Here is a 54,891-nt window from a genome sequence, read left to right as displayed (position 1 = left end):
TTTCTAAGATGCTCTTTTCATAGCTTACTTATCTGTTGCTAAATAACCTAATATATACCGGCGCCTCAAGACAGGCTGTGTAAAGATGCTCCTGAGACAGTCCAGCACATAAAAGCAGGATGCAAGATGCTAGCAGGCGGGGCATACATGGAACCCCAAAACAATGTGGCTGTCATAGTATACAAAAATATCTGTGCCGAGTATGGCCTGGAAGTCCCGAGGTCGAAATGGGAGACGCCCCCGAGGGTGCATGAGCGAGTTATATATATATATATATATGTATATATGGAGATAGATAGATAGATAGATAGATATTTATTAAAATAAACAATACAGCCTGCTTCAGAAATACTGATTCTATCATGTGTGGCAGGCAGAGGCAGGACCCAAAAGCAGGACTCTAACACGAAGGGATAGCTATAAGAGGCAGCTTTTATTTGCTGCAATAAAATACTCAAATACTATATGCAGGAAAACAAAACCGAACACTGGAAACTGAAAACTAGAAACTACCAGCAAGGGAGTAGCAGAAGTAAAAAGACACATGGAGACACACAGCAACGTGAGCAACACGACAACAAGCAGAGCAAGACGGAGGACATAATTACGCAGAGGATAAGGAAAGGATGGAAAACAGGAGGGGACACAGCTGGAAGTAATCAGACACAATGAGCGAGGGAGGAAGCGAAACTGAACTCACTGAACACAGGATGAGAGACTGTCAAAATAAAACAGGAAACACACTGAATTACAGAGTAAGAGACAAGGGCTTGACACTGGGACCGAGGGAGAAACAGGCATGGGTACAAGACAGACTGAAGAGACATGACGGGCTGGGGAGAACACAGACGGGACAACCAGAGCACAAAAGGGAACAGACTCAATGAGCAAGAACCTAAAAACTAGAAATGCAAATGACTAAACTAGGAAGAGCGAGGAAACAGAACCACGAATAACACTGAATCAAAGAATATGAATTAAACCAAAAAACACATAAACACTGGGTCACAGACCCATGACCATGATAGATTCAGAAATACTGATAGTGTAGTGTTTTGTAAAGGTTTGTTCTGTAATTAAACTTTAGGTTTTTTAATCATGAACTAAACTGCTTGTAATAAGTTTACTGGGGCACTTACAAAGGCGTATATGCTGCATCGACTGGGTAAGCTATAAAAGCAATCTTGAAGGACTGAAGGAATGTGGAGTACACACAGATGTGTGTAATAAAAAAGCAGGCGTTAGTAACTGCTGACTTCCACTGAATTGCGTGTGTTTCACTGTACTACTATTATGTGTATTGGTTGTAGGTCAGAGTTTTATAACTTGGGACATTTCAAGAGAACAGAGTTCAATCTTATTATAATTACTAACAAATATACTTTCTTTCTACCTTGGTAAGCATATTTCTGCTGTGAAAATGAAAGAGACCCTTCATTATAGAATTGTGTATCGTTTTTAGTTTTCTTATTGCTGTACACACTCACTGGCCACCTTGTTATGTACACCTGTTCAGCTGCTCGTTAATGCAAGTATCTAATCAGCTCATCAGATGGTAGCAACTTAGTCTATTTAGGCAGATATACATGATCAAGATGACCTACTAAAGTTAAGTTAGTTAATCAAGTGTAAGATTGGGGAAGGAAGTAAATTTGAATGTTTCTTGGTTGCTGCTGCAGGAGATGCTGATGTGAGTATTTCAGAAACTGCTGATCTACTGGGATTTTTCACACACACTCATCTCGAGAGTTTAGACAGAGCGGTCTGAAAAAGAGAAAATATCCAGTGAGCAGCAGTTCTGTGGGCAAAAATATCTTGTTGATACCAGACGTCACGGGAGAATACCTTCAATACATTAAGCTAATAGGAAGGCAATGGTAACTCAAGTGATCACCAAATCAAGCGATGCATAACACATAACACATCAAACTTGGAGGCAGATGGGCCACAACAGTAGAAGACTAGACTGAGTGCCACTCCTGCCCATGAAAAACAGGGAAGCATGGCTACAATTCGGGCAACAGAAGATTGGCCTGATGAGTCTTGTTTACTGCTGAAACTTTCACATGGTAGGGACAGACTCTGATATAAACATTATTTATCAATGGTTTAGATTAATGGTGTTCAACTCAACTCAAACAGTCACAAGCCAAAGTTGATGAGTCCAGCTACTACAGATAAAGAGAGAAAACTCACCCAACACAGTGGAAACGTGTAAAACATGTTTACGAGTCAATTTCAATGTCCAATAAGTTTGGCTTTAAAATTCCAGGAACTGCTTCAGGCCCACAAACAAGTGAGACGTCATTGCAGAAAATATACTCAAAGTGTACCAGTATTAAAGGAAAACCAAGAATAACATAGGAAACAAAGACAAACTCCAGATAAAAAAAGACAATAAATAAGTGTTTTAAATTTCCACGAAACAGCTGAACCCTCTTCTGATGAAGAAAAAAAAAAAAACAACACAACGAAGTGCATTTGATGAACTCCTTTATTGAGTGTAAGTAGGTTAGTGTACATGAATAAATCCGAAACAACCATTTGGCTGTACAAAATATTTAAACTTATGTTTCTTTCCTTCTTTTAGATGTATTTATTTGCTTGGCACTATGAATAAATAAGACAAACTTAGGCAACCATTCTAAAAAGGGCTGAACATATTTTAATGAAACTGTGCCAAGGTAGGTTTTAACAGTTGTGACAAACAGCAACCTATTGTACATTTATACAGCCATAAAAAAGACTTCTGTGAAGTCATGAGAGATGAGCTGTTATTTTACTTCCCATTTTCAATATGAGAGTTTTTCACTCTGTCTTTGATGAACGATCTCTCGGCACACGATTGCTGGATTTCCCTGCCTGGAAACCCCACATTGTTTTGTTTGCATCTTCAAGTGTAACAATACCAATGTGAACAACAGCCCTGCTGCCGCCTGGATTCCCAAGGGCCCAATTGCAAATACATGACAACAGAGAGAGACGGCAAAACAAACAAAGGAAGGAGGTATATTCTAGATCACTAAGTCTCTGCCATGCTGTCACACTCGGTTACTCTCTGTCTTGTGTATATTTGGTTAGCCTTGAGGATAGGAAATGAACACAGGCTGGTTTGAGGAGATGAGGGGGTGTTACGATGTAGAGCTATTACCGACAGCAGCTGCTGACTCAGCTGTCTCAGGAAGCAACTGTCACCCTTCAATTCTGGACCGCAGCCAGTCAATCTGGAGAATCAATGAAGCTGTATGTGTGGTGGCTGCTGTGTGTGTCTGTGTGTGTCTGAGAGAGAGAGAGAGTGCTAAAAATGATGACACTCTGACAAGCAGGTGAAAAAATGAAGCCATTAATTTCTACAGCATCACAGGGGATTTCTCAGATTATACTCAGCTACAACTGAAAAGCAAACTCTGGAATTTTTCAAATTAAGTCATAGGTAAAGAATACTGTAACATCTTTACAATTAATGTACTGGATTTAAAAAAAAAATTTTTTTTTAAGAAGAAAGTATTCATCAATGTATAGCTGATAGACTATCTAATAGTTCCTCCTCCTTCTTCTTTTATTTTTTGTTTGAATTAAAAACACAGAAAGAACTGAATGACTTAAATGTTAAAGGTTTTTCTACATTATTTTCACAGCATTTTCAGACCAGTAGTTGAAAGACAGTATTTCACATGCAGTAACCTATGAATATATGGATTTTGGTACTTCTTATTTATCTATGAGATAAATAAAGTAGCTATGATACACTTAAAATGAACAAGTGTTTGTTCTTCAGTGATGAGCAACTGTTCACTTGATGTCACCGTATTCTTTATTTAGTGTCACACAATAATGTGTGGCTCTCTGTTAGATGGCTCCCCGAGGCCACACTGTCCTCTAATTATTTGTGGCAGGTTTATCTTTGGTCTCTGCCACCTCCTGTTTGTCTCAGCCTCTCAGACCACAGCCTGTTAAATTGATAATAAAGAAACATTTAGTTAAGTATGGGGCAGTTTAGTTTCAGAAAAGTACATTTAAATATTCATTTAAGCCCTTATACTAAAAATACAGACAGCTATGAATGATGCAAACAATATATACGGGTTTTTTTTTAAGTTTCTTTCGCTTTGTCGTTGCTGTTTTTAGAACGTTATGCTAAATTCTCACCAGCAGGTGTCGCCATTCTTCAATTTGTGGGAGACTTATTATCGTGTGGGAGATTAAGCAAAATCTAACCAACGGATCTGCACGTATAATGTGCAGCAGAGAAGAGCTCTGATTATTATTGTTATTTCCTTTGGTATTTTTGGTTCTTAGGCAGGCGATCTTTACATCCAATATGTACCGTGGCCCAAAGCATTGTTCCAAAGTTGAAATTAAACGCCGTGTTGAGTACCCTAGCTATAAAATCGGACTCGATGAAACATGCACATAAAATAACAAATCTGAAGTTTCAACATGGAGAACACAGCTGTAACTGATTTATTTTGTGTGTGTATTTACTAAATGTCAAAACGCTTTCAGAACCTCCCGAAATCCGTCATCAGGGCAGAAATCAGTAGAAACTGTTACTCTTGACAGACGTGCAAGAACCGCCGGAAGTGGGTGGTTTGTCAGCGAGCGAGAAATACACACACACACACACACACACACACACACACACACACACACACACACACAGAGGGAGAGATAGAAAGAGAGAGAGAGCGCGCAGTGAACTGTGAAGCGAACTGTTGGGAACTGACTGGCGGAGAGGTCCATGTTGTAGGTTGCACACGTCTCTGCAGCCTCACCCCACATTTTATGAAAAAGGACAGCAACTTCAGTCGATCCACAGAGGTGAGTGTGACAGTTTAATTCGCTTGAATGTGCTTCTTTTTCTCCCCCCGAAGAGGTGAATGTCCTCGCCTTGTCCCACTGAAGGTGCCCGTTGCGAAAGAATATTGTGACAGCGCTTTGTAAACAAACTGCGAGTGCGGCAGCGCTTCTCCGTCTGCAGACGTTGTGAATCAATTTGGATGGCAGTGATATGAATTGTGCTGGAGTAGGCTACTTTTCCACATTTTATGTTTTAAAATTTTGGGGCTTTATTAACGCGGATGAATCAACAGGCAGGTCCCCCTGCGCGCGCGAACATTCCCAGTAATATTTCTAAATTCGGGCTGACAGCGTCTCTGTCGAGCGAGTGAGTTTGCTGTCATCTTGACCTACTACTCAGCATATTATCTCTGTCCCCCCCCCTTCTTTTTGATGCCTGTATATTGTTAAAGGTGTATATAAAGCTCTATTTATGGCAAGCAACCATTTCATCTTCGCTGCTGTAATGGCAGGCTTTGACGCGCGGTCATGGTTAGCTTTAAGTTTTCTCTATGGTCAACTCTCCCTTCCAGCCTCGCATATATTACTGAGCAAAAAAAAAAAAGAGTCTTGAGCTAGCCCTCATTTCTTTAAGTTGTTATTTTTTTTTTTTTAAGGAAATGGGTGAAGCAATTTCCTGAAACGTGCAAACATAAATGGAATCACAGTGCATAAGACATAAGGCAAAAAGAAAACAAAACCCCCCAGCAAAAAACAGTTCTGATGAGCTTGAAAGTCAATATTTGGTATGATCATCTTTATTCGTCAACACAGCCTGAACTCTCTTAGGCAGCTTTCTTTTTTATTTCTTTACGTAGTATTGAGGAGTAATTCTCCAAGCTTATGGAAGACTATTCCAAAGCTTTTCTTTCAATGTTGGCTGCCTTTTTGTTCCGTTCTCTTTCAAGATGATCCCACACTACGTAAATAATGTTGATGTCCACGATCTCGGGATTCCAATCCATGACTGATAGTGTTCCACTGTGTGTGTGTGTGTGTGTGTGTGTGTGTGTGTGTGTTTTCTATTCAGGTATGCTTTTACTGCATTGGCAGTGTATTTGGGATCATTGTCATGTTCAAAAATGAAGCATTTTCCAGTCAGATGCAATCCAGATGGTATTGCATAGTGGATCAAAATCTGATGATGATGACATAATTCCCATTAATTTTGACTAGATGCTGCCTGCTCCCTACATTGCTCCTGTGCATTGTGCATAGGAATGGAAGTTTTTCCTAAGTTTCTTTGGAAAGGAAGACGTTCAGTTGACATGGAAATATGGCATGTTGGCCAGGCATGAGTTGGCTGGTACACGCCGTCCCTGACAGGAACCCCTGATGCAAGAGGGATGGCAGCAGGGGAGACAGGAAAACTCAGTGTTTTGTCCTGTAAGCCAACTGTGCCGTGTGGTCAAAGCATCCTTAAGCTTGTCTTTGCCTCTCCCTTTTCCCATCCCCACTTTCATACAAGTATAGAAAAAACATTAACGTAAGTAGAGAGGTTAGTTAGGAAGGATATCACAAAGGATTTGTTCTAAGCATTGACCTCATGAGTGGCTGGAAATGAGAATAATAGGGCAGTGGTTTTGATTTGAGTTGGTGAGTCAGAGCTGAGGTGTCAAAGATGTCAATTATACACTAATGATTGTGATAAGCGTGGAGCTTCTTGTCACTATGAACAGAGGAAGAGAGTGCGCCGAAGAATTACGTGAATGGAAAGAGGGTAAGAAGTTCATTTGCTTGTGATCCAACTGTGTGTCAATGAACGTGACCCCAGCCATTTAGTAATGTAGTAATAACAGTTACAGACAAACAGGGATGAGGGGAGATTTAGTGTGAAAGAGAAAGGGGAAACACATTCAAAGGGAAGTGATCAGGAAGCATGTGGTGACATGCTTGCTAACCACCTCCTCCTTCAGCTGGGCTAACACTAATCCATTAGTCACGTGACCTTGAGCTTTTAGCCCAGTTTAGGTCAGGAGTGCTCTGATCCATCTGTCGAATGGCATTGCTGTTTGTTGGCATCCACAGCATGTACGCTATGATCCCTGCCTGCCTCACACAAGACTCATTTGATTTCCATCAGCTAATTACTTCTGCAGGATTTTATCAGCAGTTTCACAAGAATTGCCCTCCCATTATCAGTTATTCTTTTGTCTTTCATTTTGCCTAACTTAAAATGACTTGTCTTTTCTTCAGTCCTTTGAATAGGTGGGGGGGGGAAGATGATGGTCAAACCTTGTATACACGAAGAAACATGATAAGGCTCTGGGTTATTATCTCAGTGACACATCAAGAATAGAATGACTACTCGTAAGTTTGCACTGTGCCAAAAAAGGCACTGACAAGTCGTAATAGCAAAGTACATGCATTGTTTGAATTCCAGTGAATGCAAGCATGCAGTGTAATCTGAGCATACTTCCAATTTTTTTGTTTTTATTTTACATTACGTAAGACGATTTCGAACAGAATTCAATCCAGAATACACCTAACATATTAATGGTCTGGATTAATCATTTTCTCATGTTTACACAATACTCATTTGGAGGCTAAACACACAGGAGCAAAAGGCACGTCTGGCACATAAGATTCTAAGTATCCAATTAGTTTTATGTCTCGTGATAGTATATGTTACAAGTGCTGACAAATATATTCCAACTCCCCCCAAAGTTAATTTATTAGAGTATGGCAAATGTTGCAAGTGTTCAGCATGTGAAAGCTTATTGCAATGTTGTCACTTGGTATTGATCTCCCACACTGCACAGCCTCTTTTTATGTTTTATGTATGCCTTAGGCTCTGAGTCATGCTTCATTTCTCATGCATGAATTATGTGGATGAATAACTTTAGTTGTGCCCTAAAGGACATTGTATCATATGAAGTCTTGAACGCGGAAAGAGGAATAGATGCTTTGTTTAATTATCGAAAATGTGCACTAAAAATTGTCAATATTCGTGATAAGTAGTGTAATCTTCTGTCGTTTGAATTGGTAAGAAGTGCAAAGGTATGAACATAACCAATATGAGCAAACGAGCAAATTAACAAGCGCACATAATAAAACTGATCAAGTTTTCAGTATACTTTGTCCTGACAAATGATGTACAACAGACACAGAATTATACACCAGACCTTTTCATATTCTAAAAAGTTTTTATTAAATCTCCGTTTGCAGTCTTAACTGTTTCTTTTTGGCAGCAATGCTATTTCTGTTGTGGGTCGTGACCTGATACAGGTGACCTGCTGGCCTACTTCTAAGAGGAGTATAGATCATCACCCAGAGGACCACTGAAAACATATTTGTATGTATCAGCTGGTTGAATGTCTACATCAGTACTGGTGCAAAGGAAAAAGACGGTAACTGTATTGGAAATCTCTAATGGGACCAGATAGTGCATTTTAATGCAGCAAAGTCTCAGGTAATGTAAAAAAAACCCCAAACCAACAAAAGAAAAGAAACTTCCTCTGTGTCAATATAAAGTCTTGCAGTAAGGATTCAATTGTTTATATCAGTATTACTTAGCATAACATTATTGTAGACTCCTTTCTCTGGTGTGATCTGTTATTAAAACTATTATTATTCGATCTGTTATTGTTCTAGTATTAAACTTGGCAAAGACACAATCCTCCTCAGCTCATGCTAGGGCTGCCCTTTTTAACATCCCAGCACATATCACTTTAATTAGGTGTCTACCCTGAAATGCATTGTAACCTGAGGCCAGGTGACCGCATCTCTTACCACAGAGGAAGCAGACAGCAGACAGGAAAGAAAGTGCCAGGTCTCGGCGTGCTGTTAAACATCATTTTTCATGCCTTTTTTTGCCTCTTACAGTCACGTTTTTGTTGTTGTTGTTGTTGTGTTGTTTTTTTTTTTTTTTTTACAATGTTTACAACATCTTGAGAGCTGCTGTTAAGCTTGTCATTGCCCGAATTCTGTAGCAGTTCAAGACCTAAAAGTAAACTCCACTCGCAGCTACGGTTAAGACAGATCACATAGATCAGCGTTGAAGTGACAATGGCAAGGATAATTAGGCAAACTAGGTACACTGCAGCAATCAATTATATTGAATGGCTTATTGGCATACAGTTAGATAGCACTGGATGATACCTAACTGCTGCTGCCATCACTGCTGTGTTCAAGCCTATTACAGGCTTACAGCAAACGAGACATATTGGAAATCCAACTGGTAGCTCACAGATAAAGTTTGTTGGGAAGGAAGAAAATGTTGGAGACAAACAGGACAATATACTCGAAGCAGAAAAAAAAATTCTGCTAGTAGATGAAATTATCTTAGCAATTGCTTCTACAGTGGCAACACACAGATAGCTTGTGTATGCACATGGGAGACACAACATAAGCAATTAAATCAGTTATCATTATTCATGAGCCCCGTTTGAATGCTTTTCTGCGTCTAAGTGTGCATGTGTGTGTGCTTTGTCCAACTAGATTGAGGTCATGGATGCTTTCTAGTGTCTGGGGAAAGGGCTAACATCTGCACAAGATTACTGTAAGGAGCATTTGATTAAAAAGTGATTACAATGATAAAAAAGAAAAAAAAATCTCAATTATTGAGGCTTATGTTTCATTTATATAGTGGATTAAAGTGTGTTGGATTAGAGTAAAACTAGGTTGAATGTTACATACCGATTTTTACAAAGACCAGATCTCTCTATTATTTAACAGTGTATATGAATTTCGCTGCCTTCTCTGATGTTTTAGCATGTTTAAACTATGTAATGTAACATGCATACACCAACAAAAGGGAGAAGTAAATGTTCTCTGTCTCTTTTCTTGCTTGTTGAGTCACTGGCACAGTATAATGCAAAGTCGGTCTAGATTTGTAGAGCTGTTATCCTGTATTGATCCTGTGGATTCATCCATGACCACAGCAGAATATCCCTAACAAGCCTCTTGGATGAGCCCTGCATGACATCTCCAGCTAACTCCACCACTCCTACAGCAAAACAAATCACCATTACATAGGTACTTTCGGCGTTTTATTCAAAGAAAGGTTGTGATGTAGCACGTTGCATTCTCGTAATTGCTGGATGTTAGCACAACAAAGATTCACTTCCTCTTTTCTTTTATTTTTGGGCGCTCGTGCCTGTAATATCTGTGACTTAAAGCAAATGTTTAGAGTGTTAGTTTAGTTTCCACAAAACAAACTGTTGGTATTTAGGTCAAAGAGTGTAACTACATCTATTTAAGATTACATTCATACCTTTTCCCAGGCTTGTGTAATGTTTCAATTGAATATTTGGCGAGTATTAACAGAAAAACATACGAGCTTGTAGTCTGTTCGATATAGTTGATAATTAATCAATGTTTCTGTCCGCTTTTGACCACCTGAGTTAGTCACATGGACTCTTAAAAAAATACACTGAGACATGGGGTTAGGGGAAGATATTGCACTATGGCTAATGATGTGTGGCAATACCATCAAATCACATTTAACACTTTTTTTTCGTCATTCTCACATGATCTGTTATTCTTTTTCTTTGCTTTACACAGAGAAAAGCATGAGGCAGTATGTGTATAAACTTTAAAGCTATGAATTATATATTGACAAATATTCCCTTAGTTACAGGGAATGTAACTGCTGATATTCTCTTCAAAATTTGAAAGGCAACCTACCTATAGAAATGTCCTCTACATTCACTGAACGGGCATGCAGGACTATGCTGAATTTGTAATGCAGGACACCTTTGTCATTCTACATGTTTTTATTCGGTGTTTCATTTAGTGATCACAGATTGCAGATCACATTTTTCTATACTGTTCTTTTCAGTGTAGCTTATACTGAAAACTGTCTTCATTCAACAAAGTTGACTAAAGTCTGATGGTCAAGTGCAATAATGGGGAATGAAGGAATTATTTTGCCCAGCGTAACAGGATTAATCATCTAGCATTTACTGCTGTGATGCTTCTGCAGGCTGGACACTACAGTTGTATTCTCGTTAGTATTAGGTGACCATGAATATAATCAGGAAGGATGCCATAGAAGGAACCAAAGACGTGCAATGAAACTTAATATGAGATTAGTTGTTGTATAGATGAGGTATGTCAAGGAGTATTTTAATTATGCATTATCAAACACAATGCAAATGTATAGAATTCACACTGAATTCAGAAAAGTGTGACCGAGTGGGAGGATATAGCTGTGGTACTCTGTATAACCTCTGTGTCCATGTTTAGCTTATCCAGATAATCCATCTGCCACTACCGTAATCACTCAGACAGCTACCATGTATACAGGATCGTAAGGTTGATGCCTTTGTTTTTCTATTTTAATATGGCAGAGGTGAGAGCTCCATCCTGTTTTTCTGTTTCTAAAGGATGGTATTTCTATCAAGAGCAGCTCTGCCACATATAGCAGCAGGCCATTGTGATGGTAAATCCCCATATGTCCAAAAAATACTATCAAAATATATACCTGAAAGTTGTCATGTGTCAAGAGCTATTCTTTTAACACGCTGTGTAAATTAACAAGTATCTAATAAACTGACATCCTTGAAGCACTAATGGATGGATTTCCTCTGGGAAAACATTATGGCTCATACACTCTTCTCTCTCGCTGACAACAAACAAACACTCCCTCTATTGAGTGTGTCGTGCTTTTTGATAAGCTTAATCAAGAAGCAACATTTTATACTACTTATATAAAAATACTTGTGTATTTGTGATTTTTGGTTATGTTTGAATTTAAGATTCAAGAATTTTATTATCATTGTCCATCCATCCATCCATCCATCCTCTTATCCAGAAAGTACCTGGAGAGGACTCATGCAAATTCCAGGAGAACACACTAACTCCGCACAGAAAGGCCCTGGCAAGATAGTGGAGTTGAAATCAGGATCTTCTTGCTGTGCTAGCCACAGCGCCAACGTGCTGCCTAATTGCTTATAGTGTCACTGGCGCAATATAATTTAGTAAATTGTGTAATGCATTGCGCAACAAACCTGCAGGAGTTCCCAAAAACAAGGTTGCACTGGGACCAATACTTCTCATGCTATTCATACTTTCCTTAGGCAGCATTATTAAAACAAACTTCATGCACTACATTTGCTATACAGATGATCTCTGGCTATATCTGCCTGAGACCAGATGTCACCAATCACTTTGTTAAAGTACAGGTATGTCTCTAAGATATAAAAATCTGGATTAGCTGTAATTTTCTACGTCTAAATATGGGTAAACAGAGCTTAGTGTGCTTGACTGTCTAAATCTGAGAAATGTGGTTTCTAAACTGAATTTAAAGCCCTTCTTTAAGGGAAGGCAGTTTTCAAAAGTAGAATGGGAAGCAGAGTTTTTAAATCCCTCATGTGTAGAACTCTTACCAGTTTAAGAAAAACTAGTTCTTAAATTTCCATTTTACCTTACAGTTAGTACTAGAGCACGTGACCCTGAACCATCCCTTGTATAAGGCCAGGCTGCTTGGTGACTTTCCAACCAGTCCTGGTGGATGGCTGCCTCTCCCTTATCTTAGTTCTGTCTTTTCACACTAAAAGTGTCTTTTTGGGTTGTTTTTTTTTTTTACCCTTCCCACAGCTGTCAAGTGCTTGCTCTTAGGAAATCATTTGAATGTTGGGGTTTTCTCTGTAATACTGTAGGGTCTTGACCTCACGGCACAAAGTGCCTTGAGACCACTATTTTTGCACCATATAAATTAAATGAAACTGAACTCAATAGAAATGATCTTCCCACTTTTTTGTTGTTTATTTTGTGGTTGGCTTACAGCCAGATTATCACCATCTTCTGGCAGCAGTATTGTAACAAGGATGGGTAAAAAGAATGCTATTTGAAGATAAAAATAGCTGCTGACCATTGTCTTCAATGAGTACTCCCTGACAAACCGTGGTCTCCCAGTAAGATAGTCCATTATCCAGGATATTAAGTCATCTCAGTCAGTTTACCTCTGAATGAAGGGTTGGATAGTTGGACAGTATAAGAGAAATCAGAGAATGTGATTCTGACAGTACCACTATCCTAAACCAGATGAGAGTAGTCCCTACAGCAGATAAAGAATAGCATCTTCTACACACACCTTCATTTGGTAAGCAAATTGATGTGGGTCTACTGAATGATGGACCTGAGGGTTTTGAAAATGTGGCTGCAGCCTTTCCAGGGTTCATGATGTCAAATGTTAGTATAATCAGCCTGAAATCATTCATATCACTGGCATGTGACTTCTTCTGGGCTTGTATAAAGCATGGAGTCTTTGCATAGGTCAGGACTTTACCCGGTCTCAGGTTTGTGTTGAATGTATGTTGAACTCTCCCCCAGTTTGACTGCATGTGCCCTAAGCGTTCTTGAACACGCTCTGTCTGGGCTAGTAGACTTCTTGATGCAGTCTTCTCATTCCTCTTTTGTCCTGATCTGAGGTAATAATAGAACAAAGAAGAATTTTGAGGTCCTAGATGTGCTTCTATGTCTGGTGGGGGAGGTTAGTTGGTGAGAACTGTTTGTGTTTCTCCAGATGGTTGGCGGAGTTGTGGGGGTGATAACAGGCCAGGTGGCATGGACAGGGCAAGCCTGTTTAAAAAAAAACAACAAAAGTGGCTAAACTGGTTTGCAGCACCGTGGCTGTTCTGTGATGATTTTCATCTTTTCCAGACCTCGTTCACATTGTTCTCCTTCAAATTCTGTTTCATTTTTCTTCTGTATGATTCCTTTGTCTCTCTCAGCCTTAGGTCCACCTGTCCGTGTATCGGCTTTGTGTGGTCTCTTTTTACTAACGAGGAGATCCTTGACACGGGAAACAAGCCTTGTTATTTAAAAAGCAGCAGTTTTATTGAAAACGAAAACATCCATACAGAAGTGGATGTAATCACTGGTATAATTTGAAACCTCCTTTGTCCTCAGTACTTTAGCATACGCTAATCAGTAGATTCAAAGCAGTTCCCTAGAGCCTTCTTTGCTCGGAAGACCGTTTTCTAAGGTGTGGTAGTGGGTTGCCTCTGCACTGGTGGCTTTAACCTGAGGTGTAGAAAGACCAGGTTTTGAACTGATTTTCCTAGTGGGGCCAGGGAGTGATTCTGTTTTCATTCATCATATTAGCATACAAGAGGTGTCTTGTTCTGTTGTTCCTGGTGGGGCTATTCACAGGTGGGTAAAAGGCAAACCAGGCTGAGTATTGTCTCACACAGTCTCTGCAAACGCCCATGAAGGAATGTAAACGCCAACACCAATAACAATAGCGTGCAAGATCTCCATCAGCATGACATACGGTCAGAGACTTACAAGCAACAGTTTGATATCGCAACGGCAGATCTTGTTTACAGTCACATACCCTGGGTTGCACCACCTGTTGTTGATAAAAAAAACGTGCGAGAACCCTGCCTTTGCACTTTTCACTTAGCTTTGGGTTGCTGTTTTCTCTCCCAACAGATCAGCATTAGCTGAATTTTGGTGAAGCCCATTAAGCTACACTGTAGCTCTTTGGATTCCTCACTTGGGCTGCCAGCTTGTCAGGTTTATTAACTAATGAGTTTACATTCCTCATGACATCTGAATGAATGGAAGCTGCTATCTCCACTGCTCAGCAGTATCATAGCCTTGAGCTCTGCTGGCTTAAAAGAGTCTCGTAATTCCTGTGGTATGAATTAAAGAGCTTGTGGTATGTCCCATTGTTTTCAGTGAGCAGCTCGTCTTTGGTATAAACAGTAATATTGCTACTGATTCAAAGTTGTTATATCCATAGCAAGAAATATATATCAAAGTTGTAGCTAGAGAGTATCAAATAAAAGCTTTTTTTAAAAAGTAAGAAAATATATGAAACATTCAGAGCTACTGGAAAAGCTGCTACTTGTGTGGGCACCACAGAGCAAAAGTTGCACCATTGAAATGTATTGACTGAAGCACTGAATCACAACTTCACTTTGATGGGAAATGTTCTCCGTTTCTGGTTTGCGTCACAATTTTGAAAGTTTCCATTTTTAAATTTTCACGACCATTCAGAGAGCAGTTTGCCAGTGTTTGCCAATCAGAGAGTTTAAACGTTTTAAATTCAAAATCCTGCACTGTAGATTGCACCTTTTTAGGTTTCAAAATCTGTTCTCTTTCATAAAATGGTGCTAGTGCTGTTGTTTCTGTGGGGGCAGAGCTCTCTGTGGGGTAAAGGTGGAGTTGACCTTTACTGAAAGCAATGAGCTTGCCATCAAGGGAGGGGAGACACGGTAAGGGAAGCAACTGTGTGTGGGGGTGTGTGTGGGGTCAGGGCTGGGCAGAGGTCTGGTGAGTGAGTTAAGATACTGTGTGTGAGAAAGTGCAGCTGTCTGACCTCTGACACATGAGGAGCTGGAAAGATCAAAGGTAGAGCTCTTTAAAGTTACGTGCATTGGTGTTTACAGATGCACTGATATAGAGGAAAACAAGAGAGTGAAAGAGAGGAGGATTTACCTTCGAGTACCAGTAAAGCTGTACTGGATATAGAGCAACAGTGAAATCTAAATAAGGAATTCAGTAAAAACCCTATTCTGAGAAATGAATTCTCAAGGATGTTTTCATAGATGCTGGCTGGATTGTCGTTGGACTAGTTCGAAGATGTTGCAACAATACATAACCCATATTTGCCTACCACCCTCCCCCTGCCACACACAAATACAGCGTGTATGCACACAAACCCTCTGCTTGAGTCTTGCAACATGATGTGCCTCTGAGATTGCGTAGAGGTCACAAAGTCCCTTATCATACCTGTTTTTTCCTAGTGTATCTTGAGTGATTCTTGAGTGATTTGATTTCATTTGAATTACTTCATAAGCGTGGATGAAGCAGGAAATGAACAAGAACAGAAGCTCTTGTGTTTAAAAATAAAAGACAAATGCTGTAGAGTTAGGATGTTTAAATACAGATGAATTTGGTGTGATTTGAATTTCTCAGGTAATTTTGTTATAGTTATAGAGGCTAACTAATGTGATTACTTCCAAATGCCCCGTGATAGACTGTATTAAACCAATTTAGCTGCCTATTTTGTATTTGTTTTTTTTCTTGCTGATGAAAAGCATTGATTGAACAACCTTAATCTGATCATTTTCCTCATGGATGCAAACTCATGCAGTGCATAGTCGACTCCTAACAGCTCCCCACACAACAGGAAGCCTATGTTCATGCCAATGAGGGTTATGAAGCAAGGCCCCCCACCATACGTCTTTCTACAGGGAAATTACTTGGTTACTCATAGTCAGTCAGGTTGGGCTAGAGAGAAGTGTTATTTATTCAATTAAACAGAACAGAAATAGCCTGCATGATAAACTGCATGAATGAAATTAGGAAGGAGCTGCCTTATCAACATAGGAAAGAATGGACAGGCAAACAATGGAAACATCAGTGTCATTGGAAATGCAGTGTTGTGTTTGGTCAAATGTCAGATCAATAAGGTTCTGTATTTCATCTTTACAGATAGCAATGGCAGAGTGCATAGCTTATGTTTGCAGTTTCTTTTGAGCTGTGATGTGTTTTGTTTTGTTTTTTTAATTTTCTTTTTTTTTTTTGGTTGTGTTTTATTACCTCCACCAAAGGGCAGGATATGCCTAGCGCTGAAATCCGCTCTGGCTCCTACTTTTATCCCCCGTCTCTACTGACCCACTCCTGTTTTCTCATAAAACTACTACAAAATGTGCTGCTTTTATAGGGTAGTCTGCAATTCATGAAAATAAAGAGAAAACTAGACAGTAGTACACAAATCATTGCATATGTGTATATGCATTCAATCTTGATAAGAGGATTCATGTAAACTATTTATCTTTGTTTTGAAGGAGAGCTCACAGTATAACCGACACATGACATAATACCTGTGAAAAATGTTAATTCACTTAGAAAACTGTCACCACAAGGATGCGAATGAGAGCATCGTTATTAACTCAAACTGAGAAACGGGAATGTCAGTTTCACAACAAACAAGCTAAGAAGTAAACAAGATGAATGTATGTATGTTCATGTATGTATGCATATGTAAGTATATAAGTGGGTATTTACATTAGAAATCCTCAGTTCAGCCATTTGAGATGAATACTGTCAGTTTATCCAATAACGATAAAATAGAGTTTTCTATTTTGTGAGATTTAACTCACTAGGTTTCATTTCCTTTGCTCTCTTACAATCAAATAGCTTCTGAACATCTATTCTCATCCTCTGGTAAGTCTGGGGGGTTTACAGATACAGTCATCTGAGGTCTTATTGCAGCTATTCAGGGGCCAAACAGCCCTTTTTGTGGGGAATCTGCACCACACAGTCCTATTTAGAGACATAGTAGGCCTTTATGATGTTTGTCCACTTGTCAGTTTTATTTAACATGCTATGTGGGAAGACAATAAGAATGGTGCCAGAGGGGGTCAGTTGGCTGATGGATGCACAGGGGAAGCCTGATAAGCAGGATCAAAGTGTGGGAGATATTTGTACCCTGTTATGTAGGAAAGCAAAAGAAGCACCAGAAGTTTTTCTGCATTTTTTTTAAGCATGTTTTCTATATGGCATCTATATCTGTGCTGCTGATGACAAACATGATTTTAAATGATGAGTATATTACCATTTTACGACAAATGGAAGCTTTTTGTAAAAAACTCATTTGGACTACCCTGCGTAACTAACCAGTGTAACTATAATGTTATCCTTTGTCAATGACATTTTTTTTAATCATTATTTTTTATTGACATATTCTTTATTTGCCTTTCAAATTCATTTATTTTTATTGTATTTTTGTAGACGTCAGCTGAACTGAATTTTAAGCATTTCTCTATGTATGGCCAGGTACCAATTTGGCTTAGGTTTCTCTCCAGTGTCCCTGTTAGCAGATCTGGAAAATGAGTCGTGACAAGGCCTCCCCTGACAGGTCCTCCATATGAAGAATAGTTTCAGTGCCAATGTGCCGCTCTGCTACACTAGCTGAAATAAATAATTGGAGTCTAATTAGAGATTTACAGTTGAACAGTATTAATTTTCAGGAATTCTGTTTTGTCTTGGGCAAATAACTATCTGGAACAACTGTCAGAAGTAAAAAACAAAGATAAAATCATCTTTAATAAAAGTGTTATCTTGGAAAATGTATAGACCGCAAGATTAATTGCGACATGTCTATGAGACAGAATGCACTTTATTGTCAATTCATGCAATGGCAATGACACAGCAGCTGAGATTTAAAAACCACCATGTTGCCAAAAGCAGATTAAAGTTCCCACTGAATGTGCTTGATAAAGAACTCGAAGGGATGGGACATTATGACAAATACCCTAAATGCCCTCAGCTAACATACGGACCAGTAGGGCTGCACGATTTTGCATAAAATGAGAATCACGATTTTTTTTGCTTAGAATTGAGATCACGATTCTCTCACGATTTTCTTTTCCAGTATAAATATTTATTGCACTTATTAACTGCACATCAACTTCGTAACAGTTGAGACTGAACATAAAAACAATAAATAAACATAAAAACAACAAATGTCTCACATTTTGTTGTTGCCGCAAAATGTTGTACTGCTTGAAATTCCGTCTCCACCGTTGCTTGACACTGCGTGTACAGAGCAGGTAGTGCAACAATAGAAAAATAGTTGCGGGACGGCACTGTGTAGCGTTTGTCTAGGGTGTTGATCATTTTCCTAAATCCCTCGTTTTGCACAGTGTTGATGGGAGCCATATCTTTGGTCAGGTGATAAGTAATAGCCTCCGTAATTTCTTTGTGCCTGCGGGAGTTCGACGGGTATAGGGAAGCGCTGTATAAGGTTCCCGTTATTGATGTTTGGGTGGTTGACCGGGACGGATTTTCTCCCGTCACTTTCTCGTCATCCCTGACGTGCTCTCCGTTGTTTTTTCCCTGCCAATTTTAGCAGCCAGCTTCTGTATCACATGGTATAAGGCTCCGCCCATGTCATTTGTTGAGCAGGAAGAGTGAGCGCTTGTTTTCATGCAGATTACGTCCCGGATCAAAATGCGGTACAATCGTCGTCGTCTTTTTTTTTTTTTTTTTTTAAACCGTTGTCATTTGGAAATGAGATCGCACATAAGTATGAATTGAGATCGCGATTTTCTAACGATTAATCGTGCAGCTCTACGGACCAGTGATCTTATTTATCTGGATCTGTTGCATGTTCATTGTGTGCAATTCATGCTGTATGTAGGTTAAGCTTCGTGCTAGGTGATTATTTGGGAAAGAGGGTTTTCTCCAGTTGGCAGAAAACCTCTTGTTCTCTGCACGCTGTCAACCGTAGCTTGCTATTTGTATTGAAGTGCTTTTCTGTTGGTAACAATGGCTAACAAAAGAGTGTTAGTCAATAGCCCACTCTTTAATCAACAGTGGTGAGCTCACAGGAAATGAATTTGAAGCAAACATGTTAAGGTTATAGTCTTCAGGGTTACTGTGTCCAACAGCAGGATGTTAAATCAATCAGTGATACATGGACAATATTTGGATGATCTGATATTTGAATTCAAATTAAATTTACTATGACAACTTGGAAGAACGGCTTGTGTTTTTCTTTATCTGGTTTCCAAATGTTGCACAATATCCAATGGCAGCCTAGTGTGTTCCATTAAAAGTTTTAAAAAATGTTTCCATGAAGCACAACATCCTTCAAGGAACCCATATTAGTTCACAAATCTTGCCAGACCAGAGTGAGCAAAATACAATTTGTGGGCTGGCTTAGCAAAGCTAATGCATCCTGCTGATAAACGTTGCTTATCGGAAGAGAATCATGGTAGTTTGTATGTTTGCGAACCCAAGACGTAGTCTGTCATAGTCTAGATCGTAATCATGTTTTGTTTTCTGTCTCTTTTGTGATTTAAAAACTCTGGAGAGAGATTTTAAAATACTTTAGTTAGACCTTGGTCTCAGGTCTCATACTTGAGAAATGGCTGCTTTGTGATCTACTTAATTGTAAACAGATGTTTCTTTTTTCTTTTTTCTTTTTTAGAAAAACATGATGTTTTCATCTTGGACACTTATCATTTTTGTCATTTTTATTCTAAACATGCGATTCTTTCATTCCTTTCCATTTTATTTTATTCATTTACTTATTTGGTATGTGGTTGGGAGAAGAGAGTAATAACAATACCTAAGTAGGTTATTATTGTATAGTTAGTCTTAAACCTAGAAGAAAATTCCTCAGTGAGTTTATTAAAATGGACCCATTTTGCTACTGTTACTGTTATAAACACTCATTACACTGAAAAATGTGACATTACCAATTATTTCTGTAATGCAATGGATGCTAGAAATGCACTCTTTTATTCCTACTACAATGATTATCTTAATGATTAATATTAGATATTTTATTTTTCCATTTTGGACTTCTCATTTCTCAAACCTTTTTTAGATAATATGGCTAAAATCACAGGCTTGTATAAAGTTGTGTGGTGTTTCTGTAATCAGGTCTCATTCAGTCACTATAGTTCATGCCAACACCCCCTACATCTAGGCATGGGTTGTGGCTGCTGATTGGCTCTGAATGTAAAGGGCGACAGTTTGAGTCTATGACCGGTGTCTGTTTTTCTAAGTCAACTGCCACTACCCTGCTCTGATGTCTCGTTACAGCAGGCTGCTGGACAGTGACAACTGACTAGCTGGTTGCCCCTGCTGTGTGGCTCTGCTCAGTGATTTTCTGCTGCTTGGTACTGCACCAAAAGTGGCTCCACTCCAACAAACTGGCATTCCTACTTCCCCTTGCAAAAGTGTGAGGCTGTGTCCACATTTAACTCTCCCTCTGGGCTTGATATTATATAATGTAATCCACTGGTGCTTTGTAGCTGAGACCCAAATGCATCAGTGCACCCATATGTGCTGACATAAACACCCACATTCACTCTGTGTGAATATTGACATGTAGCATAGGCCACATTCATCATTCAGAAGAGGAAAAATTAGCTCGTCACTGTAGTGGGCAAAGTAGTGACAGATAAGACAAATACAGAAGTAACAGCTTTTAATAAACTAAAGAAGTCACTTCTCTATTTTATTCTATGCATTGCATTGTTCTGTTATTTGCTTTTCACACTTTGAAATACTTGGATAACAACAAGATTTGTAACTTGTTGTTTTCTCACTAGATGCATAGGTATATTACTGTCAATTTATCTTATGTTCACATAGAATATGAATTATGTCTTATCTCTAAGCTCCCACTTTGTCACTGCCCATAAGGAAACATTGGCCTCAACTCAGCAGCGGGTGGGGATCAGTGACAGTGTCTGCAAGGATGGAGGTGGGGCTTTTAAAACGCTCACAGCATATGCAAGCAACAACATAACTGTCAAGTTATGTGAGCAGAGCACTGACAGCTGATGTTCAAAACCGCCACCGAAAGGGAAGAATTAGTGTGTCTGTAGTCATTTTTAGCAAGTGTGGAAGTTGCCTAAATTCTTACAGTTCTTTGAAGAACATACAACTATTGTTTTCAGTACAAGACATTTGTATTTACTAATGAAAATATGTAAATGTAACATTGTTATCTACTGTCTTGACAAGGTTTTGTGTTGGCTGTGCTGAATTCTGTGCAGAAAGGATTGGAAGCTACTTCATCTGTTTAAATATTTTCTGTATCTTTTCCTACATCGTAAAATAAAATGCACACAAACAAGCACATACCGTCGTTTCACATGTGCATGCTGAGCGGTTATATACACAAAGGAAAAAAGCAAATGCTCCAACAAATCCTATACTGAGTTGATGTAGAGAGACCGGAACTGCATTCATTCTTGTTATGAAAGGGAGTATTCCACGTGACCAGCTTTCATTGTGAATATTTTTGTGCTTTGTGACACTTTATTCTGTCAGAGCTCAGCTTTGCACCCAATTGACAAGATGAAGCTTATCTTGCACTTGAACAAAAGAGAGATTCAGTCTCTCACTTGAAGCTATTACAAAGCTATTTCCTTTTCACACAGGTTTCAACCTTGTCACCTCAGATACCTGGACTTGATCTTAGATGCCTTTTCACATGGTTGGAAAGTGTGAGGCTGCAGAACAAAGTAGAACGTTAGCTGGTCAAACTCTGGAAGGATTTTAGGGCAAAGGCTTTTGAGCCGGTTGAGCGCGGTGAGGTCGCGCTGCTAGGGAATCGGCACTTACAGCTGCAAATTTTTTGCAAGGAGCATTCATCGTCTCCCACTGAAGTGCTGGATGACGCTGTGTATGTTTTGTTGCAATTTTGTTTTACAGATTAATTCTAAAATTACTCAACCGCTAATAAGTGTCAACATATTTCCTTGATGATTTCTTTATATATACCTTTGTAAATTATAAACATATTTTGAGGTAAAGTGTACTTGCTGTGTGCTCGAAAAGCTGCTTTGTTTGAACTAGTGATCAAAATAACTTGAAAAGATATTGCAGCTTCTGTAGCAGGTCATTTACATTAAATAGTCTCTTGCTTTTGCAAGGTAGCAAAAGGCCTCAAAGGCTGCATGTAAAGTAAGCCTTCTCTGCTGTCGAAACACGGCTCACAAGAGACGCGTCTGCGAAAAGCTCCATAAAGAAAGTATCTTTGACTTGCTAAATCTAGCAGAGTCTGTTCCCAAACCCTAAGTACCATTTGCTTGTTAGTTTGGGGCAGGTCAATGACACACAGCGTTATTTTAGAGGCATGACAGCGCAGTCCAGCAGGATCGGTTGGCTGTGGTGTACTATGTCTCCCCGATTCATTTCACTTCACACTGACTATTGCTTCATCAATCAGACTGCAGGCTGCAAAGCTTATGTCAGTAATGCAGAAATAACAGATTGCTAAGGTCTGGATTTTAATCAGAAAAGAAAGGTAGGTACCAAGCACAGACGCTGCAGTGGGTCTCCTGTAACTGAGACCATTGGAAATATATATACTGTGCCATTTTCCAGTTTAAGCTGAGCGAGCACCTTCACTCCCATGCCAGTTATTTTCCGATCCCCTTATGTAGACCAGATTTTTCCCTATGTTTGTTTGGTGATAAATATTGTCCCTATAAGGATCATTTTTTGCTGATAAAGAAATAAACATGCTAAAATGGGGGAGAGGAAATAGCTGTACCACAGCGTTCACATATATTCAGATAATTAATGTAATACAGCACCAAAAAATAATATTTTCACAGTTAAATTTTATTTTAGTGGCTCTATATTGTAGTGGTTTACAGATTGCCCTGGTTCGATCCTCCCTGGTTCATCTGGTATAAAAATCGACAAAACCAAATCAAACATGTGGAGCTCTGTGCTGCAGTGACCCCTTGTGAATAAGGCAGCGGTTGAAAGTGGTTGTCACTAATCTTTATTTGGTTATAGCACTGAGGCGTCTTTTTATTACGTATACTCTTTATTTATACATGCTCATGCTACAGTATTGTTTGGTCTGGGATTTTGGTCCATTGTTAGGTGGTTGCTAAGCAACGTGATAAAGTCATAATTTATCGTGGCTAAAAAAAGGTTTGGATTTAAATGACATGTTATTGCAGCAAAATTAAAGTGTTACACTGCTTTTCTAAGCTGCTATAGGTTAATAAATGCTACAAATAGGTCATGTTAATGCTTTGGTTGGCAGTTGTTAGGCAACATGCTGACGTCATAATATCTGATATTGACAAGAACTTTCAGACCTTTAGATGTACCTATGTGGCTGTTTTGGTGCTCAACTTGACCGTGGTTACAGGCAAACAAGCAGAAATTTCATGTGTTTTAGCAAGATTTCCTACTGGAAAGTTAACTTCTGCCATTAATCACGTTTCAGTAAATGCACTATGATTTTCTCAGCACCTTTAGCGTCACACCATTATCCTTTACTAATGGCTGTTTTATTTTAGATTTCTTTTCTTTCAAATGCACATTCATGCACTGAACAAGAACAGAGAATTCTCTGAGGGAATTTCCGTGTCGCTACAGAATGAGAAAATTCCTAGACAAAAACAGGGAGGTGATCGATGCAGACATCAAACTTGTCCCATTCCCATTATCTGTACCTTTCTGAATCCCACAATGCCAGCTGTCTGCAGACAAGCAAACCATCGTACTCCTCTTTCTAACAAGCAGTCTTTCTAAAAACATGTCTGTAGCACTTTTCATAAGAGCAAACCTCTACTGCAAGCCTCTTCATCATACAAAGACATGCGGTCTTATATCTAGTTGTAAAGCATTATTGCTTTGCTTTTGAGCAAGATATATACTATGCAACAGAAAATCCCATTATAGCTTTAGGATTGGATTCAAAATCTTTTTTCTTACTGGAGAGGATTTCTGAAAATCTATGTCATTATTTCCATGTATTATGTCCGTCCCAAGGCAGCCCATCCTTAACAAAGGTCAACTATTGAAAGTTTATCTTCAAACAAGATAACATCTCCAAGGTTCTGGGGCGCGTTGTTATCTCAGACCACCAGCATGTTTTCTTTGATTTGACTCCCTGTGGGTCTCCCCATATGGGGGTGGGGGGAATGACAGTTTTCACTTTTCATTTCTGCCTCAGCAGATGACCTTCTAGTTACTTAAAATAGTGAGCCCTTGTCTGCTTTAAGGACGAGCATCATTGGGGGGATTTTCCTAAAGCTTTGAAAATTGTAGTCATGTGCAGTCATGTATGTGGAGAAATGTGTTTCATCTCTTATTACTTAGAGCTGAGATGTTTGAACTGTAAGCCATGGAAAAAAAATCACATTGTAAGTAGTCAATAGGAGTAAATACAAGTATAATCTAGTGATTTTCAGCGTAGTTTTAATGGGTTTTTTTTCCCAGTTTGCCAAAATGTCAAAGAACAAAGGCCTCATAAAGCAGGGCTGAGGTGGGCTCAAACTGCCAGACTTTGAAAAAGCAAATGATTTCTGGTTGCTTGATCCTGTTTGCAGAGTGTTGACAACATCTACACAATACACCCTGCAGGGCATTGATCACCTGTGTGAAATGGCTATATGATGCCTGTCAGAGATTATCTTCTCTTTTTCGTTGTAGCGGCTCATCATCACAGCGGCATCCCGAGGCCTCCAGTTCAGCACCACGGGCAACTTGCTACCTGGGGGCTTTTGCAAGCTTCTCTTTTATCTCTACGCAATTACGTTTGATCTCATAGATTAAAATATGTCTGGGCGTGTCTGTGTTCTTTAGATTGTAATAGAAAAGAAAATATTTCCGCTCAGTACGAAAGTGTGTGTATTTTAAGATTTGCGTCATGAGACTGACGCTTCACAGTCAACAAATCCGTAACAATTGTTGATGATCGGGTTTTGTGTAGAGCTTCAGTGCAAATTTTAGTTTGTGTTTTGGCATTTGCAATGTTACTAGTGGGATTTTTTTTATGTTTCAAATTCTGAGCATTATAATTAGGGTATGCTGCATGTAGCCTGAATTCCTTCTTTATCAATATTTTAATATAGTCCAAAGATTATGCTGCAGCTGCAGACAGCTGTTGTGGCTCTTTAAATGCACATTTTTTTATTTTCTATATTATCATTTTTCCAAACCACAGCATCCTTTATTTCTCTTGGTTTTTCTGTCCATCTGCTGTGCAGACTTGTACACATCATCTTCTAACTTGCCCCGAGTAGTTGATGTTTGTGCTAATCTTAAATATACATGCTTTCAGATTATCTTTTCTACATGACTGTGAAACGGTCAGTGGACCACAGTTTTCTTTGTCTGATTAGTCAATTCTGTGCCATTAAAATGTTTTACTTAAATTCTAAAATTCTCTCAATTAACCTCTTGTAATTCTTAAATTTGAGACCATTCAGTGTCTGTGTGAATTCCGAGGTAGTGCTGTGTGTTCCAAAGCAGTTCCTGACAACTTTGTTTTTGTGTTGCTTCTGCGAAGGAGTGACAACAGATTATTGGCTAAGAGTGGAGAAAATCAAGACCATGATAACTTAATTATCTTCGAGACTTTACAAGCTTACAAATACACACACATATACACACAGATGAACTCTTATGAGCTTATTCTGCTGGACGTTTTGAATGGTTGCTAGCAGGGCGTTAGGTTATTTTGGCCTTCATGCCAGTGAGGGTGGCAGACACGCTCAGCTCTGGTCTTGTCGCACGAAGAAGTAACAACAAGATCTTCTGACGTAGTGGTTGATGGAAAGGCCTGCAGGGCAGAAATGTTCAGTTTCTAATGTGATTTAGCCATCAAATGTGATCCTTTTTTTAGGGTTCATTGAGTCATGTGAGGTGCATTTAATTAGAGTTATCCGCATTCAAACGTGAGTTCTGTCATCAGCCGACAAAAGTATCCAAGCGCTTGCAAACTAAAACACGTGACTGAGCTAATAAATGATCTCCCTTATGCTGACAGCGTGATGAGATGTGAGTTGGAGCATAGCAACAGTACCTCAGGGCAGGTTGGACGGCACAAGGATCCTCTTGTAGTCGCCTTTCCCTCTCTGTGAGCCGCTGGCACATTTGTTTGTCATGCGCTTCTCTGTGACAACAAGTTTCCCATGTCTTCTTCTCTATTCTTTGACTTTGTGTCTTCATTGTGAATTAGTAGAAAGATTTGTTTTACTCTCAGCAAAGTCCCTTTTATGTGTTTGATAAATGTTTTACACATCCACAAATTGGTCCCAGACCCAACCCCCAAACCAATTTTTAAGACAATCGTTACACTATATGGCTATGTCTGTTTGTGTATGTGTCTACACACGTGTGTGTTGTCCTCTTTTCAAAACAGAAACTTTGATTGCTTGCATTTGATGTAAATTCTAGCTATCAAAAAAAAAAAAAAAAATTACATGGGTTACACTTTCTGGTCACTGCATTAATATTTGCAGTTTTTAAAAAACTACCTATGAATTAATTCAAGTGGTCACATGTTTGAGACTCTAAGTGCTTCACAGCTTTGACTGCATTTGTGTTGTGTGTCAGCTGAAAATGCCGATGAGCTGTACTTTGGCTGGCTTAAAGGGTTTGCGTGGAGGAGAATAACTGGCAAGATCCATGATAATGATGTAATAAGGATGTTTGGTCTGGCTGAGATAATGGATTTCATCTTGACTCCTGCTCTACACTCTGCCACATTTCAAGTTTTTGCTGCTTTATAGATCCATGTTTCTGCCCTGCTTCTTGCCCTGCCCCGCTTCACAAAAGCGTTGCTCTGATGACATGAAGGATCTTTTTTGTTGTCGTCTTTTTTACTGCAGGTGACGTGTTTGGTTAAGGTGATTTAGTTCTTATATTGGGCCACAGTAGTTGTGGAAATGTATACCGCCGTGTGTTTCTGGATGTAATACTGGATCGCAGTTATGGGCAATGCGGTTTTACTGTGACGTGTTATTTATAACCGCTGGCTAAGAGTGGGTGTTATAACGCATAGTCTCTATGATGGAGCAGCTGGACTGTGGGGGAGAAGGAGGGAGGAGGATAGAGGATGGGAAGCATAGCCGAGAGACGGTGGAGAGAGCAAACATTAAAGCTGGTTGTTTATTTGGGGCCTCTATTATTTACCCTGACAAATAAAGTTATGTGTATGCAGTGCTGTTGTATAGCTCTCCTCCTTGGGCAGCCTCTAGAATCAAGTGTGTCTTTATTCTGTTTCGTGTTTCTTTGAAAACTGCATTTAAAAAAGAATTTCTAAGTAAAAGAATAAAAGTACTCATCTATGAACAGGTATTTAACAGGTATGCTTCAGACTTTGACTTTTGACAGTTTCAGCAGCACAATTGACAACTTAAAAACTACAAAACAGTTCCAGCGAGGATAGATATGATTTTTAAATCATTATTTTTAAACTGAGCTGTAAACTATTTTTTTCTTCTTCACAACTGTGACTGCATTCGTGCTATGTATTAATTTTAGACATCACAAATTTGTACATCTACAGTTCTGTGCAAGAGTCTTAACCCACCTCTTCTTTCTTTATCGTTATGATATTGTAGGAAAATGGGGAATATGTGCAGGTATTTACACCTATTTTCCTGCATTGCATCGACACTGTCAATCAAATGTTCTCCAGATAATAATGCATGATTGATCACATCCTGACAGTAATTTTTTGTGGTCATATTTCCATCAGTTTTGAAAAGATCCCCAGCGCCACTGACTGAAACGCAGTACTAAACCATGACAGAGCCTCCACCATGTTTTACATTTGGCTCTAGGAACTCAGCTTTTCCTCTCGCCACCATTCTCTGTACATACTGACAATAATTTGACCCAAAAATTTCAAATCTCCGTAAGACTTGTTGCCAGCGATTTCCAATGCAGTTTCTGTGTAATTTGGCTTAACTCAGCCTTTTCTACTGTTTCCCTTCCTTAAGAATGACGTCCAGCCTTCCACTGAGACCATTTCTGATGAGACTTAGTAAACAGTAGACAGATTAACTGAAGGGCCAGGTGAATCTCTCAGGTCTTGTGTCAGCTCTTTCTTTTTCTGTTTCTTAAGGATATGACTTTTAGATATTTCTCATCTGCTGCAGATAGTGTTTTTATAGGCATGCCAGGCCTTTTTTTTAGCCTCCACTTGTTTCCTTAAATTTTTAAGGACACATTCATACCATGCCAAGATATGCCAGGTTTGTAGCTAATAACCCTTTGGCTACCACCTTGTTTGTCCAAAAATACTATTTTATGCCTGTCAAACTGTGTTGTCTTTGATGTTTTTTTTTTTATAGATTCAACTAAAACATTTAAACTATGTTAAAAGCCTAAAGATCCAATTTTTAAAAAAATCAAAGTTGGTTCTTTGCCCAGTTGTCTGTTATGTGTGGACACAACACTGATTCATCCCTTGAATCAGGTGCTTTTTGTATGCTTATTCAATTCAAATTCAATTTCAATTTCAATTCAATTTTATTTATATAGCGCCAAATCACAACATAAGTCGCCTCAAGGCGCTTCATAGATACAGAGAAAAACCCAACAATCATATGACCCCCTATGAGCAAGCACTTTGGCAACAGTGGGAAGGAAAAACTCCCTTTTAACAGGAAGAAACCTCCAGCAGAACCAGGCTCAGGGAGGGGCGGCCATCTGCTGCGACCGGTTGGGGTGAGAGAAGAAAGACAGGCTAGTGGCTTAACAAACAACAACAAGAAAAAAAAAATTCCTCTGAAAATGGTCAAGTACAAGGGCAAGTATGAAAAATGAAAATAAAGCAGCCAGTGTCTTAAGGAAACCTTTGAAAGACCTTCAGAAATGCTGGATAACTATTGCTCAGCACCACTTTAAATAATTACAAGAAAGTAATAATTACTTTTGCTCCTTGAAAGTAAAATATTAAGAAATGAGGGATGGTTCAAGACTTAAAATATAATAGCTATACCTTTTGTGCCAATAGATGTTTTAAAGGAGAGTGCCATGTTACTGCCATACTAAATACTTTCCAGAAGTCTTTCTAGTATAACACTACGTTTAAAGCCTGAAGGATAGAATATACGTCAAACTAACAGTTTGCATGAGAATAAGGGAAAAATCTATATATTTAATCTCCTGACTGTCAACAGCAGCTGGTTCAGACTCATGAGCTCATTGAACTCAGTTGAAACTAATAAATATGATCTGGTTTAAGTATCAAACAACTGGTAAGCGGCCCAGCAGTCATGCTTTAGCACAAACAGATATTCAGTTCAGATCATGGTTTGTTTGTTGAATAATCGCTAATTCTTTCAGAAAGTTCACCCAGACCTTAGCGACCACTTTTACCGCTAAGACTAAGATCTGAATACCAGCTTTCAAGAAGCATTGATCTCATAACTCACTTTATGAAATTAGCATGTGTAAAATAAAAAATAAGTAAATAAACATCATGTGAGTATTGTTGATAATCGCATTAGAAAGGTTATCACGAGGCAGCTGGCCAGTGATAGTGCTTCACACATGTCTGTAAAGTCTGTACTGTGAACTACAAAAGCTTTTAATTTAGCATAAAATTAAAAAAATAAAGCAGATGCAGTGAAACGATAAATAAATAAATAAGACGTGCAGAAGGAATGCTGGGTAAACGCGCAGAAAGTGCGAGCAAATGCTGTTGACAGATTTCTTTGTTCCTTAATCCTTCAAAGAGTATTTTATTCTGAGCATTCACGACCTTCACAAACAGTGTTTACACTTTTAAAGCCATATTTAAAGGCAGCTTGGATATTTTTCTTTAGTGATGAGACAAATCAGCCCTTCCTCATGTTCTAACAGCTATTTATTATCATTTAAATAATATATAAACTATGTGGAATATTTTGGTAATGCAAAAAGTGCTGGATGTGAATCTATAACTTGTCTTCAAACAGGTTGTTTTCATCATTTTACACTGCGTTAAGTGAATAGGAGCTGCTTCTGCTTATAAGAAGAAATGCATCTATCAATGGGAAAAGCCTCTGCATATTTTGTCAAATAGCGGTTAGCAGTATTCATGCCGGATTAACACTCGTGTCCCCCAAAAGACATTCAAAGTACTCGCAGTGTTACATGACATGTTGTTGCCGTGTTTCCTTTCTGTTTTGTATTCTCAAGGTAAGACTGCTCTGAATGGTGGGTGGCACTTCGGTTTCCTTACAGGAAGTGCTGACGTTAATGAATGGTAATTTTTCCTCAGAGGAAAGAGTGGGTGACACGAGTTCGTTGAATTAACGTGCCAGTTTATTTCGAGACCCCAAAACCTCTGAGCAGAGCTTTAAACCCACCCGTTTGTAACTCTGTAAAACCCTGGTGTGACTGTGACGGGCTGAAAGAGGACATCAAACACACAGATGATGTTTCAGGGCCAGTGCAAGCGGGAGTTGTAGTGTTGTTTATGTTCCCTGAAAGCTGGAATCTAGTGCACCTTGGCTCACAAGCGAAATTAATCGGACCGTGTCAGCAGAGAAGGATGTCTGTTATTTGGATTGTTTGGTCTCTTTTCACACATACGCAGAGAGTACACGCAGAGCTTTTCTCTATTTTGAAGCTCAGAGCTTTCTGGGTGCTGGATATCCCTGGGAGAACACTCTGTGAGGGCTTAGCTGTATTTCTTTTTTGTTGATTTGTCCTATAATCGAGACTTTTTTAAGAGCTCGTTGAGTGGTAGGGATACTTTGAAGCTTCCCCCTGCTTAGAAGTCAGTCTCCTACAAGGATTTAGCACTTCACTTTAGCACTTTGTGTGACTGGCATTAATATCTGTGACATATATTGGTTGGACAGAGCCTGCTAATTTGCTTTTAAGACAACAAATGTTCAGTGGCTGTTTCAATTCACCTGTAATCAGAAGAAGTGGGAATAAAGCAGTCTTCCTCATTATGTTGTTTTTGCCCTTTGCATTATCGAGAACCTTGTGCAGCTGGTTTAAGAAAGGGATTTGATTTATTTGTTTTTAGCCGTTGTGCAATGCTAGCTGGAACCTCTTCGCTTGGATTTGTATCCAGGCGTTCTGAGCTCATAAATTTGCATTGAATCTGCACAGCGGGTGAAGTTGTTCATTGTGTGTTTGCCAGTAATGTGTGAATATAGTTGGGGGGGGTTTTACTTAACTTGCCGTCCAGTTGCATTTTGTTTGGTATCTTAGAGAGCAGGAGCAAACCGTGGATGTCGGAAATAACTAATGTATTTAACTTCCAATTAATCAGTGAAATGAGAGGCTGGTGTTGGTGTGGCGTTGGATTGAATTAGTCGAACTGCTTTTCTTTTTTTTCCGTTTTGCGTGTGCGTCAGAGAGCGAATATGAGAGAAGCACAGGAAAAAATTTACTGGCAGTACAGTTTGCAGTAAATTTATATTGGACAACAAAAAGCTTGATTGACTGTGAGAATGGCTTTGAAGATGGAGCAAAGGTTATCCTTCTTTTCCAAAAGAATGACAGTACAAATAAAAGAGACTGGCAACTGATAATCTTTGATGGATGAGCGAAGGCAAAAGTCAAGTGCATTTGTGCGTTTGCTTCTTTATTCTCATAAACAAAGACTACAGATAAGCAGCAGGAACACTTTTGCAGTTCAAATAAAAACCGCAAATTAAGTTTTAGACCAGCCAACAGGCACAAGGAACTAAAACATTTTATTTTGCAAATGCTGTGTTTGTCAGAACTTTTTTTCCTATTTATCTGGATTATATTTTGCCCTTCCTTGTTTTCTGAAACGATATAAAAACGTGTGAGTCATCCAACTGAGATATTATCCTTTTGTATCAATTCCAAAGGCTTTTTCTCTCAATTAGTACTACTGTTTCCAGAAAACCAAGCCAAAAGTGCTTCATAGTTTCTGTTATGGGAAGAGAAACACATTAGAGGACATTAAGTATAAGGATCATTTTGAACTACGATAATAATCTGTAGTAACTGCTTCAGTAAACCTCTCTGGTGGTATAAACAGCACTTTAGTCTCTCTTGCTGCATAGTGATTTTTGTCCGTTATGGCTGTGGGTAATTTATGACGTCAAGCCGCTGCTGGTATTAACATGTGATTCTTTAATAACAAATCAAGGAAGGATTTCTAAGTGACATTTTTCTCCACTCTAACTTTCAGCTGGCCTTACAGTCTTGCAGAGGTTTCAGTAAGTTTACTTTAATTTGAGTCACAACACCATCAGTGTGCGCTGTATGTGAAAAGATGCACATTACAAGCAGAGCTGCAGAGGTGATGAGTCAAGTGACAAGTTTCCTATATGCAGTGACGAGTTGAAATATTCTAGACAAAGCCTTGAGATGAAACGGTTTGATTGAAGCTTCTGCTTTGAGAGAGACAGCGTTTTGCCTACACGCCTCAAGTGGAAGCAACTTTTTAAGGCATTAATGGCAGTGAGCTTGAAGAAAGAAAGGCAGGAGTGCAGAGGAGCTAAGAAGAAGACTTATCCAGACTGTAAAATAAAGATGTCACATTTTTGTCTAGAGCCAACATGTGGCGTCCTGATGTTTTGCTTCTTCAGGGTACAACCAACAGTGGTGGTAGTTGTCTCAGTCATCATGATTTGATGTGTTTTTACATATTAATGGATGAAAGGCATGGCCTTTAGGTTGTAGTTTAGATAAAGCAACTGACATTTTTCAGCCATTTAAATGAAACCTGAGTGAACATTTATAGAGCCTCCCATTGGTTCAGGTTTGAAGCATGACTACTCAAAATCTTACTTTGAAAGAGCTGTTTCGACTGTGGTTTTACTCTGTGGTAACTATTATTGTTAATTATTGTTATCAATAACTTGCAGACTGGATGTTTTAGTAAATTATACTGTATATAATTTTTCAAATTCGTTAAGGATGTGGTTCATATTCTGACAATTTGTTTTAAAATGTGAGCCAAATGTGTTTTGCTCACCAAAATCTTTCAGATATTCAAGTAGACTGGATTCAGCAGTATCCCTGTAGTGACAACTGAAGTGCTAACTAGCCGTGCCAAACAAGCTGTGTTGTTGTTTACACGCAGCACCTGTTGAATGACGCTCTTCTGTTAGCGGGTGATGCTAATTTATGCTCTGCATTTTGTCGTGTTTTACAAACGTAGTATTTTTTAGCGCCTTTATGTACTGCTGTGGTTATAAAGTTGCAATAAACTTTAGTTTTCTTCTTCTTCTTCTTCTTCTTTTTTTGTAGTAATCATTTAGGGAATTGAACTTCTCTTAATTCTCTGTAAATCTGATTTCTGGCAACACTGTTGTTTTTTGTCTTTTTAAATGCATCAGCTTCAAAATCCCCACATAGTGAAAGAACCTTTCAGGCTTGGGAAGAATGTTCAAAAATTATGCTATTATGTTGACATGTCCAGTTCATCTGGAATAAAGTCAAATCTGTTCAGTGGACTTTCCCTTTTTCATGCTTTTTGTTAAAGCTCTTGTCCTTGTGAAAAAAAGAGAGCTTCCTCAGAAGCGCCCAAGTTTGACTCACTTCCTCCTTTTGGTCTCTGTCTCTTTCTTTCTTTCATTCTCTGTCTTTCTCTCTCTCTCTTTCTGTCTGTCTCAGGTTTGTGGTGCTCCTTTTTAGAGTTTCCTGCTCTTACATGGTAACACAGAGCTGAAGGTAAGGTGGATTTTATTTATTTAATTACTTGAAGCCAAAGTGAGGTTGGTGATGAAATAGCAGTGACATGTTACAGTGAGCTTCCTGTACATGGAGGAAAATGGCAAAGGCAGAACGGCTGACTTGCTTTTACAGTATATTTAAGGTTCACGCCAGGATGTTTGTATATTGAGGTCAAAGTAAAGCAGTTGCTTGGGAGCATTTCGCTTTTTCTTGGAGATGAGAACTGAGGTGCTACTGGTTGTCAAACCCTGTTTGCAGCCATGTCTTTAAAGATCTGTTGAACACACTAAAACACCAGTTTGTCCCACTGTCTTCTGGCAGCACAGCAAACACTCTTTTAAGCTCCAGCTCCCATTATGTTCAGCGTTGGTCTATTTATATGTTTGTGAAATACAGGTTGGTGTAGAAAGAAAGTCCTACACCCACGATGGGTGTCACAGAAAGAGGTGGTAGAAAAGTTTTGTGCTCTTCCTGTCGGCTCCTCCTCCAATCAGCTGATTTGCAGTTTTGGGCTGATGCTCTCTGCTGATTCTTTTACAGATAACATGTGTAGGTTATTCATTTAAAAAGCACTTGACTGTCTTTTCAAAAATCAGTCTTTATGCCTTTTGTGTGCTTGTAGTTTTCTTTCACACAGGCAATCTGAGAATAGTTTCTTGACATTTAACATGCAAAAAATGCTTATAATGCTTTTATTTATTTATTTTTTTTATAAATTTTGCTTATTTTGAAAATATAGCTGTAAAGGTCAGCAAGTGAACTCTAGGACACAATGAGAACCATAAGAGCACAGAAAAAGTAGAATAGGCTTTGTGTCGCCAGATTGTGTCAACAGATTGAGTGGTATTACCTTTTTGACCCTATTTCACCTTGGTCTACAAAGACATATAGTCAGTTAGCAAGCATGCATGTGAGCCCAGCTATTAGGCATTTATGACATCCACATGCACAGGAAAAGGCTTTTGAGTCGGGTTTTTGTTTTGTTTTGTTTTTTAATCAAGTTAATTTATTGTCTAATTGACACATGTTTTCTTGTACAGATGACAAGAGGTCACTTGTGGAAATCATGGGATATTTTTGTGCAGGGAAATGGCTACCGTTATTATGCTTTATCTGTAGCAAAACACATGTTTTCACATGTTCTTTATGAGGGAGTGCAGACTAACAAGGTAAAAAAAAAAAGCACTCTTCAATCGGTATAACGTGGACAAGATATGTGACAGAGACATAAGCTACAATGGAACAAAAAAGAGCAATGACAAAGAAGAGGATGAACATTTTTTCCTGTATTGTTTTTGTTTTTTTGTTTTTTGATGCAATGTGTAGTATCAATTACATGTACGTGGATATAAAAACTATACATGTACTGTCAAGCAGAACCACTGACACCACAGGCACCTACAAATACACACATGCACACGCAAACACTCACACACATACACCACAAACTTCCCGCGTACTCATATCTCTCAGTCTTTTACTGACAGTGACTGTGCCAGTTTTGAGAAGGGTGAGTGGGTGTGTTGACTGGAAACAAGCAGCAGTGACCCAATACAAAGCCCTCTCAACCAAGCCATAACCCTCAGTGTGGAGTTGTTGGCTCCACAGAGGAGCATGTTTAAGTCCTCAACATGTTCAGTGAAAGAGAAAGCGACCCAAGCGGGCCGGGCAAGTGACCTGGATCTTCAGTCGTAGAAGGAAAACAGAGACATGTGTATTAGTCACTTTGTAAAGTGGACTTAATCAAGGTATAAGAAGATAGAAGTGTTTTAGTCATTTATTTACCATTAAAACTATTTTTATCTGTATGACTGACTCTTTTGGGAAAATGTTAAATACTTCACTTAAGTGATGTTCTTTCCCCAGTACCTTTAAAACCTTTGTAAAGCTGCTAAACCCACATTGTATCCCAGCTTGCATCCGACAAACGCAGCTTGTATCCCCGATATTAAAAAATATCTTTCTCAAGGATTAAAATGATCAGAACAACACTTCTGGAGGCATTCTTCTCGTGCACAATTTTACAGCAGGTTACAAGTGTTTGTGGCGTGTTTTCATGTGTGTGGCAGAAGATGGGAAAAGATGCGCAGAGTAAAATCCTTGTAAAATAGCCTGGACTAATTACTACTGCAGCTGAATCCAATTACCACTCGGTGGAAACAATTATAAATATTACGTTATAACAAGTTATTTTACATGTGGTGTCTGGGATGTCTTCTGTGCTTTTGCAGAACATTACCAGCTGGGATTAAACACCTGAATTGAAAGATGAATTTTTGCCATAAATGTTTGTAACTTTCTATCTATCTATACTTTAAATGGCTTCATAAAGTGGCTTTTATTCCTTTTAATTGTGTCATGCTAGTTAATGAAAGGTTTTTAGGTTTATGCCAAATAAACATGTTGTTTGTATCATTCCTCATACTTTAGCTGGGTTTTTTTTCTTCCTTTTTTAAAAACAAAACAAAAACAAAAAAAACCCCCAAAACTCACCACCCTTCATATTCTTGACAAGCTATGGTTGTTGTGCTGATTTCTGCAGTCTTTGTAAAGGTGAGACACTTGGCAAATAGTAAAATGAAAGCAAAAGTTTCATAAGTTGATCCGAAGTGACCTGAAATGATCTTTTTCTCACCACTTTACATCCCTTTAGTTACCGTTTTCAGTTTATGTGTAACATATGTTCCCTGCACTCTAATTAAGAATTCTCCCCTTTTTCAGCTTAAGGGTGTTGAAGATGGCGGTGTGGATCCAGGCCCAACAACTGCAAGGAGATGCCCTCCACCAGATGCAATCTCTGTACGGTCAGCACTTTCCAATTGAGGTGCGACATTATCTGTCCCAGTGGATAGAGAGCCAGCTCTGGTGAGTTTATTTGATGCACGTGTGACCAGAGAATGTAAAGGATGTTAAAAAGAAATCCTAATCCTATTTTTGTAACATTTTGATTTGTTCTGTTCAACATCTTACACTTTATCGTGTGTGTTTGCGTGTGTGTGCATGTGTGTGCGTGTGTGTTAGGGATGCCATAGACCTGGAGAACCCACAGGAGGAGTTTAAGGCCAAACGCTTATTGGACAGTCTTATACAAGAGTTGCAGAACAAGGCTGAGCACCAGGTTGGGGAGGATGGTTTCCTTCTTAAAATCAAACTGGGACACTATGCCAACCAGCTCAAGGTGAGGCTTTTATTCGAACGCCGCTGCATTCTTAATATAGTTCCCATTTAGTGCTTGGTTACCTGGCAATAGCTATTAAGCAATAGCTGTTGTGTTTTATTTAGAGTTGCTTGGCTTTGATTTGCAGCGGGTACATGTGTATCAGCTGTGGCTTGTTTGTCAGACCCTGATTTGATCATCTGTGGCTACAGAAATAAGGAATGGAAAGTACTGGTACTCCAAGTACTGGGAATGTCAAAAACAAGTCATTCAAAAGCAACTCTGAATGAATAATAAAAACAAAACGTACTAAATCTCAGTATTACACCTACCCAGACTGTAGCACTGTTTTAAGAAGAGCATAAAATTGTTTACAATGTCACAAAATGATGTGCTTGATGTGATTAGAAGTCACAGCTGTTCAGCTTAACTGCCTCCCTTACTGTAGTTCTCAGAAAGAGCACATGTTGCACAAAATGTTTTAAGAACAGGTTGTATCCACTGAGAGGAAAACAACAGGACGGCTCGAGCGAGGGCCTCAGTAGCTAGCCAGCTCTGCTATTTATGATCGAACTCCCTCTTCACAGATCTGTTCTTCTGTTTGTTTTCTCCCCTCCCTGAGACCACGAGGAAAAACAGGGAGAATGGGGCAGGCTGCGCACATCACACTGCAGTCCTGAATTCCTACCACACTGTTTCCCAGTTTATGGCGCTGAGCACACGTGTATTCGTGTAGTTGAGAGTGACATGTTAAATGTGTCACTTGGGTTCCTCTCTTTCCTGCAAAAGTAAAAAAAAATGCAGATATATAGCTACTGTGAATGATTTCTCTCTTTCTGTGCGGTATGAAGTGAAAGCAATTCAACTTGAAACTTAATTCCTTCACTTAAAACAGGAAACAACAAGAGTATCACCCGCAGTTTTAAACTGAAACAAGATTTTGTTACACTGTAACAGACAAACCACTTAACTAGGCGTATACTAATGAGTCATGGCCCTATATGAAGTGTGCTCATTAACTTAATAGGTTTTGGTGTGTCTGCAGTGTTAGCTCCAGAACCTTTGATTCTACTAAATTGGCGAGCCCTGTGTGCAGAAGCCGCTCTACTCGTCAATTGCTAACAGGCCTTAACACAGCTCATGTGCTCCTTGTCTTTCAGAGCACGTATGACCGCTGTCCTCTGGAGCTGGTCCGATGTATCAAACACATCCTTTACACAGAGCAGAGGCTCGTCCGAGAGGCTACAAACGTAAGTAGGATTCGTGTTTGTGCAATGTGCAGAATTTCTGAGTGTATATGTGAAAAAGTATTTGCCACATTCCAGTTTGTTACACTTATATTTTCAGATCGTCAAGCCTATTTTAATATTAGACAAAGGAAAAATACAAAATCCAGTTTTTTAAATGAAGATTTTATTTATCAAGGGAGTTAACCAAACTCTTCGTGACCCTATGGCAAAATAACCCCACCCCCAGCTTGTAAAATCACGATTTAACTGTGATTAACTGCTTTTTTTTCTTTGGAAAGCTGACACATCTTGCCACAATCTCAAGAAACATGAGAACAGCTGAGAAGCAAAGTCATTGAAATCTATCAGCCTGGAAAGGGTCGCAAAGCCATTTCTGAGGCTTTGGGATTCCAGCGAACCACAGTGAGACCCATTATCCACAAATGGAGAAAAATTGGAACAGTGGTGAACCTTCACGGGAAAGGCCGACCTAACAAAGTTACTCGAAGAGCGCTTCGGGACTCATCCATAGGGTTCATATAGGGCCAGGAGCTCACAAAAGAACCAAGTACAACAACTAAAGAGCTGCAGGCCTCGCTTGCCTCAGGGTCAGCGTTCATGATTCAACAATAAGAATGAGACTGTGCAAAAGTGGCATCCATGGGAGAGTTAGAAAGAGAAAAATTACTGTTGACCAGAAAGAACACAAAGGCTCATCTCACATTTGCCAAAACACACTTTGATGATCCTCAAGACTTTTGGGACTGACGAGACAAAAGTTGAACCGTCATACCGACAGTAAAACATGGTGGTGGTAGTGTGATGGTCTAGGAAAGCTTTGCTGACTTAAATGCATTTAGATTTATGCTTAAAGGCTTCAGTTCAAAGCGAGAAAACCATTCATGCTTTAAAACCCTCTAATGTGGCCGAATTAAAACAATTCTGCAAAGATGAGTGGTCCAGAATTCTTTCAAAGGGATGTGTTTTTTAATTTACTCAGGTTGTCTTTGACTAATATTAAAATTTGTTTTAATGATCTGAAATATGTAAGTGTGACAAGTATGGAAAAACCAAAGAAATCAGAACAGCAGACACACAAACACACCTGTGGCTTCATAGCCTGCAAAACACAAACTACATAATGGTGGCTGATTCGGAAAGTGGATAACTATTCTGTTTCCTGTATTTGTTTATCCTAGAGGGTCTCCTGAGTTCATTGTATTCGAACATTATAAATGTGATATCGTACCACAGCCAATACAGTCATGCTTTAAAATGGCCTTGTAAAACCAAACCATTTGTATTTCCCTACTTTAACAATGCAATATACAGGAAAGTCAGATATTTCTCACTTTTATAACTTGCAGTGAGTTATAAAACCATAAAGCCAGCCGTGCGTAAGACATCTTCCTTGAACTCCTGTGGTGAATTGATTTTCAGTCACAACATGCCTTTTCTGTTAGTGGAGTTAATTTTGGCCCGTTCAGTCTGAACCTTTAGGTACAGTAATGCACTTTTTCAAATTGTGGTGACCTTGCACTCTTCCTGAGGATGCAAATACATTTTTTCCTTATCAACTTGCACCGTTGCCACTATCCTTGTGCTCCCAGAGAATTTTTACAGTTAAATAGTGCAGGTGCTGGGGTCTAGCCATCAGTCAGTGCATCATGTTCGTTTTGGTTCCGTAGCTGTCGGTCTCTGTTTGCTGGTCTCTCAATCTCATATTTTGTAATTGACAGTCAAACTCTCCAGTGGGTGGAATGATGGACAGCATGTCTCAGAAATACCAACAGATCAACCAGGCTTTTGAGGAGCTTCGCCTGCTGACCCAAGACACTGAGAACGATCTCCGCAAGCTCCAGCACAACCAGGAGTACTTCATCATCCAGTACCAAGAAAGCATGCGCATTCAGGGTGAGACCAGAGGGCTTGCATCTTCTTAGCGCTGCACGACCATAATGACAGAATCAGTGTTTGTACTAATGCAGTTTTCACAAACTTAACCTATACCTACTGCAAATACCAAAAAACATATAATTAATGTTTCTAACTGTTGTTAGTCATTTAGATTTGCTGCTGTACCATTTTAATTCCTTGTTGAATCAAGAAACAAATTCTAGTTTATCTACTCTGTTTGTTTGGTGAGCAACTTGCTTAAAATAGATCTTTTTTTTTTCCAATTATGCTGCTCCCTTTTTGGTTAATCAGTCTCACTTAGTCTGTTGTGTGCCACATGTCACTGTTCAAATTAAATATAAAAGATAATTCTTCATACAGCTATCTGAATTTTGTGTTGAGACATGTAGATTAACAGCGGGAAACTGACAGCTTCTGTAACACTACAGATTTTTCACGAGTGCTCCATGTGTCAGACAGAAAGCATCGATCTTTTTTAATATCCGAGCTATGCAGGAGGGGGAGGAGGGGGTTTTCCTGAGTAAATCATTATTCCTCAGATGGGACATGAATATTGCATGTGCACAGGTTAGAAATTGTTACTGCTTCTCTTCTACTCCCTCTGTCTTTAACTTGTCTCCCGTCTTCAGCTCAACTGGCCAGCCTGGCCACACTGCCCCCTGCTGACCGCCAGCTACGAGAGCCTGCCCTTCTGAGCAAGAAAAACACTGTGGAGGCATGGCTGACGAGAGAGGCCAACACACTACAGAAATACAGACTGGTGAGACACACTTGCACTTACTTATTTCGTTCGTGTGTGTGTGTGTGTGTATCAATGTGTAAATTACACTCCATAAAGATAAAATTAACTAGACCACATTGTGGAATGAGATCATATCACTGCAGTGCCAGTGCAGTTGCCAGATTACACCCATCCTTGAACTGGCCCTTGGTTTTGATTTTAAACTGTACAGAAAATCTTGGACAGCTGATAAAATCTCTCCACAGACAGACATATAAACACCTGGCAAAGAGGTTGAAGCCAACTTTGTGGTAGTTGCTGCTACAGCTGTTGTCTCCCAGACATTTTATCATGATGACTGTCACACACATACACACACAAAGCTGGTCCCGCGTTTGCTTTTTGACTTTAAGTAAATAAAGTATGGTATATGTAGGTAACACTACACCCACAGTGAAATGGGCCATCACTTTGATTTTAGTTACAACCCTGTAAAGTTTTGTGACCGCACCTTGTTTCGAGGCAGTCACATCCAGACGGACATGCAGAATGAGCAACTGTTCTCTGCAGCTTTTGTGGTAGTTGCAAACATTACACTCCCTAAGTTAAGTCTTTACCCCTTTAAAAGCGTAATAGGAGTAACCCTTGATGCTTTTTTCTGAACTGAGCCATTTCTCTCATATTTCGGGCCTGTTTATAGCATAAAATGACTCAGTTTGCATCAGAATTAAGTGAGCATGGTCTCTGCATATGCAGGTATACTCGGAAAAACTTAGAAACTCTTTTAATAGTCGTCAAACCACATTTTTATTGACATATATACTGAGGTGGCAAAAGTAAGAGTGAGGTAGAGGTCACCAAATGAGGAAAAGAGTCTCTCCATAACCACGGTTTACTTCGATGACGCACAAATTTGTAGCCCACACACAGATTCACAGAAACATTTGACCAAAACTTGGTTCTGGTGAAGTACATGTGTCTTGCTTGCTTGTGTGCAGGACCTGGCAGAGAAGCACCAGAAAACACTGCAGCTGTTGAGGAAGCAGCAGACCATCATTCTGGATGACGAGCTGATCCAGTGGAAGAGACGGCAACAACTGGCAGGCAATGGGGGACCGCCGGAGGGAGGCCTGGACATCCTTCAGTCCTGGTGAGTTGCTTTTTTTTTCGCTCTACCTCCCACCAAGATCACAGTAACTAGACTCTCTCACAAGGCAAAAGGTCACAGGTTTAAAAGCTTGCTTTGGAGTGGTCCTGTGTGGGGGTTTTTCAAAGGTTATTGGCAGGCATAGGCTGTCTTACATATTTTCTGTTTTTTGCTTTAACCCACCGTCAGGGATCCCTGGCTGTGGGCCCTTTACATTTTTAAAAGCATCACTTATTCAGCCAGATCTGAAAGTTTTAGTAGTGTCAGCTACTTAAATTCTGTCTAATATAGCTGAGCTCAGCTTTCAGGAGTTCAAATTAAAATAAGTAATGGTGAAATATAATATTTCTGGCACTGGTCGTGTTGATCTTCAAGCGTTATTCTTACTTGTGTGTCTTTCTTGTGGATGCGTGGCTGGATTGGTGCCAGGTGTGAGAAGCTCGCGGAAACGATTTGGCAAAACAGGCAACAGATTCGGAGGGCCGAGCATCTCAGACAGCAGCTGCCTATCCCTGGACCTATTGAAGAGCTCCTCAACGAACTCAACAGTACTATCACAGATATCATTTCAACACTGGTCACCAGGTGTGTTTGTGTGTTTCAAGTTTTTCTACACATCAAAGGCTGCAGCACCTGGCATGCTTATGTGTTGTCTGCAGGTTTTATGTAGAGCTGTGCAGATCAGCTCACTAGGAGTCGGGGGGTTGGGGGGGAATATGTTAGAAATATGTGGAACCATTAATGTGCGCAGCTCTTGTTCGTGTTTGTCTTGCTGTTGGTCCTTAACTCCAGCCGTGAAGAAGACAGTAGCCATTATTTATACAGAGCTCTGAAGTGTTAAAAACCATACATACGATCTCTGTCTGCTCAAGTCGGATTTTTAACCAGGCAGCATTAAACGACTACACGGCATGTTTACACTCAGGCTATGTGATATTTTTTGGACTTTATGTCCAATCACGTCTGCATTTGTTGAATACCCATAATTCTCCACTCTGCATACTCAAATACGAACACTGAGGGAACATCAATGAGGGGTCATAAATGGCACATTAATCTTATCTACAACTTTAATTTTTTAAACACTCACAAATTTATTTTGTGAGTGTAGGCCAGTGTAGGCGGTGGGTGGATCTTTTTTGCACATTGAGGAATTGCCTTTTATGCACTCAGGTTACTGAGTGCAAAAAGGGCAATGAAAGGGCAGGTCTGCTTGTGCAACTGGTATTGTGGTCAATGGAGTGAGAGATGTCATCTTTGTAAAATGAAATTACTCCGGCATTCAAAATTATCCATCAAATAATGTAATTCAATCCACATGCAAAAATTTTGTTAAAGTTTGGGTTTTCTTGTCTCTCTCTTACACTTATTGTGTGAGTGTTAAAGCAAACATGAGAGCTCTTTACCTTGTACTTAAGCTATAATCCTGATGCTGCCGCAGCCTGTTGTGGTAAAGAGAGCTGAGCAGAAGGCAAAGCTTTGCTGGACAGTCTGCTTTCCTTCCCTGACCTATGGCCACAAGCTATTGGTAGTGACACACATAACCTTCCTTCAAGGGGTGTTTGGGCTGCCCTCAGATATGTCAGACATGTCTTCTAGATTCCCCCTTTTTGAGGTATTTTGGGCATGGCCCACTAGGAGGAGACCCTAGGGCAAACACAAAACATGCTGTAGAGAGCTGGAACGTAAATGTCTCTGAAGAGGAGGAGGCGGTGGCTGAAGGGAGGGGTGTTTTAGCATCTCTGCTTAGATTAGATTACTGCAACCAGTTAAATAGTGAAAAGTGAATAGGTGGATGGACTGTTCTATGGTATCCGATAATGCAATAGTGTGGAGGTACATTAATACACATAGCACTGGTAACTGTAGACATCAATAATCCACCATCAATACCTCTTTTCTCAGGGTAGCCCTTGCACAATTTAAGCTGCATAACTGTTACCAATATCATATATTACAATAACCTCGATCCATAGTGCTAGAGTCTGGGTGGTAAAGGGAATTTTCCATTATGGACTTTGGCTAACTGCCCCCAATAATGACTCCCACACTCCCACATAGACAAGTACACTGTACACTGTATTAAACTGCATAAACAAAAGTCAAAAAGTGGGGTTTCATTTATACCTTAAAAGTTAGATTAAATTTAGGATTTGACTTTATGTAATACAGAATAATGAGTGTGAAAGCAATGCACTGAGCATTTGCGTTTTAGATTTCATGAAATACGTACGAACCCAGAGACAAAGAATGCAACTATACAGATATGCAGAAACAAAAAGCATACACTGTTCGAGAGCTTAAAGGGAAGGAAGTGCACAGGGAACTTGTTTTAGTCCATTATTTTAAGCCCCAAATGCACATATGCCAGGGTCTTTTAGTCATCCAGCATCTCTGAACAAGAAGTATTCTGAAGTTTGTGACAGTGTCCTCTCTCGCGTTCCTAGTAGATTCCCTGCAGGGACCCATAACCCACTAAGAAGTCATGTCATTGTCACAACGATTTTCGACTGGCCACAGACAAGTCTGAAACAAGACAGTAATGCACAGCTATCAAGCACAATATAAATGCAGATTATGTTTCCTCCTATCTTTACTCCCTAGGAGCCCCGGGAGGTTTCACACTGGCAATTGCAAAGTGCGGTCTTCTCATAACCACTTAGTTCAGCAGTATTTGTTTGCTTTCAAGCTTCCTCTGAGCCTGCAGGATTAATCATTACGCTGATTCTGCTGTTATCTCACTTCTTGGTCTCTTTAATGTTAATGTGGAAATCAGAAAACGGCTACACCGCCATACAAAAGAAGCACCAACTCTTTAAGAAGAAAGTAATTGTTAACCCTGTCGGTTAACTTGAAAGCGATTACTTACATGACCTTCAAATAGTGCGCAAGGCAGCAATAAAGGTCATTTTGAAAGGTTAATGTTCTCAAGCCTGCAGGTCATTAGAGCATAAAGAGTTTGGAGTTTTTATTAACAAAACAAAACAGTTCGCTGAACATTACCCCATCATTACCCTATCATAAAACATGCTCCATCCTTTATATGCTTAAAACTTTTTCCTTAAACAATTAATGCCGTAGAGAGTGCACATACATAACAGGTTCTGCTGCAGTGAGGTTACTGATCTCCTAATATTTGTTCAACTCTGCCTTTCACTAAAGTTCACTAAACTACAGCGATACCAGTCTTTCTAGCTTTAGATCATTGACTCGTTTGCATAGTTTGCATGTTCTTCGTCCCTTCTTTTCTCTGCATGCTTAAGTGTTTCTCACAGTTTCCCACAGTCTAAAGATATGCTTGTATAGGGCTGTGCGATATGACCAAAATCTCATATCCCGATATAAGAATTCTATCGTCCGATATAAACGATAATAACGATATAAATCACGAAAACATAATATTTAACATTTTCTGTAAATTCTGTGAATCTCGGGCAGCTCGACTTGCGTGAAGTGTTTCCAGCTGCGCGTCCTTTACCCAGAGTCGAGTGTTTTAACCGATGCATGAAACTATACATTTTTAGACATAAGTTGTGTTTTCTTTGTATTTATTACACGGCGTGCTGCGGGGAAAAGCCTGTTCTAACGTTTGAGTCTAAGGTTTATTTTTTAGCACCTGGCGGCTCTTTTTTTACTTCTCATCCGTAAATAATCTGCTCTTTGACGTGATTCAGTTTATTTTGAAAAGTCTCAACAGGATCTTGAGCTTTATTGTGAAAGGTTTATGTGGAACATAAACAAGTGGACACGTGAAGGTGTTACCGTCGCTGTTGCTAACAACAACGCATAAAACAGGCGCTTGTCCGTCAGTAGTGTGGTTATATTACTTATAAGAGAAAGAGAGAACTTTAGGAAATTAATATAGCCACTACAGTGACCATCAGAACGATGAAAAAATATTGCCGTAAACAGTTTATTTTGCGACACCACGAAACAAACGATAGCGTAAAATGAAACGATAGATGTTTTTATATCGTCATCCAATATATATCGTTATATCGAACAGCCCTATGCTTGTAGGTTAACTGGCAGCGGGTGTGGATGTGACTCTTAATGCTTACTGGTCTCTCTGTTAACCCTGTGATGGACTGGCAACCTTTCCAGGGCCTACTCTACTTCCTCGCATGTGTCAAAATACACCATCTTGGCTATTAAAAACATGTTACAAGTTCATGGTCATGCAGCTTAAGTAGGATGTGTTTGCTTTCAAGTTGCTTCTCAGCTCAAAGTAATCATTAGGTTGTGTTATTGGGCCAATCACACAACAGACAGTAAAAGCAAAAGAATAATTTCATAAGAGACCTGTTGTTTTACTGAGCAGTGATTACCTTTATGACCTCTATTAGTGGGAACAGTTACAAATAAGGTCATTTTCACCTTGTGAAGTTTCATTTTTAGGACAGAGTTTGCAACATTCAACACCAAATAATTTTAACATGTTTTACATCATAAATCTTTCATGCTGTCTTTTTTATGCTTTAAGCCTGTTTTATCTTTTATTGAAACAGTTTCAGTGAGTAGACTATAAGTTTAGTTATAGGACAAGTGACTTTTTAGTGCACATTCTCAAAGTTGTCAGTCTTCTTTCTACAGAACGAAAGCAAAAAGCTTAAAAAATCCACAGTTGAAAATTGTGTACATAACCTGCACAACTGGAATGGAAAGTTAACTGTTTCCTAAACAATTGTTTCAGTTGAAGCTGCAAATACTCAGCAACAATTTAAGACTGAAGTAGAGCTTATAATCTGCAATAATCTGTGCAGCTGTACTAAAGTTCACTAAACAACAATGATACTGATCTATTTTGCTTTTGCTTGGAACAGATGGAATTTGACACTGACATATTTGCAAACCCCAAGATTTCCTCACGTACACTGTTGGTTGTTCATGTGACACTGATACATACTACCAGAGCTGTTATTTGACAACCCGTTAATTAAATGGACGGGTGGTTGGATGTCGCTTTAAGATGTGCATATAGTGGCAGTAGGTATCTGATGATAAAGACATTTACCACACTCTAACTGTCACTCTTCTATCCACAGCACATTCATCATTGAGAAACAACCTCCACAGGTCCTTAAAACCCAAACTAAGTTTGCCGCTACAGTGCGCCTTCTAGTGGGAGGCAAGCTGAACGTACACATGAATCCCCCACAAGTCAAAGCTACCATCATCAGTGAACAGCAAGCCAAGGCCCTCTTGAAAAATGAAAACACAAGAAAGTAAGTTTGGTGCATTGGTGCAAATGGACTAGTGCTTTTCTACTGATCACTCAAAGAGCTTTATACAACATGCTTCATTCACCCATTCATACAGCATATACATACATCCCCTTTTTTTTTAAACGCTCAACTTTTCGCATTCCATCTTCCTTGACAGAGAGAGAGATAACACTGCAATAAGTTACCATAGCGCAATTAAGATAAGCGGTTTGGTTTTCTTCCGAGATTACGAGATCCCATGATGAACTCTGGCCTAGTGTGTTCCGAGACCTCACCACAGAAACATGGCTGGAACTTGAACAATGTCTAAGAGGAATCTATGGTGTGGACACAGAATCCGCATTTAGCCTGTTCCACAGCCTCGTTCCACATTCCTCCTAACTAATAGAAACCTTACAAGACTGTAGGTCTGCCAGGCAACTAGTGGGAAAGTGGCTGAGCGGCTACATCTTAGCAAAATCTACAGAGCAAATATACATACATCTGCTGCGTCTCATCTAAACCACTTGTCGAGAGACTTCTGCCACAACATCTCACTCAAAAGCATGTGACTAAAGAGGGACGCCACATGAAGTGTAGTCTAGTAATGCTAAGCGTTTTGTAACTGCATTTAACAAACCAGCAGTGTGCGCATGTCAGTAATTTAGTATGTAGGCAGTGTCTGAGGAAGTGAGTAGTGAATGAATGTAAAACCAAAAAGCACGACATAGCTCCGCCGGTTAGTGAGGAAATGGAAGAGATAGAAAGTGAGCAAGATGGTCTTGCTAGGCAGCTTAATAGTCTCCTGAGCCCAACTTGCTCAGGTGTGGTTTCTATCCAGGTTGTCTCCACCCACTAATTTCCAGGAAGAAATAAAAACATGCAGGCTAGAAGGAAAGACAACAAGAAAACAGCCCTGAACCTGCCATACTTGTGTTTAGTGTTTAGAGAAGACTAATGGTGGTAGTTAAACCTGCCAATTATGCACGCAATACCCCCCCTACACACACACACCTACCAACCACTCCCTCCATACAAAACAAAAAGCTCCTGCTGTGTAAACATGCATTTGTAGATAACATCTAACTTTATTGTCTCTGTGTTTCAGTGATAGCAGTGGTGAAATTCTTAACAATAACTGTGTGATGGAGTACCACCAGACTACGGGCACTCTGAGCGCCCACTTCAGGAACATGGTAAGTATGAGCTATTAGGGAAGATTATTATTTCCATGTAAAAAATAAAAATAAAAAAAACCCCATAAAGCTGAAGTAGTATTGCCATTGTTCCTTCTATACAAAAAGTCTCTTAACATTTAATCTAAAATAATAGCGCCTTGCTATTTGCCTTCTTTTGCTGCACTATACCCGAAACAGGTAAATATGTGATTGTCTTGGGTCTATACAGGAGAGTTGCTCAGCCGCTTATATAAGGGAAGTAATTGCCAATCATTATGTCCTATATAGCATTTTTTCCCTTGGATTAAAATTGTGAACAGTAGTCCTTTGGAGGATCGGCCTGCAGCTTCAGAGAAGTTCTCCTCTTCGTCACTAATGTTGTTAGCAACAATCTCCAGAGCCCTCCAAGGATTATTCACATATGATCCCGATAATCTGCATGCATGTACTGACTGTGTGTGACGCTTATAAGCCTAACTGCGTAGTTAATACATACCATTTGTTCTTGCACATCATTTATCATGCAGTCTTTAAAGAGGATCAAGCGATCGGACAGACGAGGAGCAGAATCTGTCACAGAAGAGAAATTCACCATTCTGTTTGAGTCCCAGTTTAGTGTTGGAAGCAATGAGCTTGTCTTTCAAGTGAAGGTAAGAGGATGTAGGCAAATTAATGAATAAAAAACACTATACTTTAAATCATACTTTAAAAAAAAGAACATATATATATATATATATATATATATATATATATATATATATATATATATATATATATATATATATGCATGTGTGTGCGTGCATGCACATGCTGCAAGTAAGAATCTGGCTCGAGTACTCCCACTTGTTCCTTCTGTCTTTTTCCCTGTTGTTTTTATCATGTTTAAAAAAAAATGTATGAAATGCAAGAAATGTTTTATTGTGCTGTAAGTGCATTATTTACTTTTGCAATTTCCTCTTTTCTTTCTCTGAACAGACATTATCACTTCCTGTAGTGGTGATTGTTCATGGTAGCCAAGACAATAATGCCACTGCAACTGTATTGTGGGACAACGCTTTTGCAGAGCCGGTACGTAAATGTTTCAGAGATATTGCATGCAATGCAAACCTTCCTGGAACAAGCATTAAATAATTATTCAGCTTAGTGATATTTTTGTATCCTAATGCAGAAGTACTGCGTTAACTGAGGAAGGCCTTGAATCAAATATTTCTGAAGCGCGCACATGTTTAAATAGTTTAGCTCTTACAAAATAATTGCTAGTTCTTTAGATGTAATGTAACACGTGCAGCCTGGAACTGAAACACAAATGCGTGTTTAAATCTGTTTTAAATTTAGGTTTTTAATGTAATTATTAAATATTAAAAAAAAATTTCTTTAAAAAAAAATGTTTATGCAAAGGCATAACGTGTGTGTCACTTATGTTTTGTGTCTGTGTGATGTGAGTGAAAATTCTTTGCCGTTTTCTTCGTGTGTTGCAGGGCCGGGTGCCTTTCCTCGTGCCAGATAAGGTGCTTTGGCCTCAGCTGTGTGAGGTCATCAACATGAAGTACAAGGCAGAGGTGCAAAGTAATCGAGGTCTGTCGGAGGAGAACTTGGTATTTCTGGCTCAAAAAGCCTTCAGCAGCTCCAGCAACAACCCTGATGACTACCGGAGCATGACTATGACCTGGTCACAGTTTAACAGGGTTAGAAACGGCCTCTTTCTTACTCATGATCCTGTTCGTCTCTATACATGCACACAGCTTTTATGAAGAGTATTCCATATATCTGTTTTAGCTTGAAAGTATAGATTTCTGTCGTGCTGCACTTCATGCATTTTCAAAACGCCTGCAGGCAAAGTTCAGTTAGTCATTTGAACCACATACTTGTTCTTCATGAAAGGATTTACTATTGCTGTGTTATTCATACATAGAAATATTTCTTGCTCCATTTGCAGCAGTTCAAGGGGTTTAATCAATTTATCTCTGATATAACTGAACCTCTGAAAATGAGCGACTATATATCAAAATAGCTGTACTTCCTAATTAGTTAATGCAATATGTTTTGTTAAACTCCTTTAATTCAACATGAAAGACTTCAGTCAAATCTTGATTGTTTTATCTAAAACCTACTGTGCTGGTGCACAGTGGTAATATGACAAAAATTGTGTCATTGTCCAAATACTTACCCACCTAAGTGTAGGTCGGTTTAATGGGCTTGTTTATCCGCACAGGAAAAAAAAATGCTGAAAGCCTCATTTTCTGCTTCTAAGTAGCTTGTGATTCAGAAAATGCACTCAGATTCACCACAGGCCACGGGTCTTATTAGATTACAGGAACATTAAGTTTTAATCACTCCAGAGATGTAAGTATAGGTTATAGAAATATGCAGAACTTTACCCAGAGACGTGTACAGCTGCACAAATTTTAAAATCATAAAGAGAACTGTGATTACTGTCAGCGGTTGAGGAGATTTTCATTATTATAGACTGAATTGGGTCATCTAAAAACATTTTAACAGTTGTCAGTTCAGTCTGGGTTTTTTTTGTTTGTTTGTTTTTCATGTGTTTTTAAAAAAAAAATCCCCAAACTATGCCCCTTTACAGGAAAGCTTGCCAGGGAGGAACTTCACATTTTGGCAGTGGTTTGATGGTGTGATGGAACTCACAAAAAAGCATCTGAAACCACACTGGAATGATGGGTAAGGAAACTGCTGAGGGTTTTTGTTCAGTTTCAAAAGATTCAAAATGAGGAGGGACAAGAACGAGGCACAATTTTTATTTTATTTTTTAAAATTTTTTTTTATTAATGTCTCTCTTCCTCTATTTTTAGAGCCATCCTGGGCTTTGTGAACAAGCAGCAAGCTCAGGATATGCTCATGTCTAAACCCAACGGTACCTTCCTCCTGCGCTTTAGTGATTCTGAAATTGGAGGAATTACAATTGCCTGGGTGGCAGAAAATCCTAACAAAGCAGGTAAAGCATGCAAAACACAAAATTTCTCCATTTTTGCTTTTTAAACCACACCGTTCATCAGACGGGCCTCTTTCTAACAAGCACAGAAGCCACAGAGAAATAAAGGAATCCCATTCAGTTTTTCTTTTGTTGCTGTTTTTTTTCCCAGGTGAAAGAATGGTTTGGAACCTCATGCCCTACACAACCAAAGACTTTACCATTCGCTCTCTGGCTGACCGCATTAGTGATCTCAACCACCTTCTATTCCTCTACCCTGACAGACCCAAGGATGAGGTTTTCTCCAAATACTACACTCCGCCTCTCTGTAAGCGTCCTTCTGAGCACACTGTTACTTTCAAATTTGAATCTCACAGCTGCGAAGCCTTCATTACTGAATGATGATCACATCGAGCCATTACTTATTCTGTCTCCCTGTGCTTGTCTGTTTCAAAGCTAAAGCAGTTGACGGTTACGTGAAACCACAGATCAAACAAGTTGTGCCTGAGTAAGTGTCCGGCTTCCCGTTCTCTCTTTTTCTCGTGTCCTTCCATCACCGTTTCCTCTCCATTCTTTTCTCGTTGCCATCCACCCAGCATTTTATTCTGTAAAGCACAATTTAGAGTTAATCACAAAATACTGGGCCATGAATTCAGATCAGCTATTAGCTAGCTGTTACAGTTGGAGGAGGCCAATTAAGCGCGGCCTGGGTTCCTGCGCGAGCTCGTCTTCCGCTGATCATAAGAGTTAGGCTTGTTAGTTAGCAAGGCACGCTCCCTGCCTTTCTCCACAGTTGGTTCACCTGCAGATATGGAAAACGGCCATAATGATACAAGAAGGCCTGAAAATCATGCTGAGGATCGTTGCTTAGGCAACTACTGAACACAGGCTCATGGGGGGTTGTTGTTTTCTTTTCTTTTTTTTTTCCTTGTGTCTATGTGTAGATACATTCAGAGATGTATATGTACTTTGTTCATTACCAAAATGTGGTGTTTTGGTTGTTTTCAGGTTTGCCACAGCCAATCCAGACCCAGCAAGTGGGAATCCAACTTACATGGATCAAGGTGCCTCTCCAGCACCTGTCAGTCACCCTCACGCCTATGGCATATATCCAGCTATGTGAGTTTACAACATTTTTTCCGTGTCCCAATTTTGTGCGTGCAAGGAGTTTCTTGTAACTCCTGCTGTTTGATCGCTGTTATGCCGAAAGCTTGTGTGAGTGGCCTCTATCTATTTCCTGTGGCAGGGCTGACTCTATGTTGGATGCAGATGGAGACTTTGACCTAGATGACACCATGGACGTAGCGAGGCATGTAGAAGAGCTTCTCCGGCGGCCTGTAGAGAGCCAGTGGAGTGGCCAGCAGTCGTGACCTTTGACCGTTTAACTCGCAACAAAACCAAATGAGCCCTGCCCAGCAACTTGCCCTACTCACATCGACATGGTTTAATTCCATTGGTCTCTCTCATTTTTTTTCAGATTGCTATAATGTGAAATGTTCATAATGGTTGTGATTTTTTTTTTTTTTTTTTTTTTTTTGCTTTCCAGCATGAAAACATGCATGTCAGTGACTTCTTATTGTTTTTATTTGTGTAATCAGTGTTTGTAAAAGAAAGTATAATGCAAAACCTCTAATGTTACAATGTTATGAAAAAGAAGTAATGGTCACTCACATAGTGCATGCATTTTCAATTGATTTTAAACTGATTTTTTTTTTAAATATGCTACTGTATGAAGTTATTTTAGAAGTTGAATGTTTTTATTTTATATTTTCTTCTTTGTAAATGGGTTATTAGTATTTTATTAGTGACATTGAACTTGCCCTTTGACAAAAAAAAAAAAGAAAAAAGAAAAAAGAGAAACTTTGATGAAAAGTTTTGATTTTGCTCCTAACAACATAATCCGAGTCACTGCTCTGGAGAGTTACAGTCATTTTTCTTCAAACCCATATACACTAACCTAAAGGCAGAGTGACTCTTTGCTCACCGCAACTGACAGCACACACGCTTCAAAGATACACATGCACAAATTTAAGGTGTATTTGTTTCTGATTTGTTCACCAGCTGAAAGGAGGGGAGAATTATGTACCTCCCTTGCTCTCACAGGGCTACTTTTTCTTCTGTTTGTACCTGAAATGCAAATCTGAGCATCTACCCAGTGCTGCCTGCTTGTCCTCTCAGGTCCCTCTGTGCCCCTCATCAGTGCTACCTCGCATTATTCCACTGACAGTCTCTGTTAATGATTCTCTTGTTGTTTTCTGCACCACATTCACACCAGTAGGTACGGTCAGAAGTTTTTCTTCTTTTAATCTGCATTATTTTTTGTGAAGACGATCCCTTGCTGCACAGGCTAACTCTGTTGGCTGTTTTTATGCTTGAAACTGCTCACCTGGAAAACACCGGAATCATGAAGTGTCACGTCTGATTGTTAATGCCTGAATATTTGAGGCTGTTCTGCTCCCTTGTGACTTTTCTGCCTTTCAGTGCATATATATATATATATATTTTTCTTTGCATCTATGAACGAGTGCAGACTTCGAATGCTTGCACTTACTCACAAGCTGCTGGGTCATGTTTAGGATTCTAGGATGTTGAACTGTTGATGTCTGTTTCTTTGCCTGACTTTTGATTTCCCATATACCCCCACCCCTCCACACACCCATAAAAAATAATTGTCTTGCATCTCAGGAATGAATCACTTTGCTTAACTGATGTATAAGCCAAAAAGAAGAGATCTATGTATACGAAATATATGAATTTATTTTCTCTATCTTAATTGTATTTTATTATTATTATTGTTTCACTGGCACTCCCAAATTGAATGTAACCTTTTGCATGACCGTACAATACTCTCTCCGTCAGATAAGAAGTCCCCCGTTGACCATAAGTAGCAACTGAAAAAGGACGCACGGCAACTGGAAATTAGAGGTGTAGTTCTGTGTTTGTCCAGTAAACACAACAGTATTTGAAATATTTCTTTTCCTTTTTTTTTTTAAAAAAAACAACCTTTTTCTTTTGCCTCACTTTCTTTCCTGTTTTAGAAATCTCAAGCTACATGGACAGTCTTGTGCTATGTCTCTCATTATCATCACTTCTGAGCTTTGTTTCACTGTAGTCTGTGTATTTTTTAACGATATAGATGGCGCTGTGTGCTGTTTTATGTACGTACCCTGTTTGTGGTTTGGGTTTATGACTTGGAAGTTTTCCAAGCGAAAAAGCTGTTGGGTTGAAAAGAAGGAAATAAAGTTTTATAAATAATTTGAATTCAATCTGTAGGAATACTTTGAATTTTAAATGTCTTGTGCTAAATATGTTTTGTATGTGCAAATATACAGAGTAAAACAAGTAATATGTAATAATATGCAGTACAACATTATATCAAAGTGTTGGACTAATCGATATTCGATGAGGCCTTCCATATGGAGAAAACAAATAAAAGTAATTTATGCCAGATTAAGAATGTGAGCTGAAGTCATCACCAAAGAATCTTGATTCTTGACATTGAATTAAACGACTAAAAAACAGTACTTTAAAAGAACATGCCTAGCTATTTGCATGAATATATTGACTATTGCACGAAGCATACCACTGTGATTTAAAGTTTTACACGTTTCTCCACCAGGCAGTTGTTTCCTACCATAAATTATAATTCACCCACACTGCCTGTGAAGCTTTTGAATGATGTTAAGCTGTTTTCCAACGGTGTTAACAGGCTTGCAAACTGG

General features: G+C 39.2%; 1 protein-coding gene across 2 annotated transcripts; it reads left to right on the top strand.

Annotated features, from left to right (window-relative positions):
* The first annotated feature begins 4,659 nt into the window (after positions 1 to 4,659).
* Positions 4,660 to 54,430, top strand: stat5a (signal transducer and activator of transcription 5a). Of its 2 annotated transcripts, XM_040045854.1 has the most exons (20): positions 4,660 to 4,821; positions 33,628 to 33,684; positions 36,409 to 36,552; positions 36,709 to 36,865; positions 38,005 to 38,094; positions 39,813 to 39,987; positions 40,620 to 40,750; positions 41,710 to 41,861; positions 42,288 to 42,443; positions 46,904 to 47,083; positions 48,171 to 48,258; positions 48,768 to 48,890; positions 49,216 to 49,308; positions 49,719 to 49,925; positions 50,825 to 50,919; positions 51,051 to 51,193; positions 51,342 to 51,497; positions 51,626 to 51,677; positions 52,178 to 52,288; positions 52,416 to 54,430. In XM_040045854.1, exons 3-20 carry the CDS (start codon positions 36,425 to 36,427, stop codon positions 52,537 to 52,539), a joined length of 2,361 nt encoding a protein of 786 aa, XP_039901788.1. In that variant the 5' UTR covers positions 4,660 to 4,821; positions 33,628 to 33,684; positions 36,409 to 36,424; the 3' UTR covers positions 52,540 to 54,430. The 2 variants fall into 2 exon arrangements, with proteins under 2 accessions (XP_039901788.1, XP_039901779.1); XM_040045845.1 differs by lacking the exon at positions 33,628 to 33,684.
* Positions 54,431 to 54,891: the final 461 nt, after the last annotated feature.

The sequence above is a fragment of the Simochromis diagramma genome, unplaced genomic scaffold (assembly GCF_900408965.1).
Source record: "Simochromis diagramma unplaced genomic scaffold, fSimDia1.1 OVJJ01000321.1, whole genome shotgun sequence".
Lineage (NCBI taxonomy): Eukaryota > Metazoa > Chordata > Actinopteri > Cichliformes > Cichlidae > Simochromis > Simochromis diagramma.
This window is presented reverse-complemented; position numbering and strand designations above follow the sequence as displayed.

Excerpts from the sequence above, each read along its gene's own strand:
- stat5a (XM_040045845.1), top strand. The coding sequence starts at position 36,425 with ATGGCGGTGTGGATCCAGGCCCAACAACTGCAAGGAGATGCCCTCCAC. Across the intron at positions 36,866-38,004 it reads ACTATGCCAACCAGCTCAAG|AGCACGTATGACCGCTGTCC; the intron begins GTGAGGCTTTTA and ends CTTGTCTTTCAG. Across the intron at positions 39,988-40,619 it reads AGAAAGCATGCGCATTCAGG|CTCAACTGGCCAGCCTGGCC; the intron begins GTGAGACCAGAG and ends TCCCGTCTTCAG.